The sequence below is a fragment of the Medicago truncatula genome, chromosome 2 (genome assembly GCF_003473485.1).
Source record: "Medicago truncatula cultivar Jemalong A17 chromosome 2, MtrunA17r5.0-ANR, whole genome shotgun sequence".
Taxonomy (NCBI): domain Eukaryota; kingdom Viridiplantae; phylum Streptophyta; class Magnoliopsida; order Fabales; family Fabaceae; genus Medicago; species Medicago truncatula.
In genome coordinates this window covers 21,318,271-21,390,359 of record NC_053043.1, presented here as the reverse complement: position 1 = coordinate 21,390,359, position 72,089 = coordinate 21,318,271, and the positions used below count along the sequence as shown (strand labels likewise).

The window sequence follows — 72,089 nt, the reverse complement described above, 5'->3', positions numbered from 1 at the left end:
TTAAAGGATAATCATTTGAACATACAACTAATGACATCCACATCAGAATTTATTTCGCTATCCCTACAAATGGAATCCACATCCTTCTAAAATGCCAGATTGATACAGATTCTTGATCTTTATGCTCTGCATTTCATTTTCAACTTATGGAGAAATGTTTATCCCAAAGATGGCTAAGGATAAATGACTCATCTTTTAACTCCTCAATCTGTATTTTACTTACCCATCAAATAAAAATTATTTGGAATTGTTAAGATTTAGATTAGATCTTGACAGAAACTTTGTCTACAAGAATATCAATACAATCTTATTGGTGTTTATTTATACATAAACTAATTATATGCATATCATAGGCTAAATTAAACATCACATGCAATAACATGGCATCCGTTTCGCATAATAGTACCCATCGTCAACTGATTTTCACAGCTTAAAAATTGACTCCATATCATTATGCAATGCAACATTTTTTTTGAATCATGTCTTCCACCAAAAAATCCCAATAGAAGAAAGGAAGGAAACACATTATTACGGAGTGGGAACGATCGAAGAAAACGAATTGCTTAATATTAACACAAACAATAGCATATTAAATACTGTAAAAGATAAAACATAAATGATGGAATAAGTTGAAGATGATGTTCATGTGACAACTTTACTCTCAAATCTATTTTTGATGTTGCAGTTTCACTATTTTGCCTATCACCACTCATGTTTCATGAGATACCAAGAGTTCATATATATATATATATATATATATATATATATATCAAGAAAATGGGTAACTGCGAATGTTTCACAATAACATTCTTTTTATTTGTTATCACCACACTTGTCATCTTCTTAAGCTTGATCAATGCCGCTAGGGAGTGAAAGCATAGACTCTGTATACATGGCCACGTTCTTTTTATACGATGATGAATAGAATTGATGCTCTAGCAGCTGTCCTTTGTCGTTGAACTTCTTCAATCCATTTCCATTATAATTTGTAAAGCATGTTATTAGGGAAAAATCATTGTGTTGAGGAGCGGAATGCATATAAAAAGTCCAAGATGAATGGACAGCGTATTCTTGCATCATCCATATCTTAATTGTAACCCTATTTGCAACCCATACACCGATAAGCCCGTTAAGTACCAACACATCAAATTCTAAACGAGAAGCATAAAGAATATTATAATCATCTGGAAGAGCTATCTCTGACATTGTTGTTTCCTTTAAATCAAGGGCAATAATAACATCCCGGTTGGTCTCAGAATTATGAACCAGCCAATGAATAGCCCCATTTAAGAACGACCCGACTCTGGGCCGAAATTCATAGACATCAGTAATGATATAAGGCAAATGAGAAGCAACCTCAATTTGTTTCCATTTATGAGCTCTCAATGAGAAAATCTTCAAGTCAATTGAACTAGGTACAGGCTCCAAGTGATCATCAACTTTGTAGGACCCCAAAACTACCAAGTAATCATTGACGGTTCGTATGCCAAGGCATACAGAAAGTTGATAACATGATTATTGCAGAAACGAGTTTTAGGAGAGTCAGGTATTTGTTGTTTGAGACGGGTGGTTGGATTCCACAGGTAGAGGCAATCGTAACGGTTCAATAATAGAAGAAACCCTCTACAAGAACCTTTAATAATTTCAGGGAAGGTTGGGCGAGGCTTAAAATCAAGGCTTAATGAACGATAAGAAGAATCATCATCGTTAAAATCTATGGATAGGGGTTGAGTATAAGCAGAAGCAGCTTTGAAGACCATTATTTTATGTGTGGGAGAGGCAGCAAGTTGAAAATGTGAAGTTGAAAAATGAGGATGAGAGATGATAGAAAGCCATAACTTACAGACACACCTGCAGCGTAGTAAAGTCTTCACCGGCAACCTCAGAAGGATTTCCTTTATCACTTCTTCAGGCAGATACACGCTCATCTTCTCCATCGCCGGTGAGTTTAACGAAGGGAATGAGAGTTGTAGTTAATGGTGGTGGTTGCAACAGCGGCGGCAGAGGCCTGTCAGATCGATGATTTTGAGGTATCCAAGATAGGTTTGCGGTAACTAACACATTGTTTGTTTCAAGGAACAAGTAAAGCTGTGACTATGAATGTTTTTGCGGCGTGAATGTAATTATATAAGCTAGGGTTTGGTTTGCGCCTCTTTGATCATGTGGTTTGCATTATGTGGAAAGAAAAAAAAAAAAAAGTGGCTTGCACTAAAATATTAAAATTAATAACAAATTAAATTTTTTATTGCTAACTATATTTAAAATAAGGGAACTTTTACGGTACAATTAGAAATTTTAGTGTACCGATACTCTTGTTTCACAAAACTTATAAATTAACGATCATTTTTGTGAAATAAAAAGTTATTTGTCAATATTTATATTTTAGAAAACGTCATATCATAAGAAAAAAACATCATTCATTGTTTACAAGGATCATATTAAAAATTTACATTTTGTCATAAAAAATAATCAATAATCATTGTTATGTAATAAAAATTTGTAAAAATTAAATTTTATTCCGTCGAAGCTTTTGGTAAATAAAATTTAATTATTATAGTTGTCAATGATAGAAAATAATTATTTTTCTTATAAAAAACAACTAATTTATTATTAATTTAACGAATTGGTGTACCGATACACCCAAATTTATTGGGTGTACCATAGAATTTGCCTTAAAATAAATATCTTTGAAGTACATAACTACTTCCTCCCTTTCAAAACAAGTGTCGTTCAAGATTTTTACATACATACTCCCTCCGTTCCAAATTAATGATTCTTTGACATTGTAAAGTGACGTATAATTTGGAACAAACAAATTTTGCTAGAATGAAATACTCTCTCCAATCTTTATTATAAGAAACGATTGACATTTTAGATTAATTGAGTAATTGATGTACCTAGTTTATAAATATAAACTAAATATAACAGTTACACAATGAAACTAAAAAGTAAATTGTTTCTTATAATAAGGACTAGATGAAGTATAATTTGTAACAGAAGGAGTATAAAGATATGTAATAATGTTGTCTAAGGACATTACATTTTTACTAAAATAGTCTTATTATTTATTAGTGCATTTCCCGTCATTATAAATTAAAGTTGAATATGATGCTTTGGAAAAAGTTTTTTTTAGCAAACTATTGGAAAAAGTTAATTAACACTATATTGAAAAGTGAGAATGTCATTCATTTTAAAATAATTTTTTTGGCTAAAATGACATTTGTTTTAAAACAATTTCTTTTTGCTAAAATGATATTCATTTTGAAACGAAAGAAATATATTTATAAATATTTTATTCATTAAAAAAATATTTTATTGTTATAGTTCTCATGTTTTTACTAGTGTGACGTCTCTCTATCGTGTTCGATGTTTATTCCTAACAATTGAGAATTGTGTTTTTTACTTTTATTCAAAGCATTATTATTACAGAAACCCTATGTAATTGAAGATTGAACGCCTCAACTAAAATTAAATAAGTGATTTGGAATTCCCTTGAATGAATCCTTATAATAAATAGTCCATGTTACATCTATGCCACATAACATACATTATTTGTTGTTATTTTGTAGTTTGTTAAGATGTGGATTCTCATTGTGGCCGCCATAATCACTTTAGCTCTTGGATTGAATTATTCCAAATGCCAATATATATATATATATATATATATATAATTTTGGTCACATTGTAGGATTAATAATAGGGTTTCTTATTGGATTTGTCTTGCCAATTCACCCTTGGTATAAACAGGTTAGTCGGATAAACTTTGATTCGGCTCTTCATGTACAGTCGAAGCAAAAACCTTGTCAGGATGCCCTCCGAAGCATCTCTTTTGTACCCCTTAATTTTGTTATGATGACGCTGACATGACAGTTTTAATGCTCACACAGCGGTCCAAATCAGCAAACTGTATAAATTTTTAATTAAAAAAAATCTATATATCTTCATACTATTCATCAGCTTGTTCATATATGCATCATCTTATTCATCATATTCGTACAAAAACTCCAAGAAATAAAGTAAAAAAAAAAATCATCAACTTGTTTTAAGTTCATCATTTTCAGTATCTTCGTATCTTCAAAAAACACTAATATAAAAACCCAAAATATTAACAAAAAAAAAAACACCATTATCACCATTCTTTTCAACTCTTTTCCTCCTCTCCTCATTCCCACTTCTCGTATGAATCATCCTCATAAAATATATGTTGTAAGTAAATCACAAGTTATTCTTAGGAGAATTGCAATGTGAGATGGATTGCAATACAATGGTTCAAGTCTTGCTAAATAAATACATATTTTTGAAGCCTGTTTGAAACAATTTTCAAAAACTTTTTTTTAGTTTTTAAAAATTTGAATATTAAAAACTTTTTTGCTAAACTATTTTTTAAAATTACAGTTTTGAAAACTGTTTTGAATTTTTTAATGTTGGGGACTAAAACTAAAACATGTAATAGGATAACTATTGTGAGATGAAGACTTGTATATTTCAAAAACTGAAAACAAAAACTATTTCAAACAGGCCCCCTTGGGGTGTTTAGTTTTCAACTTTCAACTAATTCCAAACTTACGTTCAACAACCATTTTGACAAAACTCAAGATTTTTGAAATAGCGCTTGCAATTTACAAATGAAAATAGTTGCTGTCTAACAACACTAGTATAAACTCTCTTGAAATCTCAATTTTGTTTTCATCACATAAAATTTTAATAGATGATTGGAAAGAGTTCAATTTTAGTTATTACACTCATTTTTCTTTTGGAACAAATAAATTCTGACTCTAAACTCTAATCGTTGGTTGCGTATAGAGGCTTAAAGATGGTCGAGAGTAAAGTTTAAATTCTAAACTCTAAACTCTAAATTCTAACAAATACATAAAGTAAGGTTTGGGATAATGAAACTGATTTTATAAGTGTAAACAAACAAACAAAAAATGCAAAGGACATCATTATTTCTGAAGACAAACACAAAATTTAGATATACTATACATCAATAAACTGATCATAAAACCATATGTTTTGGTCGGGGTCTTTGTATATATAAAGATTTGAATCGGATTCATAACAAAACATAAAAATGACTCGGGACAAGTCTCAATAAAACATAAAATTGCATCTTTCTTCGGTGCATATGTATTCATTGAGATAGAGTCTACAACTTTAGAAATTAAAATAACCACAAACCTTGTAAACCAACATAAAATCATATCAGGAAATAAAAAAACCATACATCATCATAGCCATAAGTAAGTAAACAATACTACCATATTGTTCATCGGTTAATGAACATTGAATGGTCCAGAAGGATCAAGTTGGTGGCATAATTCAAAATAAGTCAAATAAAGAACTGTATTCTTGGCACCTGTGCGATGATGATTGTTATACTTGCAAAAATACTTCAAATGTTCAAGCTTGCAACAACCAAGCATTTGTCCCGGCCAGCAACAGAAACAACCAATAGATATTCTTTTTCTTCTCAGCAATTATTGGCTTGACACTGTTTTCTTGATTGCAATGCACACATTTAGGCAATTTTGGATTCATCAAATTCTCTGGTGCCCTATCATGCATGTTGTTCATGTTTGTAACCAAATATCGAGAGATTACATCAAATTTTGCTTGCAAATCGAACGACATTTGGAACTTTGTTCGGCAACTCTTGCATTGAACGTCACGTCACCAGTGATACTAAAGATTTTGTTTTGTAAGAGATGATTTAGGCTGTGGATTTTTGCACGGCGATCAGTTTCCCATATGAAAGTAATAGGGATTGGTCCGCTGCGTGGTGCAGCTCGTTCGTGCGACGGGAGGATGATTAGGGTCGATATCTTGAGGTTGAGAAGGACTTGATATCTCTGACGTTAGAGTGATGTTCATCATTTTCTTGGGTGGACTGCAAAAGAATTAAGAAGAATAGAGACCGAGAGGAGAAAGAAAGTTAGGGTTAAAGAAGGAGTAGGGAATGAATTTGAATTTAAGAGTGAGATTTTCATAAAAAAAATATTAAAGACTGATATTTAAATTTGAAGAATTGGAAAGTAGGTTCAATGTAACATAGACTTATTGAATTCTGTTCAAAAATAAATTGCTTCTGTTTCCGTCCAGGATCAACTAACTAGTTGATTCTCTTAATAAAATTGCCTCTCAAATAACCAAGTAAAATCCTTAAAAAAAGCGAAGCAAAATAATTAAAATAAAATAAAGAATCAAATAACTAACTAAAAAACTAACAGAATTCTCCGGATATAAATTGCTTTTGAATTGTAATTTGGTCAAATCAAACTAACTTATCCTCAATTATGTGTGTTCCTATTAATCAAATTCTTATCCATCTATAATTAATAATTTTAATTATTCTTTCTAATAAAAAGAATTTAATTATTATTTGGTTTAAATTAGGTTTTATTTCATATAACTAAATTATAAATTATCTATAATTGTTTTGTCTAATATGCACAAGTAAAATTGTCTTGGACCATGTATAAGTATATATTCTACCATTGAGTCAATAAGTCGCATCATATCACTTTTAATTCAATAGTAAGACTTATTAATAATCCCCGTGATTAAAATCTAATGATAATAGAAACAATCCGGAAAAATGACTCTAAAAATAGAGTGGCAATAAGGGGGGACTTATTTTGATTTATTTACGAAAATTATTTTTAGTGTGGTATATGCTTAAAATTTATAAGGGTGCGCTAACATAGATATACAATTAAGCGCAATAGAAAAGCGAACAGACGAGCATATATCAGTTATGTCTTTTCGTTGGTAAATATAATAAGGATACAAGGATAGAAGGTTGAATTCATAGGGGAATTTTCACAATAAAAAAATATCATAAGGATACAAGGTTGAAGTGTACTAAAATTTTAAAATAAAAATCTTCATTGAAATAGGTGTATGAAAAATGACTACATAGCATAGGGAGACAAGCGGAAAAAAAAAGTAACAGTGAAGAAAAAGAAAAAGATTTTTTTTCAAAAACGTGTACCTCTGCGAAGTTTTCCAGGGATCTTTTTTGCGACAGATAACCTTCAAATTTTCAAAAAAAAAGGTCTTAGTAATTTAGAGTTAAGCCGATTGGTAAATAAAGTTTTGCAAAAGCATTGCTTTTGGTGGAACTCATGAACCACACTTAAATTCAATTGTTTAGTTTTCTTTCTATGTGTGCCTTGAATAATCTCTCAAGTATATAAGTTACAGCGACAAACTGGAATTTTTAATTAAGAAACAAATTTTCTTCGCAATCACCCATTATTAGATTTATTTTTATTTTAAAAACATTATACTTTAATGGGGCATATTTTATTTTATTACATTCAAAATATGTTAAGGAAATACGGGACATATTTTATTTTATGACATTATATGGCTTTAATGTTTCTAACCTAACTGTTTGGTTACTTTTACCTGACTGTATTAGAACTTCTTATGTTAAGGATAGGTTAGGGTTACCTAATTTTAGATTTGTAAGGTTTTTTTTTTTTTTGTTTGGTCCTCCATGTTCTCTTGTTTCTTGGTTCTTCTTTGTTTCACTTTTATTTATATGTATATCTTTTAGTAGTCTAGCTCTTTGCTAGCTATTTCTTTTGGTTAAAAAAAAAAAAGTTCTTGATTTATTTTAATTTTTCAAGTAAACATATGCTCACGGATCAAATTTTATTCCTTAATTTTGTAGGCATGGGTAGAACATCAAAACTCTATAAACGAAAGACTAATTAATTATGGATTTAAATTTCTTTTCATTTCATTTCACTTCAAATATCTACAACAAAAATTAACAATTAACATACTAACATTCTCTAAAAAAAAAAATTAACATGCTAATATTGACTGTAAAAAATATCCATGTTAGAATTCTTATATGAAAATCAGCGAAATAAAGTGTATAGTAACAGATTCATCCAAGCAAAAAAGTAGTAGCATACAAATACAAAGACAAAAGGGCAACGACTCAATGGAAGAAAAAACTGAGGATAAGGCATACCAGTATCAAAGCAATGTTCTAGGGTTTCTTTCTTGCACTGTGCCTTGAAAAAATTGTCGAGTATATTATTTATAGTGGCAAACTATAATTTTAATTTAAGAAACAAATTTCCTACACAATAACATAATATTAAAAACATCATGTCAAAAAAAAAAAACATAATATTAAAAACACACTACTTTAATGGGACAAATACTAGTTTATTATTAAAAATATTTTGATTTGTTTGTGGCGATTAAAAATATTTTGCTTTTGTCAAAAAAATAATAATAATATTTTGCTTAATTGCTCGAATAAAATATTATCTATTTCCTTTGTAGTAAAATCAAATATATTTCTAACAAGCACAGATAAACAAAATAAACTCATTTATAACTTTATTTATTTTAATTCATTTTTTTAAAACAAATCATAAAATCAACATTTACTTCTTTTTTTTTTTGCAATTTAGTTTTTCGCACTCGTGCTTCTGGTTCGTTGGATTGTGGACGTGGTGGTTGTTTGTTAGCTACGGGTTTGGATTTATTTGTTGGATAGCTTCGGGATTTCATTATTATCTGATTTTGTTTTCCTTTCGTCAGGATGTGAAAGGGTGATTTTAATGGATATGGATTGATTCATGAATTAAATTTGGGGAAACCATAAAGTAATAACTTAGTAACGAAAAAATTAATTTGTAAATGCACAACATGTACAAGATATTATTCTCTCAAAAAAAACATGTACAAGATATTTAAGAAATTATGAGATATATTTAAAATTATAAGAAATTTCAAGGATATAAGAAAGATGAGTACATGCTTGCTTCTATAGAATAACAAGATTAAAGCGATTTTTTAATATATAGCAGCGAACGAAAATGTGAAACAATGAAAATGCAAGTGCGGGAGGATAAATTCAGGATGATGTCATGATCAATGCATCATTGGTAGTGCGCAAACAAAATTGCGAATTATAATTTGATATTTCGAAACAAAATTGCAATGAAGAATCATATATTGGAATTTTAGTTAAGGATTAATTAGGGTTATCTATATAATATAAATTTATGACCTATTTCATAGCTTTTTATGGAAATGTTTTTCTTAACCTATTCTTATGACATGTGGCACTCTCAACTTATTCATTTTCATGAGTTTTTTGCAAATACTCTCACCACATTCATCCTCACAAATACTCTCACCACATTCAACCTCACAAATTTGTATTTAATGCTTATGAATAAAAGGAAGTTTTTTAAATTCAAATTCAAATATTTCATATCAAATTAAAAATCAAACATTTTGAATTCAAATAATACAGATTTAAATCAAATAATTTAAATTTAAATATTTAATTTCAGGTATTATAATAAAACAAATAATAAAATTTAAATATTTTAATGTCAAAGAGGTCAAATCGATATATGTCAAATAATAAAAATACGATTTGATTAAAAGTATTGATATTGAAAGAATTTAATAAAATGTAAAATTGTTTCATTTTTATATTCACAATAATAATGCGAGCTATTATAATATTTTTAATTTTAATGATTGCAAAACAAATATGGAAAAGTTATACTTTTGATATAAGATTTAATTCAAAAAAAAAAATTGTGCATTTAATCTCTTAAAAGTTGCAAAGGTTACACTTTTAATATACAATTTAATATTTGTTTTTATTAATAATGTTAGAAAAAAAACACTTATTATTCAAAACAATACTGTATAATATTGTTTATTCAAAAAAAAAAAATGTTATAGGGGTTATTTTTTTGGTCAATCGGTGATTTTTTTTGTGAACCAATGAAATCTATAAATTTAATAATAGTTTTTTCCAAAACAAAATATTATTGCAACATTGACCTATTGATACCCTACCAAATTGATTTTTTTTTTTGCCAATCCGTGACCTATTTCATAGCTTTTTAAAGTTTTTTAAATTCAAATTCAAATATTTCATATCAAATTAAAAATCAAACATTTTGAATTCAAATAATACAGATTTATATTCAAATAATTTAAATTTAAATATTTAATTTCAGGTATTATAATAAAACAAACAATAAAATTTAAATATTTTAATGTCAAAGAGGTCAAATCGATATATGTCAAATAATAAAAATACGATTTGATTAAAAGTATTGATATTGAAAGAATTTAATAAAATGTAAAATTGTTTCATTTTTATATTCACAATAATAATGCGAGCTATTATAATATTTTTAATTTTAATGATTGCAAAACAAATATGGAAAAGTTATACTTTTGATATAAGATTTAATTCAAAAAAAAAAATTGTGCATTTAATCTCTTAAAAGTTGCAAAGGTTACACTTTTAATATACAATTTAATATTTGTTTTTATTAATAATGTTAGAAAAAAAACACTTATTATTCAAAACAATACTGTATAATATTGTTTATTCAAAAAAAAAAAATGTTATAGGGGTTATTTTTTTGGTCAATCGGTGATTTTTTTTGTGAACCAATGAAATCTATAAATTTAATAATAGTTTTTTCCGAAACAAAATATTATTGCAACATTGACCTATTGATACCCTACCAAATTGATTTTTTTTTTGCCAATCCGTGAATTTTTTTTTTATTAAGTAGTAAAATCTATATTTTATAAATTTAATAATAGTTTATCTAATACAAAATTTTATTGTAACATTGACCGATTGATACCCTGTCAAATTGTATATTTTTCTCATATATGTGCAGCTTTTTTATTTGACCCAAATAAATAGGTTGATTTTTTAGTTTATCATAGATGTGTTCCTCTTTTTATTTGTCCGAAAATAAATAGGTTTTGGAATTTATTGATAGTTATAAATCAAATTGAAACTTTCTCGAATAAACATTGCAAGAGATATTATTTGCTCTTGATTTGTACCTTTTTTATTTGACAGAAAAAAGAAGAAGAAAAAAACAAGTTTTGAAATTTATTGGTATTAAAAACAGATGAAAACTTTCTAAACTAACAACCTATTGATTTTGATTTGTGCGGTTTGTTGAGCAATTTTAGGATGCAATCCACACTTATTCAAAAAAAAAAAAAAAATTTGCAATCCAACGCAAAAAAAAAAAATTAAATAAACTTAATGACCTATTGAATTTTTATATCGCACAAATCGACAAAATAACGATTTCCACAGACTTAATGACCTATTGAATTTTCCCTTATATATCGCACCAACGCTTGAATTTTTTTATTTCCCCTTTCTTGGAAAATAAATAGGTTTTCGAATTTATTGATAGTTATAAATCAAATTGAAACTTTCTCGAATAAACATTGAAAGAAATATTATTTGCTCTTGATTTGTAGCTTTTTTATTTGACCCAAATAAATACGGGTTATTGGAATTTATTGGTATTAAAATTAGATTAAAATTTTCTAAACTAAACAACCTATTGAGCAACTTTCTAAACTAAAAAAACAACCTTATGACCTATTGATTTTCTATTTTCGGCTACAAACATTTTTTTTTATTTTAAAAAAAGGCTACAAAAAAATTGATAATAAATTTTTACTTAATTGTCCTCTAAAATCTATTATAAAGTGGATCTATTGGCCAACACTTTCTTCACACCACAACTCTGTTTTGCAGTTGTCTTTCATATTCTTTTCTTTTTCTTTGCGTAATTTTCGTATCTCTCGGTTAAGCTGAAATGGCACCAAAGATTGACTTGATTTCTGATATATCCCCTTCCAAAGAAAATTGGAATATCAGGGTTCGAGTCGTTCGCCTTTGGTTTGTGAGGGATATGAAAAAGGATCAACTTCCTTACTCCTTGGAAATGGTTTTGATGGATAATAAGGTTGTTTGATTCCATTTATTTTTTTGTTTTTTTCTTTTTTTTTATCTTTTTTTTTGTTTATGTTGTGTGTAGCTATATATGATGATGACACCAAAATGGACAACAAATAATTTTTTTTTGGATGCAAATGAAAGGAGCAATTTTTTCAATTTTTTATTTCCTAAATGAGATAACCTTTTTTTTTAGGAAAGTAGATCGAGATCTTTTGCATCAATTTTTTTTTCTCTAATTTAATCATATCATTTATTTATATTATAAAATGTTTTATTATCTAAATTAAGGTTGTTTTTTTATTTGATAGGGCGACCGAATCAATGCTTCTGTAAGACGTACTCTCATATACAAATATGAGAAGGAGCTGAGGGAGGACCGTGTTTTCTCCATTGGAAATTTTAGTGTTGCCTCTAATGTGGGATCGTATAGGACGGCGAGACACCCTTATAAGATTAACTTTCAGTATGGTACCAAAATAAAACAGTGTGATGATAAGTTTGTTCCTGCTGACATCTACGTGATCGGTGATTCTCGCGAAATCTTTCAATCTGAATATGATACGGATTACTTGATCGGTAAGAGGACAGAAAATAGTATTATCAATTAAACCAAATCTAATCTTTCATAAAAAGGAATCATTTTTTTTTTTTTTTAATCTTGGATGATATTCTTTTCAGATGTTATGGGTATGTTGAAGGCTGTTGGTGTTGAGAAGTCATATACTCGCAATGGATCTCAATCGAAGATGATTCCTATTGAGTTGGATTACGATGGGTACACCATCCTTTATATTTTATTATTTACCATGTGTTTAAAAAGTTTTTTTCACGTATATTTGTGTCAATATTTTTTAAAAAAATTTGTTGTATTAGGTTTCGTTTTAAGGTCACCCTGTTTGGTCCTTATGTCGATGAGTTGAATGCTTTTCTTGCATCTGGTGAAACCGAAAACGTTGTTGTTGCTGTCCTCTTAACCAAGATCAAGATCTTTCAAGGTATAATTACTTTAAGAATCGAATATCATTGTATTTAAAGTTTATGTATAAAAGGAAGTTTAATTACTCAATTAGACATTTCTTACTTTTTTTTTTCGTAATAATGATATTAATGGTATTAGACAAATTATTATTTTTTTAACAAAATAGTTTCACAATTTATATATTCAGGTCAGGCGACGATACAAAATACTATTAATGCAACAAAGGTGTTGTTCAATCCAACTTTCACTGCTGCTCTTCTATTGAAGAAGAGGTAATTAAACGATATTATGGTTTTTTTTTTATTCACATGAGATTGTGATGTTAAGGCGTCTGCGTTTAAACTCATGAATGTTTTTATGGTTAATACTTGGTATGTGTCTAATTATGTTTGTTATGAATTTTTGTAGGATGGTTGAGAATGATGATTCTCCGTCACCGGGCATTTCTAAAATTACGGAGGCATCTAAGGTTAGCGTTGAGGAGGACTTTCTGAATTTGTCCCCGATGACCACTGTTGAAGGCCTTAAGGATTGTGCCGAGGTAAATATAACGTGAATCATATATCCTGATTTTTTTTTTGTTACGGTGATAAACAAATGTTTAATAATATTTTAGTCTTAATTAGATAGATCTATTTTTCATTAATTGTGTGTGATAGCAATCTCTATTTAATTAATTAAATATTTTCAAGAAAATTAATTATTTATTATATAAATTTCTTCTCTTTTGTGAATGAATACATTCCATAAAACATGTGCCTTGCCTGCATTTATTTGTTCTAATTGTGTATTTGTTTATTTTTTAAAGGAGAAATGTTTTGCGGTGTTTGGCACTGTCAATGTTATTGTTGATGATTCGGATTGGTGGTATACATCTTGCGTTGTCTGTAACAAAAAGGTGTACCCTGATGAGAAGATGTACTTTTGTTCGAAGTGCAATAAGCACGTGTTGAATGTGACACCCAGGTTTCTTTTGTTTTTTTAGAATCGGAACATTTGATAATTAATTGATGGATGGTTCAACTTACTTTGTTCAATTTCAGTATTCATGGTCGTTTTTTATTGTGGTTAGGTACATGATCAAGATGAGGGTTGTTGACCACACTGATTCTGCTACTTTTGTTTTATTTGACCGCGATGCTGCTGAGTTGTTTAAGAAGACTTGTGCTGATATGATTGAATCCTGTGGAATGGTATAAATTTTTTGTTTATGTTGATTAATTATTTATTTATATATATTGTTTACATTTTTTTGATACAATTTCATGAAGTCAATTGCATATCTAACTTCCTCTCGATGCAACCATGTTTGTTAGGGAACTGATGCGTCAGAAGTTCCTAAAGATATCCTTGCTATGGTTGAGAAATCTTACCTGTTCAAAGTCGAGACAAACTTGGGATCTTCGACTATGTACGAGAAGTCCTATCGGGTTAAGAGAGTTACGGCCGATCCTGTGTTGGTAGAAAAGTTTCAGACCAAATATAAAGATTTGATGGTATTATAGGCTGCATCTATAACTTTTTAATGTTGATTTAAAAAATCCATTTTTTGTTTTACGTATAATTCAAGTAATGGGATTAACGCTGATTTCTACTAACTTTTATTGTAGAAGAATGTCCATGAAGAGGATGTTAATTTGGTTGATGGTGTCGTTGATGGTGGTGCTCTCAAATCATCCGACACTATTGTTCAGGTATATACCGACAGTTTTCTTTAGGTACCTTTTGTATGGTTGTGAACTCAATATACAAATTTAATTGATATAACAAACTTTGATGAAATTATACGTTTAAGGTACACATGGTAATTTTAATTAAGCACCATACAAAAGACATTTGAGGAATTGTGTTGAGATTTATTTTATTTTTTGATGTATTTAATAGGGGTATTAGTTAGTTTCAACTAGATATGTGTTCTTGACATCCGGAAAAAAAAAATTATTATTTGTTTTTTGTAAAATGCGTAGAACCCATATTTTTCAAATTAGATATTTCTATTTGGTAGAATCACGATATCTAAATTAATTATGGCTGAAATACAAAAAGTAAACAATTAAATGCTATTAAATTGGTTCCTCTTTTTTTGTTTGTAACGTTGATTTATTCCACTCTTTTTGCCAATAATATATATATATATATATTACTCTGAAAGATCATTTGATTGTAAACATAATTAAGGTACTTACAAATTATAAGCCAGTTTTTTTCGGTCTACCCAGTATCAGATGCTATAAAATGGGTCCTCTTTATTTTTTTGTCAATAAATTTATACCTCACTTTTTGGAAATAATATATATATATATATATATATATATATATATATATATATATATTAGTTTGAAAGGTCATTAATGTATTGATTGTGAAATTAACGTACTTGGAAATGATAATATATATATATATATATATATATATATATATATATATATATATATATATATAATATATTGAATTGGTTTTTGAATGTTGCCTCTTAATGTATTGATTGTGTTAAGTGACGTTATATTTAAAACATTGACTTATAAGCTAAGGTAGAAATGTTCTCTCTTTCAGGATTTGATGAAAAAACTTGATGAACCGACTGCTGGGAGCGTAGATGGGATAGATGAATCACTTACCGCGAGCGTACATGGGATAGGTTTGGTGCAAGACGTTGCAGTTATGAGTGATGGTGGTGATGTTGATGCTCCAGATAAACGTAATGTTACGGTTTCTAAGCGTCCCATCGATGGTTCTAAGGTCGAGAAAGATGGTTCCTCCAAATCACTCGAGCTGATTAAGCGTATTAAGACCGAGAAGCCTTGATTTTTTTAATCATATTTAGATTCGAACTTTATGTCTTTGTCCATCTGATGTTGGACCGTCTTTAGTTTCCGTCATTTTCCCTTGGTTTTGATGTTTTGAACAATTGTCCATTGATCCTTCTTTAAAAGGATCAAGACTAATTCTGTTTAATGTTTTCGGATTTAATTGATTGGATTATGCCTTTCATATTTTCAAAGTGCAATAATATTTTATGTTTCTCTTATTGCACGATTTATGGATGCCTTGGTTTCTGCTGTGGAATCTACATATCTATGTATTAAGATTGTAGATATTTAGAAGGTGTTTGTGAATACTATATGCGCACAAGATGTATAGGTAAACATGTGACAGTTTGTGATACTACTAATAATTCTATTTACCTCCCAACAAAACCGCAATTCGGAAAACCTCTTCATCGTGTTAAATCTCATCCAGCAACAAAGTTTATGTCGTTTATTTTTCGTAATCCAATTGTGTGCTGCATTGCATCGAACATATGCAAAGTTCGATTACAATTGAGAATAAATGGCCATCTTTTTTCATGTGTGTCATTACTTAATTAAAAAATTTAAAAAGCCACGTATTCTTTTTCTAAACTAAATGAGTGAAATTAAAAATAAAAACATTCATAAAAACTCTGCTTTAACATTCTATTCTTTTTTCTCTGGGTTTCAACACCAGCCACCAACACAACCTTTCAAACTCTTCGTCATATTGATTTCCACCCTAAAATTAATTCATTTCAGGTTTATTTAACTTCTTCCTCTGATAAATTCTTCAAACCCAAAATTAAATTCATTTTAGATTCTGAAACAAAGATGATCCAGATTTACCAGTGTCTAACTATTTTGATCAATTTTAGAATGAATAGAAGAATGAACAGATGGAGGTTAGTTTTCTCCTTTGTTGATTTAACTTATTTAATTTAGAAAAAGAATATGTGGCTTTTTTAATTTTTTTTTTAATCAAGTAATTTTTTCAGCTACATCCCTGTGTATTCTCTTCAATAAAATCTGAGTTAAGGAATTGATTTCGCCGAGCCTTCGCGAGTAAATCTTTTGCTTTATGCGGCAATCCTCTGTTTTGATGATCCAACATAATAGGGAGGTGGAAACCCATCTAATATTGCTTATTACGATATTACTATCATAATCATTAAAATTTTCCCTTATATATCACATCAATTAATCCTGAAGATTCATTAAAAATAGGCTCTTTTTAATGGAATAGTCATTTTTTTTATTTGGAAAAGGATGTTTGTTATCCATAAAACGGAAACAAGGATATTATTTATAGTAATATCCCACTGTCATTGTGCTTTCTCATCAAAAAGAAAGCGATTAAACGCTATTAAATTGGTTCCTATTTTTTTTTTTTTTTGTATCGTAAATTTATTCCTCTCTTTTTGGCAATAATATATATTAGTTTGAAAGGTCATTTCCTTATAATCATAATTAATGTACTTACAAAGTATAAGCCATTTTTTTTCGGTGTACCCACTATCAGATGCTATCAAATGGGTCCTCTTTTTTTTTTTTTTTTTTTTGTCGATAAATTTATTCCTCTCTTTTTGGCAAAAAAATATATACACATTATTTTGAATGGTCATTTCCTTATAAACAACATTGATGTACTTACGTAATTAAAGCATTTTTTTTAATGTGCCCACTATCAGAATTAATTTATTCAGTTGGAACCGTGACATGTCTAATTAAAATTAGTGTACTCACAATCCCATTTTTTTTGGGCACGATGGTTCAAGAAATGTGAAACAATATGTTAGTCTTAATGACAAAATATCCCTTTTTGATTAATCGTGTTTGCTCACGATCCCTATTTTCCTTATATATGTTAGGTCTCTTCTCTATATAAACGTATTGGTGTGTCATTCTCCAATACACCGTTGCTTTATACTTTTGTACTTCTTTTGTCTTTCTTATCGATATGGATAGTTTCTATAACACCGTATCAACTATCTCCGTCCATGACACATCCCTGATCCTTGTGGTTAGGGTTGTGCGTCTATGGTTTGACGCCGAGGTGATCCAAGATGACACTTCTCAGTCGATGGAGATGGTGTTGATGGACTCATATGTAAGATTATTTTGAAAACTATGTTTTGTTTATTTCATATTGGTCCTTGCTCATATTAATTATCATATAATTCTTATGTGTTTTAGTTTTCTTTTTTATTTATAGTTATAAAATTCATTTATTTGTATTGCCACCTCCAAATCAAATGGCAACCAGAGGGTATTTGGTTTGAGATACTTATTTTGTTTCTATTTTTTTATCCACGGTTATATTGGATCATTTATGTTTTTGATAGATAAAAATGATACCAATCGAATTCTTTTCCGATATCTCTCATTCGCATTAAGAAATTTGGAGTATCGATGGTTGAATCATGGTTGATTTACTCATATAATATAGATCCGCTTTTCTATTGTAATTATTTATCCATCTTTTTTTTTTGTTTCTTTAATATTGTTTGTCATTTTTTATTTTTTGAACGGTAGGTTATGTACGTTTGTTGGAATTACGGCCTTAAGTTGTAACTTCTAAACTATCTTGGAGAAAACAATAGTTCTTTTAAAATACAATAGGTTATTTTTCGAAATTTGTCAATAATAATAATAAAATAATAAAAATATGATACATCAATTTTTTTTTTTTTTTGGATAATTTTTTTTTTTTTTTATCGAACAACTATATTATGAATAACACGTCCTATGACGATGCAGGGTGAGAAGATTCACGCATCAGTGCACAGCTCGCTGTATTGGAAATTCCATGACCTAATCAAAGAGAACAACATCTACATTGTATCCAATGTGAAGGTTGATAGGAATGTTGGCATCATGAGGACCACACCACATCCATATGTGCTGCTGTTCCAAATGAACACTAGAGTGAAGAAGGCATACTTTGCGGATGTTGGACCTGAATTTTACAGGTTCAATGATCCACAAATGTATTTCGATACAGCTTATGATCGTGACTGCTTGGGCGGTTAGTATGCTTGCATCCTTACTTTCAAGTAAGAAGCTTTTCGTTTTCTTTGTATGTCACGATGCTAATTTGTTTGTTAACTTATTTCTGCAGATGTAATTGGTATGCTTACTGATGTCCGTGTAAAGAAAATTGACGCTGAGGGGGCAGCATGCGATAAGTTGGCAATAATAGAAATGAACCATGAAGGGTAAGGAAAATTGATATGTTCCATGTATTATTCAAATTGATACAGAAATTGTTTTTTTTTTTTTTACCTTATTTTGGAGGGTATCTATGATGATCTATATTTGGTTTTAAGATAAAGGGTATTTATGTTAGTTGATATTTGTTATTCTGAAGTAAACCCACGATGGTTATGGTTTTCATTATTTGAGTTTTTATAGATCCTCAATGAATACCACCTATAAGTTTTTATGGAGTTCCTTGACGTAATTTTTCAATGCGATATTATTTATAACGTGATTTTTTAATGGCACTATTTTTAAAAGGTGTATTTATGCATAAGCTACTATATATGACTATAATGTCTTATGTAACTAATATAGAATAACACTTTACCTGCACTAATGGATTCTGTAGATTTTTTTTTATTTTTTTTATTAATGCATCGGGTATTTATGCATAGAGATATGTTCCATTCATACATCTCTTTTTTGTACTAATTTTATGATTCCCAATTCACCTAGGTGTTTCATTCAATGCTCCCTGTTCGGCACTTTTGTCGATCAGCTGAATAATTTTGTAGCTAAAGGTGACATCTCTAATGTAATAGTGGCCGTGCTGTTCGCCAAGGTTGAATATGTGATAGGTAATATTGATTAATTTTTTGTTATAAATGGAGCTACCATTGTTAGTTCCTCTTTTTTTTTTTACGAGGAATGATATAATTATTTTGTTTTATGTCTGTGACTTAGCCGGAAAGTTGGTGATATCAACCGTCACTGGATCGAAGTTGGTTTTTAATCCTCTTTTCACTACTGCCATCGACCTTAAAGGGAGGTGTGTGCGATCTTTTCTATTGTTAATTTCTTGAGTACATGGATATGAGATGGTGTTATTCCTTAAAGTATTATTTTGGTTGTGATGTTGTCGTGTAGCATGATGTACAAACGGCCGTTGACTACGCCGTCTATACGCATTATGGACGATGTGGACAGATATGTTCATATGTATGATCACTGGGGTCTTTCTCCAAAGGCTACTATATCCGGACTGTCGTTCTGCGAAGTGGTAAATATTTTTCTTTATTTATATTGTATATTTTTCATATCTTGATTCAATAGGATGATTGTTATTAGTTCTGTTTTAAATAAATTATATCAAACAGGGTCGGACTTATATCGTGTATGGCAATATAAGCGAACTGCTATTAGACGATGGCTGGTGGTACGTGGGCTGTGTCTGTAAGAAGAGGGTGTTCCCGGATGGGGGGATGTTTTTCTGCGCAAAATGCAGCAAACATGTGTTTAATGTTAAACCGAGGTATTTTATTCTAACTGTTTCGTTGTGTATATGTATATAGTTTATATCGAAATTAGCGAGTGTTGATGTCTTGCTTATGTATATTAAAACGTAAATGAATGCAGGTACAAGGTTAAATTTAATGTCTTTGACCATACGGGGGAAGCAAATTTCATCGTGTTCGACAAGGCTCTTGAGATGTTTTTGCAAAGAACTTGTGCTGAGTTGGTTGGTGCCAACGGAATGGTAATACCCTATACTGGGCTGATAATACCTTATATTTTAGAAGGCTTTAAACTGATTTTGATCATTTTAAATTATAATGTTGTTTGATTGCATATTATCTTTTGTATTTGCAGATCGCTGATGTAGATCATGTGCCTGCTGAGCTGGTAGGAATGACCAATAACCCTCTTCTATTCAAGGTTGCAGTTGATGCATCTCTTGATAAAGTAGCAGAGAAGGTGTACGTGGTGAAGCAGATGACTTCGGACATCAAGTCTGTTCAGGAGTTTGCTGACCTTTACAAGATTCGTGCACCACACGTTTGAGATGATATTTTCTGAGTGTTTTTCTGCTGTCAATTCGATGTTGGGTTGTCCACATCTTGGATTTATTTATTTTGGCATTAGCTCTGTTTTGTTTAATGGTTTTTAGCTGATTGTTTGCGACTTTTGGGACATATTGAGATTGTCTCGATATTTGAATTTTGATCGGTTACGTTTGAACTTTTACTTTCTGAGGTTATTTATTTCCCATATGTTTTCTGGCAGAATTTTACTTTTCATGAGTTTGGTCACAAGTTTTTTTATAGAATGCGTTCTGTATGTCTATTGATTTGATTTTTCAATGAAAAATAAGACGGTCATGCATCTCACCGTTTAACGTCTTCCATCTATTTTATTATTGAAAAGCATGATGGCGCAGTATATGCAATATCAGCTCTAATCACAATACATCTAATTTCTAAAATTACGACGTTCTGCCGTTAGCAATATATGATGGCATGTGGGTGACCGTCTCATTTACGCAACTTTTACAAAGTTTATCCATCTGAGAATGTGGTATAACAAAAGAGAATGTGGTCTATTGTTTGATCATGCTGAGTGGAAAGACTGTAGGCTCGACATTCGGCTTTTACCTTCGCCTCCTATTTCTGAAGCTTTGTTCTCTGATGTTAAAAATGTGAATGAATTTAAAAGGGTTATTGGATAGGGTTGTAAGAGGTTTGTGTATGCCTTGCAAGTAAGTAGTTTTCTTTGGTCTTGCTGGTCTATGGGTTGGTCCTGCTGATTGGAAAAATAATATCGGGTCGCCGTTCATTTCTTACCATTGCCTCCTACTTCGGAAATATGTGAAGGGACTTGTGGAGTGGACATTATCTGCCTTACAAGGAATTTATGATAAGAAATTTAAATGGTTTTGATTATGGTGGGTTCATAGCAGAGCTGATGATTTGGTGGCTGAACTCAACGATGTCTAACATTTTCTTTTACATTTCCTTTGTTTATGGTGGGTTCATAGCAGAGCTGATGATTTGTTCTGAACTGAACGTGTTTTGCAAGCCTATTCACAACTTTTCTATGATGGACAATTATTTGAAATGTTTGATTTCATATGTTTTGGTTTTATAGTAATGGCACACAATAAAATTATTAAATTATATGTTTGTTTATTTAACCCTTTGGCTATTATTTGTTTGTGTTGTTCTATTGTCTCTCATCGGTAATTAATTGGCAATTACATTGGATATCTTCTTATAACCAAAATAATAGCATAATATCTTTAAATTGTTGGTAAGAATTAATTCTAAATCGGTGCAATTAATTGATTGCACTTCTTTTACGGGAGTATATTCCTTTTATAATGTTACATTCTATATAAATATATACCCCATGTTGCCAAACATTCACAGGCGATATTGTAATGATGTTTTGTGTCTGAGGGTCAAAGGGATGCCGATATTGAACTGGCCACGAACGTTTGCCAAACGCGTTAAAAGAACGTTTTATATGGTGCATGTTCAAAATCAGGTTACATCACACTGTCGTATCGATCCAGTGTAAAATATGTTTGATTTTGTTAATTCTTTATTTTTACATATAGCCTTTTTTGTATAGGATGTCGGCGAGTTGCACCCGTTTTTTGTTGCTGAGTTTTTTTACCAGCTTCCGGATCAATGGAGTTTATTGGATCGGAATGGGGTTACGCACCGTGTTACTTTTGATGGGTCGTTTGAGAAACCTCTGTTGACTGATGGATGGAGTAGGTTACGGGATTTTTACAAGTTTTCTGGCGACAGGATAATTGTTCTGCAATATATTGGTGGAGATAAATTTCAAATGTTAGTGACGCGCAACTCGGTCACCAACGTTAAATATCCTCCTTATCATACCATGAGCACTGCGATGTCCTGTTATCGTACATTCGAAATTCATCTAACCGGTCGTAATGCAACTTCATCACCCATGGTTAAGCTTTTTTATTCTAATGCATTTTTTTATTCGGTTTCTTTGTAATAGTTTATTTATCGACCCACTTGAGTTGCTAATGTATTATCTTTTATTATCTTAGAAGATCCCATGTGATTTTGGTGAATTCCTCAAGGAAACATGTCTTACATATCTCAAACTTTGTGGACCATCAAGTTGTACTGTTCCTGTGAGACTAATATGTCCTGAAGAGCTGACGTCTCCGTTGATATTTGGGAAAGGTTGGGCAAGCTACTGTGGTGCAAATAGTATTGAACCTGGTGATGTACTGATCTTCAAATGTCCTTTGTATTTGCGAAAAGGGTTTGTCATCGTCTCCAAGCGTTCACCATAAGTTCCTGTGTCGTATTAGGCCTAAGATTCATTGATGATGTATAATTTATTTGCAATGACAAGTTCTATCAGATATGAAATTCTATTAAGTTTACAAAAATTGAATACTTTTGGATTTATCACGTTTAGTGAAATATTGTTTGCATGTCTTGAATATATAAAAGGCCTTTGTAGTCTAGCAAAAAAAAAAAAAGGGGGGTGGAATTTTATGGTAGTACTTGAAATATTGTGTCAATAAATTTCATTAAAAACTTGGCTAAACGGTACTTTTAACCCCTTAAGTTTTAGAATGTTGCAATTTTAGTCTCCTGTTAAAAAGGATGAAAAATTTAGTCCCTATGTTTTAACCCATTTGTAATAGTAATCATTTTGATCAATTTTGACCCAGTATTAAAAGGCAAATTCTATGGTACACCCACTATATTTGAGTGTACCGATACACTCACTATTTAAATTCATAGTTAAATGAGTTGTTTTTTGAAGAAAAATATTTTTTTTTATCATTTATAATTATAGTAACTAAATCTTATTCATCAAATGTGTCAACGAAATAATTTTTTATTTTTTTAAATTTTTATCACTCATAATTGAGAACATTCATTATTTTTTACGATAATATGTAAAAAAAGTTACTATGATTCTTATAAACAATTAAATGATGTTTTTTCTTATGAAATGTTGTTCTATAAAATATAAATATTGACAAATAGATATTTAATACATAAAAAATGATCGTTCATTTATATAATTAAGAAGTAGGAGTATCGGTACACCTCATTTTGTGAGTGTACCGTAGAAGTTCCCGTATTAAAAAGCCACCTATTCTTTTTCTAAACTAAATGAGTGAAATTAAAAATAAAAACATTCTATTCGTCATATTGATTTCCACCCTAAAATTAATTCATTTCAGGTTTATTTAACTTCTTCCTCTGATAAATTCTCCAAACCCAAAATTAAATTCATTTTAGATTCTGAAACAAAGATGATCCAGATTTACCAGTGTCTAACTATTTTGATCAATTTTAGAATGAACAGAAGAATGAACAGATCGAGGTTAGTTTTCTCCTTTTTTGATTTAACTTATTTAATTTAGAAAAAGAATATGTGGCTTTTTTAATTTTTTTTAATCAAGTAATTTTTTCAGCTACATCCCTGTGTATTCTCTTCAATAAAATCTGAGTTAAGGAATTGATTTCGCCGAGCCTTCGCGAGTAAATCTTTTGCTTTATACGGCAATCCTCTGTTTTGATGATCCAACATAATAGAGTGGTGGAAACCCATCTAATATTGACAATTACGATATTACTATCATAATCATTAAAATTTTCCCTTATATATCACATCAATTAATCCTGAAGATTCATTAAAAATAGGCTCTTTTTAATGGAATAGTCATTTTTTTTATTTGGAAAAGGATGTTTGTTATCCATAAAATGGAAACAAGGAAATTATTTATAGTAATATCCCACTATCATTGTGCTTTCTCATCAAAGGTACATTGCATATAATGATGTAAAAGTGTTACGGGTACTCTAAAATTGTAGTGGAAATCTTCCTTTTCATATTTGGTGTTGTTTTGTTCGAAGTTTAGATGAAAAGACACCGTTACCATATCCCTAACATGGATGAGGCATTATGCAAGGCTGCACGTGCCAGGAGAAAGATGATAATCGATTATAAGAGGTTGTGTAGAAAATCGGTTGTCGAACAGCCTCGGTCATCGTCAGATTATCTTTGTGATAGCACATCAGTACCACACGTTGCTACCGGTCAGCTTTATATTTTTGTTTATATTTTCGTGTACTACTTAATTTAGATGAATAATTGTTATTATTAGATTTTCACCGAGGTTTTAAACAAGTTTAGATGAATATTTGTCAAAAAGGTTATATGACCTGTCTTTTTGGATCAAACGGAATTAATATTCTAACAACCGGTGGCGGATCTTGCTCAAAATATTAGGTTGAGGAGGGAAAACTTAAAAATGGATTAACCAAATATCTGTATTATACATACATAACATATTTAAATTTTTTTATGGAGTTCATGTCATGTATAATACATTGAAATAAAAAAGTGTCATTACGACGCGATCGTTTCACTTGATTGAGATTATGCTACAATTACATAGTGATTTGAGAAGGAGTCTTAATGAGAGATAAGATGTTGACAGTCGCGGAGGGCAAGCGGCTGAGTGCTGCATTTGTAGTATAAGAAAGTAAAAAAAATTAAAAAAATTGGGGGAGCAGCGTCTACTTTACGCTCCTAAGAAGAACCACCACTGCTAACAAGATGTAATTTTTGAATGCGAATCTTCTATTTTAGTTGTAGGTTTGTCTTCCAATTGTGATCGGTTTCAGAGTTGTTGTTTTAAAACAGCGGTGGACATTTCACAAAATCAAAGTAACGACATTAAAAAGTCTGTTTGCAAAGACGCCCGTGAAAGGAGAAAGATGATAATTGCACTTAAAAGGCAAAAGACGAGACCGTTTTCCGAAATTACAAATGGTTAGAATTTTAATGTTGGTTTATACTTTGACGTATAGTTTTAATTTTTAACTGGGTGTGGTGAACTCATCACCGTTTTTATTTTTTACTAACATCGGTCGCAATGTGATCTTACTAATCAGTTGTAGGTTCCTCTCTCGATCAAGATGGAGTTCTTGAGTTGCGAATGTCGAAAGGAAAACATGTAACCGCAAAATCTAATCTCAACAGACAAGAGTTTCCGACAGGTATGTAACATGTAAATTGCATTGTAATTTATGGTGTTATAGATTGTATTTGGCATATAGTATAACTAGAACTGATTGTTTCGTATTTTAACAGGAACATCTAAGGAGAACTTTATCCAGGGGGCAGCTTCAGCCACCACTGATATGCGCAGTATAGGTTTGTCTGTCGATCATGATCACTATCAGAGTTGTACTTTTAGACCAGTGGTGGACAATTCACACAACCAGAGTTACGGCATTAAAAAAACTGTTTGCAAAGCCGTACGTGATAGGAGAAAGATGAAAGTTGCACTTAACGTGCAAAATACGACGCCGTTATCAGATGTCACAAATGGTAAGTGTTTTCGGCATGTTCTTCTTTGATGTATAATATTATTTTTTTTAATGGGAGTGATGAACTCATCAATGTTTTTATTTTAAGTACCAGCTCATGACAACATTATGATTTTACTACTCAGTTATAGGTTCCTCTCTCGATCAAGATGGAGTTCTTGATCTACCAAATTCGGGAAAGAGAAAACATGCAACCACAAAATCTACTCTCAACAAACGAAAAGTTCCGACAGGTAATAAACATATACTCTCTTTTTTTATACAATGGTACAATCGGGACCTTATAAACATATGTTTGGGTCTACAAGTCAACTAGCCACAATGTTTTGTATTTTTTTTTTGTTTTTTTGTTGAAAGAACTAGCCACATTGGTTATTTTGTTATTAACTAGAGATTCGTATTAAAAAAATTGCGGTGTTAATGATAACATTGTAAACTGCACTTGGCATATGTAATAAGTAGAATTAACTTTTTTAATTATATTAGGAACATCTAAGGAGAACTCTATACAGGGGGGAACTTCAGACATTGCTGATGTATGCACTATAGGTTCGTCTGTCAATCGTGATCGGTTTCAGAATTGCGCTTTTAACACAGTGTTGGACAATTCACATAACCAGGGTGACAGTATTAAAAGGTCTATTTGCAAAGCAGCGCGTGATAGGAGAAAGATGATAATTGCACTTAATAGGAAAAATAATACGCCGTTATCAGATGTTACAAATGGTTAGTGTTTTCAGTATGTTTCTGCTTTGATGCATAATATATTTTTTTGAGCGATGCTATATCTCGCGACGAGTTTCGTTCGCAAACATCACGAATATCGCCTATAGTTATATTTCTTTCCTGCATTCCAAGTGATGATGTAGAGGTAATGTGTTGTGAATTTTATCGCAGTGAAATTTGTTGTGTTAATACATGTCTGAAAATGAAATCATAGTAAACACATGATTAAAAGTGAGCCCAGTTCATATTTTTTTTTTTGTTTTTTTATAACCTGTTGTTAGCATGAGTGTGATCTGCAGCAATGGTTCTGATTACCAAAATTAAATGGGACTCAACATCCTCACTTCCATATATACATTGTGTGTTGAATTTTTTAAACTACAGTTACAGGGTCCTCTAACACAAACATGAATGTGTGATTGTACCAAAAAATACGAATCATCTCTAACAAATAATACTTGAATGTGTAACTGACTATGTGCCCCCGACATCGTATTATTTTACTATTCAGTTGCAGGTTCCTCTCTTGATCAGAATGGAATTCTTGATCTAACAACTTTGGGAAAGAGAAAACACATAGCCGCACAGTCTACTTTCAACAAACGAAAGGTTCCGACAGGTATGCAACGAATACTATTTTTTTTATACAATGGTATCATCAAAACCTTATAAATGTACATTTGGGTCTACATGTCGACTAGCCACATTGGTTATTTTATCATTATATACATGTCCGTATTATGTAAATTGCGGTGTGACTGCTGATATTATAAATTTTAATTGACATATATATTACCTAGAGCTAATTTTATTTTATTTTACTAGGAACATCTAAGAAGAATTTTTTTCATGGTGAAACTTCCGGCACAACTAATACACGCATTACAGGTAATATACAAGACATATATGGTTATTGTTATATTGTTGCAATTAAGAATTGCTAACATGGTCAATTTTTTTGATCAAATGTATTTCTTATTATTTTTTATTGAATATTTATGTAGCCCGTTACATGAAGGGAGGTGCTGGTCCTGACATGGGTGATAGTTTAAACAATGCTTCTATCAATGCTTACCGGTTTGAGTATGATGATGACTTTGTGGTCGAAACAGATCCGACTGGATGCCCTCTTCCAGGTAATACGAATAAAGGTGCCAATTAGTGATATGAAATTGAGAGCATTATTTAAGAAAAGGTTCGATTGAATTTTCTATTATGTAATGAACAAAACTGACATTTATAAGTGGTTCAGGGTCGCCCGGCGAGGAATTTAGTTCAGTGCATCACTCTGCTATATACGAGAAAGCCGAATGCGAATGTAATCCCGAGCATATTTTTCTGTCTTCAACATTCTAAGATATACGTCTTTGTTGCTTTCAAATTTTTATGTCGTATGATTTTCTTTGCAGTGTCTCTGGATGTCGGTGATCCAGTGGTAATATGCAGGGATTGTAAGTCACGTGTTTGGTTTGAAGAACGCGCGGAACAGGATATGACGGCTAGAAATGCAAAATTCTCTTTGTGTTGCATGAAGGGCAAGGTCCTTTTGCCGATACTTGAAAAACCACCTGAATTGCTATACAATTTAATGAATGGGAACCATGCAAAAAGTACAAATTATCTTCAAAATATTAGATCTTACAACAGCATGTTTTCTTTTACTTCTCTTGGTGGAAAGATACAGCGTGACAGAAACGACGGAGGTGGTCCACCGCAGTTCATACTGCGTGGCCAAAATTATCATCGGATGGGCGGTTTGTTGCCTGATCAGGGTTCAACTCCTAAGTTTGCCCAGCTGTATATATATGATACAAGTAACGAGACCGCCAACAGAGTCAAACATTTCAGGTTTTATTTTTATTTTTATTCTTCTTAATTTTTTACCAGTAACTATCTATAATAGACTAATAAAATTAAGTTATACTTAACTGTTGCAGTTCTGGTGATTCTGTTAATAAAGTCGACACAGGTTTGGTGGAGGAACTTAAGGAAATGGTTGACGCGTTTAATAAATATGCAAAAAAATTTCGTCAGGTGCGGGATCATGTGGAACAGGGTGGAACGCCAAACTTTTCGGTTAGATTGCTTGGAAGACGTACACGGGACGCGAGGATGCACAATCTGCCGACATGTGACGAAGTTGCTGCTCTAATTATTGGTGACTCTAATGATATGGAAAATGGCAGAGATATTGTTGCTAGAAATGCGGTCGGGGAGTATAAGAGGTTGTATGAAACTGAGCCTTATTTCATACCTTTACAATATCCTCTGTTGTTTCCTCGCGGGGAGGATGGATTTAGCACAAATATTCCAATTAGAGCTGTTGACCATGGAAATCAAAAGCGGACACGGATAACGGTAACCATGCGCGAATGGATTGCATATAGAATGCAAGACAGGGTCGTTGAGTATGGCAACATTGTTAACTCGAGGAGATTGCTGCAACAATTTTCTGTTGATTGCTATACTATGATTGAATCGCAACGGTTGAGGTACATTAGAAACAATCAAAAGACCATAAGGTGCGGCATTCTGAATGGTTTGCATGAGGCAATGGATAGGGGTGAAACTGATGCGTCTAACGTTGGAGTAAAGATAGTGTTACCGCCGTCCTTTACGGGTGGCAGGCGTTACATGTTTAATAATTGTCAGGATGCAATGGCAATTTGTAAGAAATATGGATATCCCGATATGTTCGTAACAATCACGTGCAATTCAAACTGGCGAGAAATTCAAGATTTTCTTAAAGAACGAAACTTAAAGGCGTCTGATAGACCTGATATTGTTTGTCGAGTGTTCAAAATGAAGTTGGATAAATTGATGGACGATTTTAAGAAGAAAGAATTGTTTGGCAAAGTTGACGCAGGTATACACTGTAACATTGGTAGTATTTTATTTAAGTATTTTCTTTATTTTTCAAGTAGTATTTTATTTATTTTTCAAGTATTATTATGACACCGTCTTTGTCTGCATAATAAATTGAAGAAGGTATACATTGTAATACTATGCGGTATACATTCTTGATGGTTATTTATTTTTTAAATAAATTATTGCACCATTTTCGTCTTGAAATGAATTATGACATCATTTTTGTCTTCGTAATAAACAGGTCATAGTCACGTTATTTTCGAGTGCGAACTATTGTGTTGTTATTGTCAACTGTATTAATGGTTAATGTTTTGTTGGCAGGCATGTACACAGTCGAGTTTCAAAAAAGAGGTCTTCCGCATGCTCATATCTTGGTATGGTTGAGTTCAGAGAACAAACTAAAGACGGGTGCTGACATTGATAAGATCATATCAGCCGAGCTGCCTGACAGTACACTTTATCCAAGACTTTATGATGCTGTTTCTTCTTATATGATGCACGGGCCATGTGGTGGTGCCCGTCCTTTCTCGCCTTGCATGGATAGGGGAAGATGTACGAAATATTATCCGAAGGATTTTAAGGGAACTACGACGATAGACGACGAGGGTTATCCGAGGTACAAACGTCGCGATTTTGGGATACATGTTGACAAGCAGGGGGTCCAATTGGATAATCGCTATGTCGTCCCATACAATCCACATCTTCTCATTAGATACGGAGGTCATGTAAATGTGGAATATTGTAACAAATCCAACTCCATCAAGTACCTTTTCAAATACGTGAACAAAGGCCCTGATAAGGCATTGATGCAGTTGTCTGTTGACGGTGAGAAGCGTGATAAGTCCAAGCCGGTTGATGAAATAAAAGAGTATTATGATTGTCGTTATGTTTCACCTTGCGAGGCTGTTTGGAGGATATTTGCTTTTGATATACACCATAAATGGCCTCCTGTTCTGAAACTAACGTTTCATTTGCATAATGAACAATCAGTACTATATGATGATTATCGTGACATTGAGGACGTGGTGATGTATAACGAGGAAGCGTCGACAATGTTTCTCGCATGGTTTGAAGCAAATCGTCAGTATGTAGGCGGTCGCGATCTAACATATGCTGAATTTCCAACAAGGTTTACTTATGAGAAGCAAGACAAAAGGTGGCAGCCACGTAAAGCAGGATATCAAATTGGAAGACTTCATTACACGCCGCCTGGTATAGGGGAGTTGTACTACATGAGGATAATGTTGACTGTTCAGAAGGGTTGCATGGGATATAGTTGCATAAAAACGATTAATGGACATACCTATGACACGTTCCAGGAAGCATGCTCAGCTTTGGGATTACTTGATGACGACAAAGAGTTTATAGATGGTATCACGGAAAATGCTGAGTTAGGTTCGGGCCATCAATTGCGTTGGTTGTTTGTGCATCTCTTAACCACTAGCACAATGACGAGCCCTGATGTAGTATGGGATGCGACATGGCAGTTACTGTCCGATGGTATCTTATTTGAACGTAGGAAGCGTTTGAATATTCCAGGTATTGTTTATTGTACTTATTACGAAATCTAAGCACCATTATTTGTTTTTTAGTGAGAATTCATGACATCAATTTGTAGTAGTTCCTCCATCTATTTATTTTTGCGTTAAAAAAATAGTGGCTTGGGAAAACCTTAACAAACAAGCTTATTTTTTTAGTTCGAGTTAAGCTGAAAGAAGCTTTTTCGATTAAGAATTAAGCCGTAACTTTAATATCATTTCTTCCGTTGCATTGCATATATTCTCTTACTATCATTTTTCTACAGGTGTTAATAATAATTTCGTGACTTTACATTTAATATGCAGATCTGCGTATCGGTGATGATCACTTGAAGAACCTGTGTTTGATTGAAATTGAAATGTTGCTTCAGGAAAACGGACGGTCGCTTACTGGCTTCAAATCTATGCCCAGGCCAAACGCAGCAGACATGCCAACTTTCACAAACAAGCTTATCGTTGATGAGCTGAGTTACAACAAAGATGAACTGAAAAAGACACACGCTGATATGTTACTGATGCTGACTGATGAACAAAGATGTGTGCATGACAAGATAATGGAGTCAGTTGGTTCTGACGACGGTGGTTTTTTTTTCTTATATGGTTACGGTGGTACGGGAAAAACCTTTATATGGAAAACATTGTCGGCTGCTGTTAGATCGAAGGGGTTAATTGTATTGAATGCTGCATCCAGCGGTATAGCGGCTCTTCTATTACCAGGTGGAAGAACCGCGCACTCGGCGCTGACAGTCCCTGTTGAGATTAATGAGGCATCATCGCTTAAGATGCTAAAGGATAGTCCTAGGGCAGACTTGGTGCGTGCTGCAAAGTTGATAATTTGGGATGAGGCTCCAATGATGCACCGATGGTGTTTTGAGGCTGTTGACCGATCATTGCGTGATATCATGTCCAAGAATGATCCCCTAAACGCGCTTAAACCTTTTGGTGGAATGACCGTAGTTTTAGGTGGTGATTTTAGGCAGATATTGCCTGTTGTCCGAGGAGGAACGAGGCCGGATATTGTTGATGCCTCCGTCAATTCGTCAAAGTTATGGGCTTATTGTAATGTGTTGAGGCTTACTGTTAATATGAGATTGGGTGCATCTTCGGTACCTGCAGATCAGGAAGAAATTGCTAATTTCGGCAAGTGGATACTCTCAATTGGAGACGGCAACGATGCTTCGGATGAGAATGGTGAAATGAAGGTAGAAATTCCTGAAGATTTGCTGATATCGGACACAACAAATCCGTTGATGTCGCTTATAGACTTTGTATATCCCGATCTGAATGATAACCTTGGTGACCAACTATTTTTCCAAGAAAGGGGAATACTCGCACCAACGCTTGATTCAGTTGAGCATGTTAACGAATTTATGATGTCGCTGATTCCAGGTGAAGAGAAAGAGTATTTAAGCTCTGATTCTGTTTGTAGATCGGGTGAAAATTCTGATGTCCAAAGCGAGTGGTTCACGCCGGAATTTCTTAATGGTATTAAGAGCTCTGGAATTCCAAATCACAGGTTGAAGCTAAAGGTGGGATGTCCAGTTATGCTGATGAGAAACATAGATCAGGCCAATGGACTGTGTAATGGTACTAGGCTGACAGTTACACATCTAGGGAAGAGCACGATAGCTGCTACCGTAATTACAGGAAAAAGGGCAGGTACCAGCGTATTCATTCCCAGGATGAATCTTATTCCGAGTGATCCAGGACTACCCTTCAAATTCAAGCGCAGGCAATTTCCATTGACGCTTTGTTTTGCAATGACAATAAATAAAAGTCAGGGTCAATCTTTATCTCGAGTGGGGGTTTATCTTCCTAAGCCTGTGTTCACGCATGGACAACTCTATGTCGCTGTCTCTCGAGTAACTTCAAGAAAAGGTCTGAAGCTGCTCATCCTGGATGAAGATAATAATGTTTGCAAGGAGACCACAAATGTTGTGTATCGTGAAGTTTTTCAAAAAGTATGATCATTGGTTAATTATGTTTTAGAATTGTTGTTGCTATAATTTATAAAACCAAAGTTGGCTATTGTTTGGAAGTCGTTTTATTTTTAATTTCTTTGCAAGGCGTGCTGGTCATTATAGACATGCAATTTCTATATAAGCAGATCCTCCTGCCATTTACTATTAATTAATGCACTTTTCAGGTTTAACTATCTGCGGAACCTTTTTTTTTTTACATCGTTGTTACCCTAAAATACAATATTTACATTAGACCATTTGTTCTGTAAAAATTAACAACAAATAACAATTGGCGTTTCTGTAGCCCAAACTATATTTATACACACCCGTAGAAAATTAAAGGTTTGCATTTGCCGACTACGTGTATGCATGTGACAATGACTATTATATAAAAAAAAAATACATATTTTTTAGTTTTTATGATTAATAAAATACGCTTTGTCAACAAATATTATTACACAGTACATCGGCGTATTTTTGCAAGAAAATTACATATGCTAAGATTAACAATGAGTGCATCTTATACTACAAATAATTAGTACAAGTATAATAATCTAAATATTTTTATCGTTATATGCAGTGTTTAGATATTTTAAAATATATACAAAAATAAGATTATATATTTTTCATATCGAATTTAAATTATAACCACAATTATAACTTTAAGATAACAAAAATATAAAATCTATACATATGATAAAAAAAAGTTTTTTATTTCCCCGTGCTGGCACGGGTTATTATACTAGTTTCGTAAATTTCGGACAAAACCTCAATTTCTTTTAGGTGTTAAGGATTCTAGTTAAGTATTAGTAAACTTAAACATAGGTGTTTAATAGTGTGTTTGTTTTAGCGGTTAAATTGATGTTGTCGTGCGTATGAGGAGAAGCTTTGTATTAAAGGATGGAATCAAGTGGACAGTGCTTAACTATGTTAAACAAATATTAACCTGAATTGAGGTAGTACCTAATTTAATTGCTAACTATTCTCAACTAACCTAACAAAAACTGATTTTATTAGCGTAAGCAAAACAAACAAAAAAAAAATGCAAAGAACATCATTATACAACACAAAACCATATACTTTGATCGGGCAATGCTATATATCAAGAAAAATTTTCTCAAGAAAAATTTAAGAATGACATGGTAGAATAATCACCCTTAGATTTTATCAAGAAATTGTACTGAAATTAATGTTAACCAATAAAATCTATGTCGGGCCGGAAATCATGGGGTGGTGGGTGTTATGTATTTTTTATTTTTTTTATGAAAGGAATAAATGAGACTGAAATTTAAGGGTGATTATTGTGTCATGTCATTCTTGAATTTTCTTGATAAATCATTCTTGATATCTAGCATTTTTCATGTAAATATTTGAATCAGATTCATAAAAAAACATAAAATGACTACGAAAAAGATCCGTAAAAACATTTAAGAGTTGCAAATTAAGAAAATCAAATAACCACACACCTTAAAAACTAACTAAAATCATGACAGGGAAAAAAATCATAGACCATCAAGCAAAAAGTACTACCATATTGCTCACCGATCAACGAACATTGAAGGGTCCAGAAGGATCAAGTTGTTGGCATAATTCAAAATAAGTCAAATAAAGAACTCTATTCTTGGCACCGGTTCGATGATGATTGTTGTACTTGCAAAAATACTTCAATTGTTCAAGCTTGCAACAACCGAGCATTTGTCCCAGCAATAGAAACAACCAATTGATATTCTTTTTCTTCTCGGCAATTACCGGTTTCACACTGTTTTCTTGATTGCAATGTGCACATCTTGGCAGTCTTGGATTCATCAAGATCTTTGGTGCCCTATCATGCATGGTGTTCATGTTCGTAACCAAATATTGAGAGATTACATCGAATTTCGTACGCAGATCGAACGGCATTTGAAACTTTGTTTGGCAACTCTTGCATTGAACATCGCCGGTGATGCTAAAGATTTTGTTTTGTAAGAGATGATTGAGGTTGTGGATTTTTGCTCGGTGATTGGTTGCCCATATGAAAGGGATAGGAATTGGTCCGCTACGTGGTGCACTTCGTCGGCGAGGAGGAACATGAGTATGGTTAGCAGTCATGTCCTGAGGTTGAGAAGGATTTGATGTCCCAGGGATACCCTGGACTGTTGTTAGAGTGTTGTTCATCATTTTCTTAGGTGGACTGTGAAAGAATTAAGAAGAATAGTGACTAAGAGGAGAAAGAGTTATTGTAAAATAAAAGTGGGATTCTCAAAACAAAATATCAAAGAGTGAGATTTGAATTTGAGGATTAGAACTTAGGTTCAGTTCAATGTAACAAAGACTCATTGACTTTGTTTAAAACTAAATTGCTTCTCAAATTTATTAATTCAAACACAAAAATTCAATAAATAAAGAATCAAGTAACAAACTAAATTCTCCCAAAAAAATTGCCAATGAGTTGTGTAATCTGTTCAAATCAAATTAACTATCGTGTACTGTGTGTGTGAGCTGTTATCCATCTATAATAAAAATTATAATTACTAATTGGTTAAATTAGTTTTTAGCTTCTTTTTTTTTTTTTTTGCAAATTAGTTTTTAGTCTTTATCTATAACAAAATATAAAGGGAATATATGATTTCTTATGGGCTGGATATTTCATTAAATCAATTTACCTTTAAACAAATTTTTCTTTACATATATTGTTGCTGTTATTAAAAAAGAAAAGAATTTTTATTAAATTTGTTTTTTTTTTACAAGTTATTATTTAAATTTGTTATATTGTTAGTAAAATATAAGCATAGTTTGTTATTTAAAATTCACAAACATCTATACAAATAATTTTAATCAAAATTTTATAAGAACACAATGTTTTCCTTAAAAAAAAAATTAAGAACACATTGTTTATATTATACATGTGTTAACATAGTAAAAAAAAAAACAGATAGACACACGAAGTGTTAGTATGAATGTTACTGGATTATAAGTCATCTATAATATAACATAACAATATATATGTAAAGAGATTTAGGGTTGCCTTTTTTATTATTCTTTTTTCTTCTCTTTGGTGGTGGTTAGGGTTTGAATCTGGACCTTGCATATAGTATGCATTGTCCTTATTTCCTTACCAATTGAGTTAAATTCACGAGGACACTTATACTCTTCAATTAAACAATTTGTATCTTTTTATTAATATTTTATATGGTTTTGATTAAAAAGTTAATAAAATTTCATGAAAATAGGAACATTTTGGAATAATATCTTGCTAAAAAAGAGTAACACTAAGGGGGGATTTATTTTAACTTATTTATAAAATTATGTTTTTGGTCCATATAAATATGTCAATTTTTCGTTTTAGTCCCTCTAAAAAATTTCTTCAACTTTTAGTCCCTAAAAAATTTTCAATCTTCATTTTTGGTCCCTCCTTTAAAGTAAACTCATATGTAGAATTCATATTTTTGAATAAAACTTTGCAGAAAAATCCATAATATTATAAGAATCTCTCCCAAAAAAAAATAGAATTTTTTAACAAAACATGAATTTAATATGTATTTTTATATTTTGTACGGTTAAAAATTCATATTTAAATTATATTTTGTTAAAAAATTCTAAAAATAAAAGATATTTACAATTTTCTAGACATTTCTGCAAAATTTCATTAAAAAATACAAAAATTAACCTAAAAATAAGGACCAAAACTAGTTATTGAAAATTTTATATGGACTAAAAATTGAAGAAATTTTTTAGAGGGACTAAAACGAAATGTTGACATATTTATAAGGATTAAAAACATATTTAACCCAAAATTATTTAAGTGTGGTATTTCATAATAATAAGAATAATCTAGAATAATATCTTACTAGAAAAAGAGTAACGCGAGCTTATTTTAACTTATTTATGAAAATTATTTGTGGTATATGCTAAAAATTTACAATGATATAGATATACAATTCTCCTTCAAAAAAAAAAAAAGATACAATTCGTGAGCTTAGCTCAATGCATAGTATATGTAAGGTTCAGGGTTAAATCATCGACCACAAAAAAAAAAAAAAAAAACATAATAAAAAACAAACAAATGGTAAATTTAATATATGTAACGTGTTCGTCTTTACGTTATTAAATGTAATAATACTTGGTGGAATTCATATGGAATTTTTTACAATAAAAAAAAAAAATACAATGTTGACTTTGTGATTAGAGTAAGAGAATATAGTGTGAGAAGGTGGTCTCAAGTTCAATTTCACCTTAATCATATAAACTAACAAAATTATCGATTAACATACTAATGAAAAAAAAAAAAAAAAAAAAAAAAAACCGATATATAAGCTTATGCAGACAAGCACAAAAAGTATGGTAACATACAAATAGAAAGACAAAAGGGCAACAAATCAATAGAAGAAAAAATTGAGAAGAGGGTGTACCTGTGCAATGTTTTCTAGTTTTCTTTGTTTCACTTTGTGTCATGAACAATCTCTCGAGTAATATTATTTATAGCCAGAAACTATAATGTTTTCTAGGTTTCACTTTATGCCATGACCAATCTCTCAAGTATATTATATTATTTATAGTCAGAAACTATAATTTTTATTTAAGAAACAAATTTTCTACACAATCACAATAATATTAGATTCATTTTTATTTTACATATATATGTTTTTATTAATTGTTCAAATAAAAATATTATCTCTTTCTTTAGTAATAAAATTAAATATCTTTAATGAGCACAAATAAAAAAAAATATTAACCAATTTGAAAATAGCTCGATGGAATTTGGAAGATTCAAAGCGTACTCGTCGTGGCCAGTGGGAAGAAACAACGTTTCTGGTGCTTCAAGATTGTTTGATAGCGGTGAATATTTTTGAACATTTTGTACAGCAACATCTTGGACAACATTAGAATTTGTGTTGGGATGTTGTGGAACATACTCTTCAATTAGAGATGCTGCAAGCAAGGAGCGTAGGATGATAGCCAAATAGAGTGTCTTTTTGAATGTATTTCAAAATCTATGTATGGCGTATAAGTTAAAGAGTCGTATCTGGTGTCGTATAAGTTAAAAACGACCATATTGGAACATTAGTTCTCATCTGATAGTAAATAGTTACAACAAAGTCCAGAAAATGAATTTATAATTTCATATCTTTCTATAAAATCTGACGGATACAAAAGATCCTCTTCATCAAGAAAATTGGTACAAAGAATGAGCCTTGCATGTAAACTACAAAAATATAAACAGTGTGAGAGAAGTTCGATTACTGTCCTAGAATCCATTTCAAGCTATGTGAATAGAGTTACAACATCTCTACGATATCCTCTTACAATCAAAATCCTTGGTACATTCTCCAGTAACAGATCCATATACTCCATATAGAAATATGCCGGGTGGCTCAATGGAGGGGGAGGAAGACTTACTAACACAACAGCAGCCATTCTTGAGTATCTCAAAATTATGGAATTGAGCTTAAGCGTTGTGTATAAAAACTTCTCAACTTGCTTCTCGTTCACAATCACCGGCTTACCATCTGCCATTAGAGGGGTACCTTCTCTCTCTGCTGTTGCCTTCATTTGGGTTAAATAATCAACAATTCTTTGATTAGCACTGGTAAATGCGTCTAATGACTCGTCTTGTGGAGACCCGCTATCCACTTGAACATCCCATTTCATTGTTATGACAAAGACTTCTGCTTGCATACGAAGATCGTAAAGGAACTTTTTAACATCAGCTTTTAGCCCCTCTGCATCTGCATCCTCTTCTGCAATACAGAAAACCTGAATCTTACAACTCTCAAAGCTCTCCTTGGTGAGAAGCAGTTGAGAGAGAAGCAGCATGAGACCACCATCTCTTACAATCCAATACAAGTCAATTGTCCCGTATTGCTTCTGGTACACATTTGGCCATTCATCGAGACCCTTCACTATAACTACTGCCTTGTTTGCAACAATGCAGTCATTAATTATACCAACAAAGGTGGCGGGGATATCTGTTAAGTTCTCCCGTCGCCAGATTTCTGGATAACGCATGACCACAATGTTCGGCTTGAGGTTGCCAAGGCCCATTGTCTGAACGATGCCACGGAAACCTTCAGACATGTTAGGAGCTACAACAATCTCGGCCACACCTTCACAATTCTTGTACTCAATGTACGTACTAAGTTGTTTACAGGCAGTCTTGGCATCTTCAGCACATTCATGGTAATCCCCATCGAGTATAGAGACAAATATGGTCAGTCCTCGACCTTTCTTCTTCATACAGTTGGCGAAGTCCGCAAGTTTCGGATGACAAGGAACATTTTCTGGCAGTTTGCCCCAGGGTCGACAAAATACTAGCGGAATTGGATACCAATTCTTTGGGTGCACTTGATTTGCTACAAACATAAACAAAACAAGTTACTAGAACGAAATACATTCAGAAGTATGCACAGGTTAAAAAAAAGGATAGTCTGATGCGGTAAAATTCCAGCTGTGCGTGATTGAGAACATCCCATTCATATGTTGATACTTTTAAAAGTTGACCACAGGACAATTTTATCCTCTAACTCCTCATATTCTTATTCTAGATGGTATGATATTCTACGAACTATAGATGACAAAATAGAAGAGATAATCATGCAATATAAGAAAAGCAACAGCCATTTAAATTCAAAAATCTCAAGTACTACTACGATTCAAGGTTGGAATTGTGCAGGAGTTACACATTGTTTCTGCCGAGCTACGCACAATAAAAGTTGAAGTAAGAAAAGTGGTGCAGAAAAGCCACGCGTCTATTGCTTGGATGCATCAATAAACAGAGGAGAACGAACTGAAAACTTCTGCATCCCACAATATGGGATAAACCAACCAGTTGGATTCTTCTCAAGTGCCAACTATGCAATTTCTCAACTTTTGCCAAATATTTTAGAGACAAATTGTCTTTATACTAAAGTATCATTTTCTTTCCATTCACTTTTTTACTAAGCAAAACAAGCTCAGAGAAAACAAAGTTTCTCTCTCTTTTTTTTTTCTTTAAATCCACGGTGAATCATCATTTTAGTTCTTGAAATTTGGAGCTCAGGAAATTTGGTCTAAAAAAATTACTAAATGACAAATTAGACCCTGAAATTGAGGACCCTCAACCAATTAAGTCCATCTGTCAATTAATTCGGATAAATCTGAATCACTAAACAGAGATCAAGAGAAGCCCTAAACAAATTTCTCAAAACATGCTTTCAACTGAGCATGCTTTTAGCGTGTCAACTCAACATTTCTGATTCTGTTAAATGATGGAGGGACCGAATAGAATGGCGATGATCTTCAATTTCAAAGACTAATTTGCCATTTTGTAAATTTGAGGAACCAAATTGAATGATCCCTACAGTTTTGAGGACCATAACGGTAATTCACCCATTTCTTCAACCCTGAGTGCAAGGTTAATAGGTAACACAACAGAAAAAGAAACTTGTATTGAATTAAAAGGTACAACTCCTTCAACAAGATGATAAATCCTCTCTTAATGAATTGATACCAGACTGCTAAAAAAGAAAATTATGAATGGAATGAAGCCAAGCTCCTAACAAGCAAGCAGTAATGGTAATTAAGAAAAAAAAAATGATCAACCCTTGCTGAGAAGGAACTTGTTTCCTTGCTCAGACTAACCAAGCCTAAACCACTCAACAAAATTCATGCATGCCTTTCGCGCTACTTTCAGTTCCTTTATAACTACATCACCTCCTTTCCTCTTAATGGGTCTATCAATGTCAATGGACCGATCAATGGTGGTGAAATCACCTTAACCAACTCCAATGAAACCTCTTCTAAGCTAGCTGAGAAACGAACACAAGCAGAACAGAGTTAAGTGTCACGTGTACTAATTTTGGTTTGTCACTCCAGGGAAGAGATCATCAAAAGTGGTTCAACCTAATCTATACTAGCCATCAAATCATATATCATTTCAAAATCAACAAAATTACCATATTTAGTGCCATATATTCTACTTGAGGCGCATAGATGACTGAATATATAAGAGATATACCTCCTAGTGACCGAAGGCTGCGAAGTGCAAGTTGGAAGTAAGCACTTTTGAAACCGTCTCCCCAGTCTCCAGCCTTTCCTTTGATGCTCACATACTTATATATTAAGCTTGCTAGGGCCAAAGAAACCACAGTGAATGACCAAGAGATTAAGAACATGATCACTGCATTGCAAACAAGACAATGATCACCACAAAATCAAGCTTCAAAATGAGACAGAAGCGGAAATAAGCATCCACCGAGTTATATGCGTTGATAGTTGTAGCTATTACACAGCTGTATTTGATTTGTACAGTTGCAATATCAGCTGCACACAACTCTTTCCCCTTTTATAAACAAAAGGAAGACATAAAGTTGAATACTATAAACTGAACAAAGGGATTCTCACTACACCCGTTTTGCCTATAAATAAAATTAACAGTGGCATATATGGTGTTTGACCAATGGTCTCTTGAGAGCACTATTATCTCTCATATTTAGTTTTATTTTAATCATTAACATATACAGAAAAGGATTTTCTTCTGTCCTTGTTGTCTTCCACATTTCACCAGATCAGATATAAAACAGGGAAATAAAGAAACAAGTGGATTGAATCTACGGAAAAAATGCCCAGGAAGGAAGCATACCTATGCAAAGTAATGCTCCAAGAAGCGACAAACTCCAATGATGAAATTTCCACCGAGGACGCCAACTAGGAGCATCTAATAGATCAAGAAGGAAGCAGGATAAGTTGACACCAGAATAACACAGAAGGAAAAACATGGTCACGGTTGGAGTGATAAGATCCAGATTCCCAATGACGACACACCCAATACATAGCAAAGCAGTGAAAAGGGTAGCAATATGTGGCTCGCTGCCATCTGCAACTTTAAAGTAGTTCAGAATAGGTAAAATATCATCATTGGCTATAGCTGCAAGCAGACGTGGGGCGCCGGTCAGGCTCTGAAGAGCAGCACCCATGGTTGAAAGAATAATCCCAATTTTAATTAATGAAGGTAAAGGCCACGCAATTGTAGCTGTAAGCAACCTGCATAAAACTCCAAATCAAAATAAAACCAGTTAATAGAAATCACATCAATATCCAAGATTATAAGTATATCCCCCACAAAAAAGAAACGCTAAATCTGTGGCTTAATACCAAGATCAACTATCCGTTTGTTTGAATAGAAAACAAGGAACTTCCTGATACAGTAAATGCCAAACTAACCGCTGAAGGGAAAACTAAAGTGATAAAAGGGGTTTGTGCAGTTGGTGAAACATAAGCAGTTTCTTTGGTGCACATTCAGAGGGAGTAGATATTCTAAGCTGATGCTTATATTATAAGAAAAAGCTACATAAACAACTTTTGGACTAAAAAAGTACCTGTCAGTTAAAAGCTTATCTCTGGTGGCAACGGCGCCAAACAGTATGACAGAAATAAGATACATAAAAGAAGTTGAAAGAGTTGCAGATAAAGTTCCAACAGGAATAGATCGTTGAGTATCTCTCAGAGAAGATGATCGGTTAGAACCTGCCATTATTCCTGTCACTGCTGGGAAAAAAAGGCCCACCAAAGAACTGGTGGGGAAAAATATTACCATTAAAAAATTGAAAAAGCATTTCAATATCACAAACTAGCCTTTACTGAAAAATAATCCCCAAGGACAAGCATTAAATATGAGATGGTTTTAAATTATATAAATGCTAATATATTGTAAAGTTATGAAACTCATTCCCCAATTTTTTATCCCAAGGTTATCAAACTCGAGAGTATCGGTAAATTTGTGGAGCCCTAGTAAAACCAAAATCATAGATTTGATCCATAAACTCTTAAGTGATTACATAATTCAAATACATTGTTTTAAAACATTCAGTAGCAAAATATGATCTATTATAATTCATATTCTACTTCTAAACTCAAATATAAGCATAATTCAATACTTGATCCATTTCTTATATTTATAATTAGCCTGCAATTACATAGTCTAATAGTATTATTTAGCAAAACAGAACATAAATAAATAAATAAATAAATAAATAAATATATAAATATATATATATATATATAGACACATACTATATACTACTCCATATATAAAGAAAATTGCCCCTTTTGGAAAAGATTTTGGGTTGGCTTTTTTGTTATTTCAATTATACCCTTAAACAATTTTTCATATAATAATGCTATATTGTTGGTGTTTTTAAAAAATATAAGAATTTTTATTATGTGTTATATTATTGGTGTCATTGAAAACGATAAATATGGTTTATTGAGTTTGTTACATTTGAAAGTCACATATATCTAAATGTATACTTATTGTTTGTAATTTACACGCAAATTTCTATAAAATATCGTTGATAATCTACATGCGTTAGCGCAATAAAAAGAGCGGAAAGACGGGCACGTGAGTGCTCATCTTTTTGCTAGTATATACAATAAAGCCAAACCGGTCAAAGCACCCAACAGCATCAACCAAAACTGTAAAACCTTTAGGCTAAAAATTAAAAATACAGATTCAAACTCACTAGTAGAATTGATAATTTACTGATTTCAGTTTACTTGAAGTAATGTGCATCCCCTAAAAATAGAGTTCATTTATTTATCTAACTCATCTTTGTGTTCTGAGATTGTAAAATAGAGGAGTTAACTCAAGAGTTTGACAGTCATGCTCTCTCTGTGCACGATAATTAGAGTGACAAAAATGATTTACGTACATAAATGTTTGCCACTACCAGCTGGTGCCAAACCCTATGGAAAAGTTTCATAGCAACATGTACTGAATACAACACTCCATTGGAACTAACAAATACCCATTATAAGTCCATTTCAAAATTCTACTTTTTCCTTTGAAAGCATTATCCCTTGTGAAAATCAAATTAAGTTGAATAGAATGGTACTAAAAGTCAACAATGGTGATTGGAGACTAATGAATGGCTATGTTAGTAACAACAGTGTATGTTTAAAAACTGCAAATGGTCTTTTTGTTACATCAGCCATAATACACACACAGACACTATCTCTGCCCATATATGCCCCTTTTGAGAAAAACATTTGTCCCTAAATATAAGCCACAACTCAAATTACTAGATACATCTAAATATAAGCCTCAACTCAAATTACTAGATACATTTTGTTAAGGAGTCTCACATCGGATAAAAGATGGCACACCTCACAAACCGGTTTTGTGGGATTGAGTTAGGCCCAACCACGATTTCTAAGATGGTATCAGAGCCTCCTCCAAGATCTGTTGGGCCACCTGCTATCAAGTTTCTGCTATTGGGTCACCCACAATTTATATCCAGGCACCAAGCTTAATAGTGGTGGGCGTGAGTGGGTGTGTCAAAGAATCCCACATTGGATAAAAGATGGCAAAAGCCTCCTCCAAGATCTGTCAGGCCACCTGCTATCAGGTTTCCGCTATTGGGCCACCCATTATTTATATCCACGCACCAAGCACAATAGTGGTGGGTGTGAGGGGGTGTGTTAAAGAGTCCCGCATCGGATAAAAGATAGTCTGAACACGTGTTTATATAAGTGGGGGGCAATCCTCACCTCACAAGCCGGTTTTTTGTGGGGTTGTGTTAGGCCCAACCACAATTTCTAAGGCATTTAATATATTTTACCAAATATGTCCCTAATTAATACTACTGCGTGTCTTCAAATATAAAAAGTCATAATTAAATATATCCGTATATAAAAGAGTATTTTAGAAATATCTATACACAAAATAAACATATTAAATACACTGCCTATTTTTCTTAATATATGTGGAAATGACAAAGAGAACATATAAAAGGAGCGGAAGTAGGTCAAATTTAGTCAAATAACTCATTGTTATAACGTTTGCTAAGATTCACCATATAGCACTTAGATAAATTGAAAAAAGTTGAAGGACTTTTGCCACAAATGACTCACTGACAGAAAGTGAAATCCAAAGCACATCAATAATTAGGCTTCTTGCAAATATATTGTAAGACATAATCATATAAAGCATAAAAGAAGGATATGGGTACTACATTAGTTAAAGAGAAAAATCTACAAAGTCTTACTTGAAATTCCAGGTTACAGAACCATCAGGTTCTGGAATTCCAGCATCATTAGTCTTTTGATAATCTGAACTCCAATTTTCTTTAAGAGTCTCAAAACTCAATCCAGTAATTCCTTCTGAAATAAATATGGCAGAGTGGATAAAAGGTAACGAATTAAAGAAATTCAATAGCACAAATCAGTATAACTTTAAAAACAAAATTTATTTAATAAAAAACAAAGGGAAAAAAACTCAACAGTCAACAACATGAACGGAGCAAGATCAATGTGAGCACAAAGCCCTAAAGAATTAGAACAAATCAAATTTACAAGTCCAGCTAAGTAATTTTTCCCTATTTCTTGCCCAGATTTGATTCTGTTATCTGTCTGTTGTATACAGTATATTTTAACCTTCATACCAGAGTACTATTGCCTTTTTTCTTCACTGATTGTTCTCCAATCACCCAAATAAAAACATAATCTTGCCATTGCTCTTATTTTCTAAGGGTCCCTCTAATATGGACCATCTCAAACGTTGTCCAACAGTAGAACCTGAATTTTTACTAGATATAACAAGGCCAGTTTTTCACAAACACTTCAAATTTGCTATATGTATTCTGCGTACTCCTTAAACCTGCGAGGTCAAGGAAACTCCCCTGGTCTTTTCCCAAGTCATCTAAATTTTGTGATCCACCAGCTTTTGCTCGCTATTGCCGAAAAAGAGGAAGCTCCCCTTTTTTCTAAGGGTCCCTCTAATATGGACCATCTCAAAAGTTGTCCAACAGTAGAACCTGAATTTTTACTAGATATAACAAGGCCAGTTTTTCACAAACACTTCAAATTTGCTATATGTATTCTGTGTACTCCTTAAACCTGTGAGGTCAAGGAAACTCCCCTGATCTTTTCCCAAGTCATCTAAATTTTGTGATCCACCAGCTTTTGCTCGCTATTGCCGAAAAAGAGGAAGCTCCAGTCAAATTGTAGTAAACAATGACATTTTCTTCACTATAAGATGGATATGATTAGGTGATTTAATAATTGGGTTTGCATTCGCATCATATGTATGGGTAATTTTTATACACATTTTCTTCCACATTTCCTAGATCTTGCAAAACAAAAACTTCAAGACCTGCTGTAGTTGGTTTCTTCTAACCAATGGGTCTGTTCTGTAGGTGGACCAAATCCATATTAGGGACACCCACTTTTTATAGACTTTTTGCAGCCAAACATTCAATTTCATACAGCATTGCATATCTTAAGCGACGTACAAAAAATTTCCTTTAAACTAGAGTGACACTTTTTATCATAAAATTACAGCTGAACTATTCCTCCATTTCATTTCATATTTATATTCAAGAATCCTCTGGTTGACACTAACCCGTCTCCCCTTTATTTTGTATAGGCTATAGAGTACAGTATATTTTGAAAATAAACTTAATTTGTTACACCTAAACATTAACCAAGTTTTACCAAACTAGGTAAGCTTGGAGAGAGAAAAAATGTCTATGTGTGAACTTGAGCCTATGATGAAGCCAAAGCATGCATAAACTAGCAAAAGGACAAGTTAACAATGAGAATAAAACAAACCTGTGGGATGATCCTTCTTTGCCAACAGAACTCCCAAATATATGCAGATGAGTGAGAATAAAACAGGTATGAGAAATGCAGGTGCAACCCGATTTATCATCTTCACTCCTCCGAATACAATAAAGCATAACATGATAGTCACAACAATCCCATAAATTTGCAGGTCATGTGAACTTGGACTCTCTATCGGCTGTGCAATTTTGGTACCATTAACTTGTGTGATAGTCTCTGCACTTGCAATACATAAAAAATGAAGGAAAAAGAAATTTACACGATCAGTTTCCTACTTCAGCATACTGCTCATTTTTTTGTCAAAACATGCATAACAGTACAATCGTTTAGTATACTTCAACTCAATGCATAACAGTATACTTATTTGTCAAAAAGAAAATCAAACATGCAACGTCGACATAAACCAAAGAAAAAGGCTAAATACATTCTGCGGTCCTTTAAGTTAGATGATTGCAATATACACTTTTACAAGCTAAAAGGACTAACTTGTTACAAAAAACTTAAATGGCTAGTGAATCTTTATATCCCAGGTAACGTACACTTTCCCATTGATATTTAATATATATTAAATTGAAGAGTGAATCTTTATATCCCCCTTTTTCATGTTCATAAATGCAAAGGAATACAAGATAAGGCCATCCCAAGTTACAATCACCAGGAACAGGGATGGAACCAAGTATAAAGGTTTAGGGGCTGTTGTCATCCTCATCTAACAAAATCTTCTGAGACCCCTTGTTATAAAAATGATATTCGCCACCTTAAAAATAAGGTGTTTCCTACAGGTTGTGAAGTTAAAAGTTAAAAAATTGCAATTTCCTGTAATGTTATATCCTCTCCAACACTTGTCTCAATGTATATATATCATTGTTACCAACGTAAATGATCCCTGTTTTTGTATTTTTTTTGTTTATATTTTATAGGTGAAAATTTGAAAGTGGTATATAATTACATGTAGCCTTTTAAAAAAAAAATCTGCCCCCTCAGTATCTTTTTCTGGTTCCGTCCCTGACCAGGGACAAATGTAATGACAAAAACATGTCAGTTTGATGGCTTTTATGCACATTTATCTGAAATCAAATAGAAATAAAAATGTATTGTCTATGCATGGTTCTAGTATAGGAAGGTCTTCCATTTTGTATATAGCTGTTTATTTCCCTTTTTTTTTTTTTGTATAGCTGATTTTGTATTTTTCAGTAATTATTCTTTGCTTTAATTTAGGATAGACATTCATAGTTTTTCCTTCTTCCAAATTGCTATCAGAGATTATCTTATATAAAGTATTGGGCCACCCACATCTGTACACGCTCGAAATGATTTTTGGAGGTGAAGGTGTTGTGTATGTTGAGATCCCACATTACTAGTGATATGACCAAATAAATAGTTTATATAAGGCTTGAGGTCGAATTATGGCTATGAGTCCAAGACTCATGCTCAATATATTTTATCTTATTCTGAAAAACAGATTCTCCAATAACCACTGAAGCCTGAAATCACGTTAACATATCAAAAAACAAAACTACAAAATTAAAAATATAAGATTTATTGGAAAAATAAAGTATACCATTTTATTTCACACACACACGTACTAGTACAATAATTAGTAGTTGCCAATCACGAATCAAGAAAAAATAGTAGCTTTTTTAAATTCTGCTAAGCTACAGTGTTATTGCGCGGCAACAGTCAACACTCGACAACGCTTCGTACCAAACAGTGTATCGCAGAACAATAGCGATTTATTCAAATTCCGCTGCACTACAGCACCGCTATAGCCACTATCTGACAACAATGACAATAATACAATTCCAAAAGAGTACACCATGGTTCTTAAGGTGACTTTTATTGCAGAATTAATTATTAGGAAAATTGAAGGAGATACATGTTTAAACATCAATATTCAGCAAAGGAAAAATTACATGTAAGTATTAAAAATTTAAATAAAATATAAAAGACCACTTAATTCCACATTAAAAAACTGTCTAGATTCATTAGTCATTACCTCTAAAAATCCCAGCAGCTGGAACTGCTTTCAAAAATGTTTCTACAGCTCCCAATACATACCTAGAACCATAAACAACAAACAAGAAACTTCAGAATCCATTGCACAGTACCTATTAAGCTATGATGATGACACATAATTTGAAAACACTTTATTCATCATCCACCTAGCCTGATCTCCATTAAATGTTTAAAAAGAAAAAAGGTTCATTTTATGCACTTACAGAGCTCCAGCAACTGCATTTCCAAGGAAAAAGCATAAACCAATACTAACTCCAACTTCTGGACCAAGCGCCCGGCCTATGAGATAGTATGGTCCACCACCCTAGAGAAGAACATACAAAAGAAAAAGATTTAACTATATTGATAGATGACATTAAGTGCATTTTACGATTTACTAAATTTTAGGAAAAATCAGAAGACCATTTCTTTTTATAATGCTTTATCAGAAGAAAAAAAAAACTTCTTATTACAAGATATTTTAAACGCGAAATAAAAAATTGTAAAACAGAAAGATAGAAAAAAAAAAACTGGAGGTATAAAATAAATAAAAATTCTCAAAGAACAAGCACAGAATTTTTGTATTACTTTTAATTAAAATTTGAAGTTAAAAATTGTGCTTTTTCTGCGGCATATAGCATAATCAATAGACTGGTTGTACACGGCTAACACTTCCAACAAAATAAATAGCCATCTCCAAACAGTTGCACTAAATGGCAGAAATTTCATTCAGACAAAACAATTGTTGAAAAAAGCAGCAGAAATCAATGCTCTTTCTTGATAGGAATCTTAGTTTTCCTTTCAAGGCCAGATTGAGTTATTCAGGGAATATAAGATAGAAGTAACTACTTGATTAACTTGAACAGACAACGTGTACAACAAAAATTGTAGAAGCTCAGAGAGAGTATTCATTTTCTCAATTTCTGAAAATAGCTCTTGTTGGGGAAAAGATGGTGGAATCGCACCCAAGATGTGGGCATGTGAGAATATGACCAATAGAAGTCATCACAAGTTATAAGAAGAGTTGATCACATGGAAGATAGCCCAATGGCTAGAGGCCCATGATGTACCGACCCATAAAACTCCATCTCATATCGTTCCGTCAATAGGATTAGGGTTATTTTGGGGCCTAACTTACACAGTCCACTCTCCTTTTTTTAACTATTGTTGATCATGATTCATGCTCGGGACATAACATATTCATGCTATTTGTCTTTGTAAACTTGTTTATTTATAAGCTTTTAAAACTTTCATACTATCAAAGAAATTTGACAATAAGAAATTCTTTGCAAGCTATGTTTTGAACCTACTATCAAAGGTTGACAATTACAAAACTGTGTGAAATCCAGCTATTCCTCCCAATTGCTGAATGAGGAAGATCTAAATCTAGAGAAAGTGAACAAGGCCTATTCAGTTTTAGGAGCAATAAGATCAGTTGCTCTCTTCATGGTTGCAGTCTTTTTTGTTAACTTCAATTCTTCACTCGAGTATTCAGTTGAATCTACTCGTGGCATATGGGAGCAGAAACACAATTACTTCGAAACTTAGACTTACAAGAAGACTAGTCAGCTTCACACAGAGCTCATAAGTACAAATAAGACAAGAAAACGACCTCTTAATTCTTGCTTTGTAGAAAGGCATTAATAGATTTTTGCCTCTCCATTGATGATCTCATATCAGTCCATGAGTAACTCGATGTTGTTTCAGACTCGGAAGGCTACCCAGTTAGTCAAACGGTTAGGGAGTTGTAACTTAGTTAACCCTTTGTTATATCTTTAAAAACTTATTGTGTATAATGTATTACTCACTTTGTTCAGATCAGAAGCTTGATTCTCTCTTCAATTTTGTCCTTCATTTTCCATCACATATATTTTCAATAATGAAAGACCACACGGAGCTCAAATCCAGGTGGGACTAAGCCGCAGTCAATGGGTTTAGAGAGGATATTACTAGTCTAATTTTGGCTCGCTATTTTGAGATTAGAAAGAGTGATTTTAAGATAAAATAATCTGTGGGGGGGGTGGGCTTGGAGCAACGGTAAAGTTGTTGTCATGTGACTGAAAGGTTACGAGTTCAAGTCATAGAAACATCCTCTTGTGTAAAAAACAGGGTAAGGCTGGGTACAATGCACCAAATGGTGGGACCCCTTCCCGAACCCTGCGTATGTGGGAGCTTTGTGCACCGAGCTGCCCTTTTTATAACATAAAATAATCCGAGAATATTTGTGTAAAACAATAACTAGTTTGTATTTGTACTCTCATCTATTACACTCAATAAAAACAAAATTGTGTCTCTGAAGCTACTAAAAATAGTTTCTGATTATAATCATATTTTGATTTATTTTTTTTTTAGATTTTAATTATTTCCAAAAACTGAAACAAACGTTGAAAAATCTTAACAAGTTATTATATCTTTGAAAAATGTGATTTGTTAAATAAATAAGCAGAAACAAACAGTCTATCCGGTGTGCCTAAGATTTAAACAAACATTAAATACTTAATCATTCCCTTCTCACAAATCAACTAGCTTCATAATGTAAGCTACTCATGACAGCAAACTCCTTTTTCATTCAAATTAACTATCAAATATAGTTTAAACAATTTACCTTCATGGCACCATTGGTTGCAATAGCACTCAGTGATATTGAAGTAAGGAACGTACAAGTGCCACACAAAGCAACAAGAATCAATGTCTCTCCTATGCCAGCCATACCAACAATCCTACAACAATGACAATTATTGAAGGAAAAAAAACATCTAATTTTTGGCTACTTGACTTATGATAAAGTAACAAAGTAATCCAAATCAATTCAATCAAAAAAAAAAAGGAAACCTAAAATATTTAAAAAAATAATAATAATAATAATTTAACTGCAGTATCAAGTAAAAAAATATAAATAATCAACTGATGTTGGTCTTACTTGGTTTAATTAAGGTTACCTGCAAAATCTGGTAATGAATATAACTTGCTTGGTCAAATACATGATGTGTGACTTTACATATGCTATTTGGGGTCATATGTGTCAATGGTATTATATTATGTTTTGGATGCTATTAAAGATTTTTTAATCAAGTAGACTCTTATAACTCTAAGGATCTTGCCTAGACTTTCAAGTTTGACAACCTTGCCCGTGATTGACTGTTTTTTCAAAGCAGGTGACAGTTGTTGAATGAAGTAGTTACTTCTGATCTTTTAAATTTAAATCAGAATTCTTATAAAGTTGCATTCATATACTAATACTAATACTAATTTAAAAATTCGAAGGCTTGAGACTTTCATTTAAATTTTCAATACTACTCCTAAATATTCAAATATTTGGTTCCAAATAGCAATAAATGATCTAATATAATATTTGAGGGAAGATTTAAAGCAACATGCAAGTTACCAAGAGAAACGGATGTAGTAGATGATGCCCAAAATGCTTTGAACACACGGAATGAATACACCCATCATTGTACCTAGTTTGAGAGTATCAGGCTGAAAAAATAAAATAAACATGACAAAAAAAAAAATCAAAGTTACAATCAAAATGATCAAATGCAATACAACAGACAGATTACAACCACCATACATTTTTTGCATTCATAGAAAAAGATACAAAATTATGCCGAACTGTCAACATGAAACATGAATTGCACAGGTTCAAATTGTAGGAAATAAAAGCTCCAACAATGTAGAAGTATTTATTTCTAGGTAGTCAATCCTGGCGGGATCCCGGAGGAGCGGCGCAACTCGGTGAAAACACGCGACGGGAATGTGAATCTGAGCCCACTTCTGGTTCGCGGCCGCTCCAGGTGGGAGATTGGGTTACCGGTTCGCGTTCCCGGGTTCCAGCTCCAAGAAAATCAGGTTTGCCCTTAAAATTTGAACCGTTTGAATTAGGGTTTTTGCACAACCCTAACCCTTTTCTATCTTCTCCTTTCCATTCTCTCTCTGTATCCGCCGTTTTCAACCCTAAACAACCCTTTTTCTCTCTTCTCCTTTCCATCATATCACACCTCCGCCGCCCTCCTTTACCGTAGCCTTCGCTCAGTTCTCCCTAAACCCTTTTTTTTGTTCTTCTCGATTCTATTTCTTTCATTACATGTTTTTACTTTAAGGTATTAACTATATATTGTATAACCTACACCCGTTTGGTTTGTTCTTCTCTATTCTTTCATTCGATACATGTTCTCTGTTTTTTTATCATATGTTTTTTTTGTTACAATTGGTATCAGCTACTACTTGAATAGACATTAAAAGACACATTAAATCTCTCCTATGTTACATTGAATCTCTAACTAGTAATTGTTTTATCGTATCTATTTTTGTTCTGTTTTTTTATACAATCTCTCCTCTGTTCTTATACAATCTATCCTTTGTGATCCCGGCAATCCCGTTACCCGCGATCCCACTTTTGAGGTCGGCCGCTCCGCAGCGCTATCCGGGATTGACTACCTAGATTTATGTGTGTGGGGAACTATGAAGCACGGATACGGACACGGACACCGGACACGGACACTAACACGCCGACACAGCTAATAATTTGAAAAAATTACATAATTCAGTGTAATTACAAGTGTCACGCCTAATCCGAAGAGTGTATGTGCTTCATAGGTGGGGAAGAAGGAAGGCATATCAAGTGACAAAAGATTGTTGTGAATCAAGCATGTGTAGTTAGGATTATTATATTAAATCAGATAACGCAATGTGACTTCTATGAATGGTAATGCAAGTATGTCTAATAAAAGGGCAATCAAATGCTATATAACTTCTGCCATCGTATGGTCTAGGGAAAGGTTGAACCATCGGATAGGCAACCTTACATTGCATTTGCAACTTGCAAGAGGTTGATTGTACTACTCAAACCTACCTTCGTCGCACGGCAACAATTCAAATTATTTGAAACGGCTCGCCTTCACTAATATGAGTATCTCTTAGGTTTGTATATTGGGCATAATTCATCCTTACAAAACCAGCTTGTAAGGTGAAGGTTGCCCATGCTTTACAAACACTACACAGGCCATATCTCTATGCAATGTATGACTAAATCCACCCACCCCTTTCACACCCAACACTGAATTTCCAACACACCCGCTCACACTCGGGCCCAATGAACCTCAAGTGTGGACGATGCAGGAAGCCCAATGACAGATCTGGGATAGGCTATGATACCATCTTAGAATTTTGGATTGAGCCTAACTCAGCATTACAAAACCAGTTAGTAAAGTGAGGGTTGTCTGTGCTTTATAAACACTACACAGGCCATATCTCTAGGCAATGTGGGACTAAATTCACCCCTTTGGCCCTTTCACACCCAACACAATAATGGTGTTGGAGGCTGCAATGAAGGCAACACAAATGCCGCAAGTAGGCAGCTAGGAGCAGACCGCAATGAAGGCAGAATTTTCAACATGAACTTTAATTATCCAGACCATATATGCGTATCCCAATAGTCAAGATTTGCTACTCTAAATGAATACCCCCTGTTCATATTAACATGTGTCACGTGCATGTGTGTATGTAAATATAGCATATGGAAGGCACAATTATCCATGAATCGTTATCATAAAAGATTCATAATAGCTTTGCAACCCCCACCAAATAAAAATTATCTTTTTAAATATTTTTCCTTATAAAGAACTCTACCCCTGTCTTGAATATAAAAAATAAAAACATATATTTCCTGGTCCAAAATATAAGCAAGTTTTAACTAGTTTTATCCTATCCAATGATATTTATTGTTACTAAAATACCTTTCAACTAATTTAGAATTTAAGATTCCAATAACTCTTATTTCGGTGAAACAAGTTCCCATGAAGGGCAATGTGGAGAATGCAATTATTTTCTTTTTAACATTTCGAAAATGAAGAGATTAACTAGTATTCGTAGTAAGGGTGATTAGTTTTTTTTGCTTGTATTTGAGACAGGAGATACATAGAAACAGTAGACAATTTAGTGTGAGGCAGTGTTTGCTTCCAAATTTCTATTTCTTGTTTTAGTAAATTCAAACTATAAACGTATATATCACATTCATCAATGACCGCACATAAATATGATACAATTAAATGGAGGTATAACTTGTACTTGAGAAATTACCATACCTTTGGCAGCCCAGCAGTAATTGTAATATCCTCACCATCTCTAGGACTAGATGGTTGTGCAGGTTGCTCACCAGTCATGCTGAGGAAGGGCAGGATACAGTCCATAAAAATTGTTTAGCATAGGAGAACCAAGAAAAAGATTCTAAACTAAACCAAAATCAAATTCAACAAACAACATTGACTTGAGGCATCCCTTCCAGTTAAAAAAACAATTCAAATAAGACCTGTCTGTGTTATTTCAGAAATCTCTTTTTCTTAAAACTACATTTTTTTTACATAATCAGATCTTCTAAACAAACAAAAACCTCGAAAAAAAGTTGTTTAAATGTGTTTATTGAATATTAAAATTGTAACAGTCGGAAAAAAAAGATGTATCACTAGTGCAGGGTTTCAACACAACAAGAATAACAGCAATAGTTTGCAAACTTCAAACGACATCAAACAGCATTACAAGAATAGCAATTCAGAGTGTAGCTAGCAAGTGAAGTACCTTTTGAGACCAAGAATGTTGACAAGGGAATCAAAACCAAACAGTTCCAGTTTAGATTCTTGCTGGGGTCCATTAGGTTGAGATTGATGAGGAGAATCCCCATCTTTAGCATCTGAACTCCCATTCCCACTCTTACCTACATTTATTTTTCTAAAAACAATAAAACACCAATCAGTAAAACCATTCTCCAAAACTAACCCAAAATAATCAAATCAATTTATCACAGGCAACTACATTCAATTTGTCTTAATCAACAACAAAAACACTACTCAAAAAATACACTTTAGAATTTAAACCAAAAACAAAAACATCAAATTACAAGCTTCAATTCCTTCACAAAAACACAAGGTATAAACAAGTTTTAGTCCCTGCAATTCTAGCGTTTTTGGTTTTGATCCCTGTAAGTTTTTTGTGTTCAAATTCAGTCCCTGCAAATTTAAAAATTATTGTTTTTAGTCCCTGACATCATATGTGACCTAATCAAATCACACCATGTGGCTCATTAAGCTTACATCAGCACTAAATGCAACAGTTTTTGAATTTGCATAGAGATTGAATCCAAACAACAACAAAAAAAAACTTACATGGACTAAGACTAAAAAATGCTATAATTGCAGTGACTAAGATCATATTTAAACCAACACACAACAATATCAACATAAACACGTAAAAATATAAATTCTTCATAATAAACCAACAACAAAAATACCAAATTACTAGCTTATTATTCTCAGTAGCACCAACACTTCTGATCGTAGGTGTGTCCAATGTCTGACACATATAGTTACGTTTAATTATGCCATTTTCTCAAAAATGCATTATCAATGTGCCAGTGTAAGTATCAATGTTCGGACATGCCTGACACGACACAAACACATGTGATTACATTTAATTATGTCATGATCTTCAAATGTATTATCAATATGCGGGTGTAAGTATCGCGTTCGGACATGACTGACACAACACAAACACATGTGATTACATTTATTTATGTCATTTTTTTAAAAATCATTACAAGTGTCTACGTGTTCCATCGAATCACTAGCTTCAATTCCTTCACAAAAACACAACATCACTAAAATTCTTCAATCACATTCATCAAATTTGGAATTACAAAACCGAAAATCATCATCTCGGAGATCGAAGAGCGTGAATATACCTGAGATTAGTAGGTTGATCTGGAAACGCAGAAGAAGAAGCGGAAGAAGAAGATCCAGGATCCATAGAAGACATCTCAAGAACAGCACGATCGTTAGCCAAAACGGGACGATATTTACGGCCGATCGGAGAACGAAAACCGTCGTCTCCGCCACCGCCGGCGCCTTCAATGTCACTGTCTCCCATTTCGGAGATCTGAATCTGAAACGGGGAATGAAACAAATCTGAATCACGAATCGGAATCAGAATCGGAAACGGAATGGGAGAGAATATTCAACTGGAAATTGAAATCGAACACGTTATAGATGAGGGAAGAAATATAGATAAACTTGTTTTGTTTGAATGGGAATGTGAAAGTGGAATTGAATTGAATTGAAAAATGAAATGTGAGAAAGAAAGGGGGAGGAAAAGTAAGAAATGTATGAATGTTTCAAGGTTAAACAACTATTTTTAATAATAAAAAAAAATGCAGTTTAATTCACGTATAGTAATTTCAATGAAAATTCCGTCAAAAAAAATTCAATGAAAATCAATTTTGCAAACATTTATTTTTTACATAAAATAAATGTCACATATGATGTCTAGTTTCAGTTTTTTTTATGTCTTGCGTCAAAAAAAATATATATATTTCAACACTTTGTGGCCATTTATTTATTTATGAAAAATAATAACAAGTATACATGTATTAGATTAAGATTTAAAAAAATATATTATCATAAAAAAGTTACGTGGTATTCAATTAAGACTATTTACAATTTAAAAAAAAAAATTATGGTATTCATTCCAGACTCTTTCTTATTTAAAAAAAGTTTAGTGATATTCAATCAAAAAATTTCATCACTCAAAAAAAGTCTTGTGGTATTCAAAATCATTCAAATTTTGAAGTATTGTTTGATAAATTGGATTTGGCTTAAATATGTATTTCATCCTTGTAATTATAGGTCGTTTAAAAATTGATCCATGTATTCGTTAATCCTTGCAAACTAGCATTGCAATCATTAATAATTTAAAATTTCGTCCCTGAGCCCAATTAATTACTACCACGTCACTGATTAGCTGACGTGGTAGTGTGACTCAACAATTTTGGACATGAACAGACGAAAATACCCTCAGGGTCTTAGTCAAACGTGAAATGGCACATTTACCCTCAAAACAACAACAACAATGAAAACCCAGCAATTTGTTTTCTTCACCTTCATCTTCCATCACCTTCATCTTCCATCACCATCATCTTCCACAAACTTCTCAACTCTCATTCCATCAATTTTCAATTTCGTAACTGTTTCACCGTCTGAATTTCATTTTCAGATGAAGAATCTGTCAAACCATCCAACTATGGTAGAAGATGCAAACGAGAAGGATCCTGAATTCAAATGGGGCAAACGTAAATGCTTCAAACACAAACAGATCGGTGCTCAATTCTTCTTCCCCGTTCAATTTTTCCTTCCATCTCAAATCGAACTGGTTCAAACCAAGCATAGATTTAATACATTCAAACATAAGAACATCCCAAAAAATACTGCAAAATTGATAACCCCAATCATCCCATCTTCTGAATCCAGAATTATTGATGGATCACATGTAACGCCCTATTTTATTATTTATTTATTTTATTGAGTTAGATGTCTTTTTATAATTTAGTCGATTTATTTTGATGAGTGATATTTTGTTATGATATATGTTGGTATTTATTAGTATAATATATATGTTATTTGGTGTAGAAATATATATGTTATGTGGTGTGGAAATATATTTGTTATCTAGTGTAGAAATATATTTGTTATTTGGTGTAGAAGTATATATGTTATCTGGTGTAGAAATATATTTGTTATTTGATGTAGAAATATATATTTTATCTAGTGTAGAAATATATTTGTTATATAGATATATTTGTTATTTGGGGTAGAGATATATTTGTTATAGAAATATTATATATATATATATATATATATATATATATATATATATATATATATATATATATATATATATATTAAAATAGAATATTGAGATGTGAGGGGCAGATTTGGAATAAGGGATAATGTGTTAGGTGTATAAATAGAGAGGTTAGGAATAGAGAATGAGAATACATAGAAACTGTTTTTGGGAGAAAAAAGGAGAAAGTGAGAAGTCAGAGAAGAGAAGAATCTTGTGAGAAGATGAGCAATCTTGTAGAGTCCGATCATCTAATCTAAGGTAAGGGTGGGACAAGCTTTCTCTAACAATGGGTTGTATAATTCTGAAAAAGGGTTTAACCTTGTAGTTTATATTAGTTTTGATGTTATAGAAATTAGGGTTAGATTTCATTCATAATCTTTTGTATAATCTCTTTTTCTACTACTACCCATAAATGTCTATTTGTATAAAGTGATTATTGTGGATTTAATTGGTGAAATTTGTGCTTATGTTTTGATGCAATGTTTGAGGTATGTGAATTTGATGTTAATTAAGTTGTTGTTGATGAATTTATATGCTCAAGTTATGTATATATGTATACTTGTGTTTTTGCTCAAAATTGGTGAAGTATGATGTTGTTTTTTGATGATTTTCTAAAATAATATTTTGGGTCAAGTTTTATATGGTTTTGAGTCTCTTTTGATGTATATAAATGTTTAGACAAACTTTGGGATCAAATTTGGGCATAGGGAAGTTAAAATTGGAATTTTGGGGTGAAAAATGGGTTTTTTCCCGAGTTGCTTTCTGACAGCATGCCCTGTTTCATGTTCTTGCATCTTTATCACACGTTTCTGTTTTGAATTGGCCTTTGGTGTAAACATGAAAGTTTTAGATAATTGTGTTAGCTTTCCGGTGGATTTGGTTTGGCTTGAAAATGAGTTTTGGTTTTTGAGATATGATGAAAATACTTCAAGGAGGTCTTAGTGAAATTTTATGAAAATTCAACATAACCGTTTCTAAGTTAATCCAAAAATTATGGAATAATTCTAAACCTCAAAACTAGAAGTACTAGGAGTTTAAATAAGAGGTTTAAGAGTATTTAACCTATGTGGTAATGGATCTAATTTGGTTTGATGTGAATATCCTTGTTGGATGATTTAATTATTATATAAATATATATGTTGTTGAATATGATGTTGTTCATGATTGATGAATTATTATATGAATGTATATGTTGATGAATATGATGTTGTTCATGATTGATGAATTATTATATGAATGTATATGTTGATGAATATGATGTTATATGATGTTGTTCATAATTGATGAATTATTATATGAATGTATATGTTGATGAATATGATGTTATATGATGTGTTTAATGCTTGATGAATTATTATATGGATGTAGATGTTGATGAATATAATGTTATATGATGTTCTTCATAATTAATGAATTACTATATGGATTTATATGTTGATAAATAAGATGATTAATGTTGTTACTTAATGTGAAATATTTATAATATGTGGAAGATGTTTGATATATAAATTATTATTGTTTATATCATTCAAGATGTCATTATTAGTGTTGACTTGTTGCATGTTATTTAATGTTGCTGCCTCTGCGGTTGTGATTTATTAATATCATTAAGATGCAAACGTTGGTCTAAGAAGTAAAGTTGTAAGATGTTGTTCCAAATTATTGGAGTCATATGAGTTGTCTAAGTTGTAAGATGTTGAGTCCATACATACTCATTAAAGACGAGGGCTTGATGCCCTGGAATGTATATTTATATATATATTAAGTTAAGGGCTTGATGCTCTGTAAGTTGAGGGCTTGATGCCCTATGAGCCTATTTATGCTCTATACGTTGTGGGGTTGATGCCCTGGTTGGTACCACATGCATAATTAAGAAGTTGTAGTTGCATTGTCAAGATGATTAAGATGTCTAAGTTGAATTGTCGAGTTGTTGTCGATGTTGTCGCATTGTCGTTGTTGTCAAGTTGTCATTTACTAATGAGTTGTTAATGAGAAACTATGTGAAATATCAATATTATTTATTGATTGTTGTTTATGTTATTTATGTGAAGCATTGTTGATGATGATTTGAAGTTGATTGATGATTTATAGAAACAAAGTCTGTGAAAGACTACCTGCTAATCATCATTATCAACCACCAATGATAGAACCTCTTAGGTTTGTTCCTGCTGATGCAGAGGTGATAGGTGAACAAGTAGGTTCTGAGTCTGCAAATTTAAATGAGACATCATCATCTCATCCTACTTCAACTACCTATACTTCAGGACCCTCTGTCTTAGAGAATCTGGTTAGTCACTACTCAGGTGAACTACCAGGCGTTGAGCCCAATTTAGAAAGCCTCTGAAGTAGCTTCTAGTGAAGTTGCTTTAGAAAGCCCCGAACAACAAGCACCAAACGTATGTATGGCCTTAACAACCTGCCCAGAAGTCTCTGTCCCTATTGAGTCTCATCAACCTGAATCTGATGCTATCACTCAAGTGTTAGAGGATCAAACTCAACATGTTGTTGAACCAGAAATTACAATGATAACTGAACCTAGTTCAACCCATATTGGAGAAACTCTTAGTCTAGCCTTACCATTTGTATTAGAACGTGTTAATGATCCACCTTTTGTTCCCAACTCTACTCATGTTGTTGAGATAAACACATCAACCTCCACAAATGACCAACCTTCATCTTCTAGCTTAGCCATTCAACCTTGTGCTCCTTCCAAAACAAATGTTCCTTCTCCACCCACCCTGTTTCTAGATTCTACTATCTTAGCAGATGTGTGTGAGAATATATTTCAGGAGCTCACCAAGCTGATTCAAGCAAGAAATGATATGGTTCATAAAGACAGCTATGAGAAGTAGTAGACTATGTCTTGACTGAGCTTCAGAGAACATGTCTTGATGCTCAAGACTCTGCTCAACACAAGCTTCAGGATTGGCTTAAAGGAGTTGATAACAATCTGCTAGAAGTGAAAGTTCTAAAAACTTGGGTGCAAACTCCTTTGTTAAAAATTAAAGTTTTGAGTTTCATGTATATGGGTCTTTGTTCAAATTAAAGTTTCGATCTTCAACCTTATGGGTCTCACGATAAACCTAAAGATGCAAAAACAGTTTGAATCCTTGTGATTTGTTTTTAACATCTGAAAACAGATGAATGCTTCAACCTAATACGTCTCACGTTTCCAAAAGGTTGAAGATCGAAACAATTTGAATCCTCCTAGGAAGTGATATGCAATACAATAATCTTCCTATCTTCCTATGTATAAAAGTGTTGATTTTTATGGTTTTGTGATTTTTTTTTTTTTTTTTTTTTTGCAGATCTGGAGTTCTAATCAAAGGCAAGTGGAGATCTAAACTGGAAATTCTAAATAAAAGAAAAGAACCATATTTTTAAGGAATTACTTCCCTTCTGCTATGGTGATTCTCTTTTTCTTCAAGGGTGAGTGTTCTTTTATTAATTGTTCTATTTAAGCGTTGTCTCTGTTAAATTACTTTAAAGAGTTGATTTTTATGCCCAACCTAGCGGGTAAAGCCATTTAACAATCGCTTAATTTCAATTCAAATTATTAGAGAGAATTATTCTGTATTGAAATTGTGAAACTGCTTATAAAATTAATCAGGTTTTAGGAGCGGAACTGAATTATAAATTAGTGAGAAAGTTGATTTTTGAACCATAAACACCAGTAGTGAGAAAGTCCCAGCTTTTCTTATTTTTGAGGATTCCTTCTTCACAAAGTACTAATTTTTTTTAATCTTTCATTCCAAAAGGATTTCTTATTTTGCTTTGATTGGATTCGAAAGCTAAATTTTCTTCGATTGAGATGTATGATAGTCTGAAACTACAATGTTTCTTAATCGCTTGTTTTCTATGTTTCATTTTATCCTATTGTTATTTTTTGTAGAATTGTTAACCAATTAGCTTAAAGCTATTGGAGAGAAGGGGTTGTATGGTTCCTATTTATTGTCTAAGAGACAACCATGCTTTCTTTGATATTTTTTTCTTTTTCTTTTTTCATGTTTCTGGTCAAAAAATTTCATTTCGAGCTACTTGGTCTTCCATCCATATGCTTCTGCCTTTAAAATTTTAATCTTTATGCTTGTGTGTTTTATGTTTATACATTTAAATTGTATTCATCATTTGAATTTTCTTTTTTAAAAATGAAATTAGTTTTTCTCAAATATATTTTTAAATTTTTTAATGTTGTTTTTTCTCCTTTTCATCTCTCATTCTTTGGTTTTGTCCTAGTTCTGATGGCTTTAATTATTGTTTTGATTGTTCTTATGTGGATTTTGAACACCAAATGTTAGTTCCAACTCGCCCCATTCCTTGCTCTTTAATATGAAAGCTTGCCTTTTTTATTTATCTCTTCTTTTAAGGTTGATGTTAATTGATGATTTCAAAAGGCTGATTACACTTTAGTTATATTTATTCTCATGGTTTAATCATGTGCCTTTTTGGGTTAAAGTAAGTTTGTTATTGGTCTTGACCTTTGGGTGATTAAAATAAATTGGATGAAGTTCAAATTTGTTAATCTCAAGCCCTTTTTCTACCTTCAGTTTTTTACGTCACTTGTGTTTGATGGTTATGAAGGATTTTGAGGCGAATGACTTGTTGGAAAAATATTTTATTTAAGTGTTTGAAAATATTGAAGTTGATCATATTTCGGAGCGTGTTGAAATTTCACCTAAAATGTGTAGGTGTAGAAAGCTTTAGAACCTAAAACCTTCTTTTTTTATAACTAGAAATATGCACTTCCAAGATCTAAAACACAAGAAGCACAAATTGAGCATTGGATTAGAATGATTATTATGATTCTTACACAAGATATTCATGTTACAAACTCATTTAGTTTTTGTGTTAATACAATTTAAATTATGTAATATGAATATGTTTTTTCCAGGATTTGTTTTCTTAACAAAAAGGTGTATAAGGTTTTGGATTTTATAATACAATAAAACAAACAATTCAGATTTTATAATGCAAACAACCCTTATTTGAAAATTAAAATTTTCATTTTATACCTTGCTTATTTTGCCATAAGGAGAGGTCCGAAACACGAATAGGGTGATTCAATTTTTAAATTCAAGTACTAATTTACTCGGTGTATATAGGAAAAAAAACATATTTTAGAATATATATTCTAAAATTTCAATGATATTTTTTAAAATTTTAAAGAGCGAGTGAGGATTAATTCAATAGTTATGCTAACTAGTGTATCCGATTCTAGTTAGAAAAGTTAAAAGTAATTTTTTTAATTAAAGTACAAAAAAATTAATTGAAAACAATAAATTCTTAGACTTTAAATAAATAAAAAATAGATTGACAAAAGAAAAGGAAGCAGGTTTCCTATACACAAACATATGTAGGAAGTTCGACGAGAACATACTAATTCTTCCGATCTGCGAGTCGCCATTGTTTGGTAATAATTATTCTCAAACTCTCGTTTTTATTTACAATTTTCTTCTTTCAATTTCTCTTTTTGCTCTGATTGTTACTTTGCGTGTTGATTCATTTTGCATCCAAGTTTATGTAATTCCTCCCTTGCTCTTACATGTTTAAATGCATAGTTTGAGTGGTACTATGAGCATATTTTTATTGACTTATTTGAGCTTTTCTTACATAAACAACTTATCCATAAACACTTATATGATATGTGTTATGCTATAAGCCCTTAATTAAGCCTTTTATCCAAACATAGCATATATATCTATAGGGATTGCTCACTTACTACTAATAACTATGGAATGTGTTCCTATTGCTTTGAGTTTTCCTGGTTGTTATTTTTTTGCTATGATCTTTGGCAAACCTTGTGCTTAGTCTCATTTGGCCCTTCAATATTCTCACTTCACTTATAAAAGTAAAGACTAATTATAATATAATATGGTAATAATTATTTATAGCTGCTGTGTTGGGTTAAGCTTCAATGATGGTTTCTTTTGGAATCTCCAAAAGAAATTGCATTGGATGAGATACTCTTATCAAGCTGTGGTAGGATGTTATTATAGTGTAAAACTTTCCTAGTTTGAGTCTCTCTAGTTTCTATTGTACCCCTGATTTAAAAGTTGCATCGCATTAATGCATTCGGAATCCTTGTATGGTCATGTAGGCAACTTAACTTTGCATTATAGTTATATTGTGGACATTTTTCTGTCAAACAATACCGGGTTTTGGCTATGGTTAGCATATTGGTTCTGCCCTACTCTTGGAGAAGATTTTGATGATTCATTACATTATGTCCAACATGCTTGGATTTTGTTGCATTGTATTTCTATGTATGGACATGTTTTGTTTACTGCCGTTGGATGAAAGAAATGTATTGAGTTCCTGGGTTGTTGTTTTTGCTTTGTTATAGCCTTCTATATCTCAGTTTATATGCAAATTTGATTCATTTATATACTCGGATGAGTTAATAATAAAACCTTGCGGTTGATATTCAAATATGGGTGTTAGTTAAGGTAATGATTAATTCATATACTACTAGGACAGAACTCAACTTTTACCTTATGACATTATTTTTATTATCTTCAGCACTTGCTAATGTATCTTTATTGTGTAGGTAAATTTTAAGTAATATTAGTTTCTATTCCACCTTCATCGTTGTTGCACTATACTGGAACAATATCAGCTTGGTGTTGGTTTACAGAAAATTCCTCTATACTTTCTTGAAATTACTGCAACGCTTTCAAGTTCAAAGGCTCTCGTCAATTGTATATTGACTAACTATTCTACTCCTGATTTTTATTTTTTTTTACTTCTGATTTGTAGTTATTGCTTTATCTTTAGTAAAAAATAACAAGCAGATAGATTCCCCTATTGTCATGAGAAGCAACGTTTTGAATTCTAGTTCTTAATCTCTTTTCTGTTTGTTTCTGACTATATGCATTGCCATGTAAGGTTCTTACCTTTAATTCACACTTGTGTGCTTCTTTCGATTCATTTTCACTTCAATGTAATGTCTTCATTCTATGGATTTAAGAAATATGAATGATGCACTATTGCTCTTGTTCATTGAATACAACAAGAAAAACAAAAATGACACCTAACCATTTCAAAGTAGGATAAGTATAAGGAAAATGTTAAAGAGTACCCTTGGGGCATTGTTTAAGGAAGCAGATATAAACATAATGTGTTATGAAACGGTGAATTCAACTTTATAAAAGTTTGAAAGTTGTTATTTCCAATGTAAATCTACTATTTTTAGCTTTCTTAACTAGTACCCCAGAGTCACTTGTTAGCATGACCCAAAGAAGAAACCAGACATATATGTATGATAGAATTCATTATAGATTTCTTTCCAGTAATCAATTACCAATGGGAGTTGGTTGGTGATTTTAGCTATGATATTATGTGCAAGTTGATTGACCATATGATGTTTTTAGCTTCATTGTGAAACATATATAAGATCAAAGAGTTTCTGTACAACTAGTCATGTGGTTTGAAAATTGGATCCTTGAGTATGGTTTTTAGTTCATTATGTAGGGATTAGTGAAAGTATGTAGCATTTTCAGTTCTACTGCTATAGAAAATATCTTACTAATCTAACCTGTATTTTGATTTTCGACATGCAATTCTTGATTATTTATTTATATAATGGCTTAATAGCAGATTGGCCTTGGGAGCCAAAACTGCCACATGTGCAAAACTTAGGGGGTGTTTTTGTAGTTTTTTTTCTTAAGGGGCCAAAATCGCAACTTTGATAAAGTTAGGGGCAAAAATTGCTATTAAGCCTTATATTTACTCATGGTGACGATGCCTGTATATTTTCTTCCTTCAATCTTTAATCCTGTTGTTTATGTTCTTAATTTAGGAAGAGTTGTGACCGTTAATTAATAGGTCTAAACTTTTATTACCTTCTGTGTCTCATCTCAACTATTCTGATTCTTGCCAACTTACGTGATTTTAGCAATAAAACTATGCATTGTCCATCTTTGCTGTTTGATGATAGAAAGTTGTCATACCTATACTCGCTAGTGAACACATTAAATTAAGATCAACTAGGCCCTAAATTTCATATCTTTGTAAAAAAAAACATAACAATCTTCACTGTGTCGGTGTTCATAGTTCAAAAACAAGTTCAGCACCAAAAAACAGTTCGATTCATACAGGTAGGGAAGTTCAGTTCATAATGTTGGAATTTAGCTTGGTTCGCAATTTAGCAGTTTGGTTGAAATTGGTTCGCCCTGAAAATACGAAACACCAAACCCAACAACCTGAATCTGTTTGGTTTTGCTGAACTCAAAAACACTCCGGTGTTCAATTACCATGTGATGTTTTCAGCCATCAGGTCAATGTGGCTTTTGCATTCTTTGACTCACTCATTGTACTTACTTAGCTGGCAGTAATTATATCAAATGCTCGTGAATGATTAAATTTAAAAGTAAATTAGTGATAGGTTGTGATTGTAGTTTTCCATCATAAGTTCAATTATCACTTATAATTTAAGCTATCTACCGCTCTGATTCAATTAGTCTTGTGGATTTTACAGTTATGTATTCAAATTTTGTTTTAATTGTCTAGATCGAACTTTATTGACTTTTTTCAAATCTTACTCAATAATCACTTTTGCAATTTCGTCCAGTTGAAATCAATGTTTCTAAATTGGTACTTGAAGATTGGGGTTGCGTCAGCTTTGGGTGGAGCTTCTACGGAATTTTTCATGGTCAAAACATGCTTCTGTGTGAGAAACTTCCTTTCTCATTCTTTAAACACTCTTGCCACCTTTGCATTTTCTTGAATTATTCATATCATTTTCTCATTGATACTGGCTTTAAAAATCTATTATAATTTCAAATTGTTGTTGGTCATTATATGATCTGTTGGGTTGTACAGTGGCAAGATAGTGGTTCTGGTTACTAGATGCTATCGTAAGTAAAATATATTATTACTACCAATACAACTAGATATACCACTCCTTAATTTAGTGAATTTTTTAGGTTTGTCTAGTATGTCTTTCAATGGTAATGGTTTTTTGGGAAATATCATAGACCCCATCATATAGTGTGTTAGTTTTTAGTCTTGAAAATACGAAACACCAATCCGTTTGGTTTTGCTGAACTGAAAAACACTCTGGTGTTCAATTATCATGTGATGGTGTCAGCCATCAAGTCAATGTGGCTTTTGCATTCTTTGACTCACTCATTGTACTTACTTAGCTGGCAGTAATTATATCAAATGCTCGTGAATAATTAAATTTGAAAGTAAATTAGTGATAGGTTCTGATTGTAGTTAGGGGTCAGTTAGAGTAGTTGGGTTGTTATCTCTTTTGTTATTTCTGTTAGTCTTTCCTTTTATCGTCAATCAAGGAGGAGGTATTGTGTTGCATGCTGCTGCATTTGGGGCATACAACAACACACCAATTTCAAATGGAGGAGGTCGTTTTGGGATGAATGACAACAGAGCAAATGTGCAAAATTAAGGAGCTAAACCAGGAGATGCAACAAATTTTGGTTCAAGAAATATGAGTACTCGTTGTCCCTTTTACCTGGATCATCTGAAACGAAGAGAGGAGGAAGGTGTGTCTGTTGTGGCTTGGCTTATGGTATAGGCCATCATTGTCCAGGGAAGAATATATGGGTAGTCATATTGGCCGAGGATGAGAAATTAAATGATGAGAGAAAATCACAAAAACTGAAGCAGAGGAGAATGCATAGGAGGAAATGGAGGAGCTGATGGAACCATAATATAAGTGGATGGACTTTGTTTAAGCTGGAGGATTCACTCAACCATACACTATGGGCAATCTATAAATAGATTCTCATGCTTCTAGTGTGAGTGGGAATAGCTCATATTTGTAATCTTTTCTTTATCAATAAATTCAGGGACGAATAATTCTTTTTCTACTTGTAACTGTTCAAAGTAACCTAACATAGTCCCCACTATATATCGTGGGAGACTGTTTAGATGACTAAAAACTAACACATTATATGATGGGGTCCATGATATTTCCCAAAAAACCTTTACCATTGAAAGACATACTAGACAAAACAAAAAAATTCACTAAATTAAGGACTGGTGTATGTAGTTGTATTGGTAGTAATATATTTTACTTACGATAACATCTAGTAAGCAGAACCACTATCCTGCCACTGTACAACCCAACAGATCATATAATAACCAACAACAATTTGAAATTATAATAGATTTTTAAAGTCAGTATCAATGAGAAAATGAGATGGAAAATTCAAGAAAATGCAAAGGTGGCAAGAGTGTTTAAAGAATGAGAAAGGAAGTTTCTCACACAGAAGCCTGTTTTGACCATGAAAAATTCGATAGAAGCTCCACCAAAAGCTGACGCAACCCCAATCTTCAAGTACCAATCGAGAAACATCGATTTCAACTCGACGAAATTGCAAAAGTGATTATTGAGTAAGATTTGAAAAAAGTCATTAAAGTTCGATCTAGACAATTAAAACAAAATTTGAATACATAATTGTAAAATCCACAAGACTAATTGAATCAGAGCAGTAGATAGCTTAAATTATAAGTGATGATTGAACTTATGATGGAAAACTACAATCACAACCTATCACTAATTTACTTTTAAATTTAATCATTCACGAGCATTTGATATAATTACTGCCAGCTAAGTAAGTACAATGAGTGAGTCAAAAAATGCAAAAGCCACATTGACCTGATGGCTGAAACCATCACATAGTAATTGAACACCGGAGTGTTTTTGAGTTCAGCAAAACCAAACGGATTCAGGTTGTTGGGTTTGATGTTTCGTATTTTCAAGCCGAACAAATTTCAACCAAACTGCTAAATTGCGAACCAAGCTAAATTTCAACATTATGAACTGAACTTCCATACCTGTATGAATTGAACTGTTTTTTTTGGTGCTGAACTTGTTTTTGAACTATGAATACCGACACAGTGAAGATTGTTATGTTTTTTTTTTACAAAGATATGAAATTTAGGGCCTAGTTGATCTTAATTTAATGTGTTCACTAGCGAGTATAGGTATGACAACTTTCTCTCATCAAACAGCAAAGATGGACAATGCATAGTTTCATTGCTAAAATCACGTAAGCTGGGAAGAATCAGAATAGTTGAGATGGGACACAAAAGGTAAGAAAAGTTTAGACCTATTAATTAACGGTCACAACTCTTCCTAAATTAAGAACATAAACAACATGATTAAAGATTGAAGGAAGAAAAGATCCAGGCATCATCACCATGAGTAAATATAAGGCTTAATAGCAGTTTTTGCCCCCTAACTTTCTCAAAGTTGTGATTTTGGCCCCCTAAGAAAAAAAAACTATAAAACCGCCTCCTAAGTTTTCCACCTGTAGCAATCTTGGCTCCCAAGGCCAATCTGCTATTAAGCCATTATATAAATAAATAATCAAGAATTGAATGTCGAAAATCAAAATACAGGTTAGATTAGTAAGGTATTTTGTATAGCAGTAGAACTGAAAATGCTACATACTTTCACTAATCCCTGCAGAATGAACTAAAACCATACTCAAGGATCCAATTTTCAAACCACATGACTAGTTGCACAGAAACTCTTTGATCTTATATATGTTTCACAATGAAGCTAAAAACATCATATGGTCAATCAACTTGCACATAATATCATAGCTAAAATCACCAACCAACTCCCATTGGTAATTGACTACTGTAAAGAAATCTATAATGAATTATATCATACATATATGTCTGGTTTCTTCTTTGGGTCATGCTAACAAGTGACTCTGGGTACTAGTTAAGGAAGCTAAAAATAGTAGATTTACATTGGAAATAACAACTTTAAAACTTTTATAAAGTTGAATTCACCGTTTCCCAACACATTATGTCTATATCTGCTTCCTTAAACAATGCCCCAAGTGTACTCCTTAACATTTTCCTTATACTTTTCCTACTTTGAAATGGTTAGGTGCCATTTTTGTTTTTGTTGTTGTATTCAATGAACAAGAGCAATAGTGCATCATTCATATTTCTTAAATCCATAGAATGAAGATATTACATTAAAGTGAAAATGAATCGAAAGAAGCACACAAGTGTGAATTAAAGTTCGAAACCTTACATGGCAATACATATAGTAAGAAACAAACAGAAAAGAGATTAAGAACTAGAATTCAAAACGTTGCTTCTCATGACAATAGGGGAATCTATTTGCTTGTTATTTTTTACAAAAGATAAAGCAATAATTACAAATCCGAAGTAAAAAAAAATTAGGAGTAGAATAGTTAGTCAATATACCATTGATGAGAGCCTTTGAACCTTAAAGCGTTGCAGTAATTTAAGAAAGTATAGAGGAAGTTTCTGTAAACCAACACTAAGTTGATATTGTTCAAGTATAGTGCAGCAACAATGAAGGTGGAATAGAAACTAATATTACTTAAAATTTACCTACACAATAAAGATACATTAGCAAGTGCTGAAGGATAATAAAAAATAATGTCAGATAGGTAAAAGTTGAGTTTTGTCCTATTAGTATATGAATTAATCATTCCCTCAACTAACACCCGTATTTGAATATCAACCAAGATTTTATTATTAACTCATCAGAGTATATAAATGAATCAAATTTGCATATAAACTGAAATATAGAAGGCTGTAATACAGCAAAAACAACAACCCACGAACTTAATACATTCGTTTCATCCAATGACAGCAAACAAAACACGTCCATACATAGAAATACAATGCAACAAAAACAAAGCATGTTGGACATAATGTAATGAATCATCAAAATCTTCTCCAAGAGTATGGCAGAACCAATATACTAACCAAAACTCGATATTGTTTGACAGAAAAATGTCCACAATATAACTATAATGCAAAGTTAAGTTGCCTACATGACCATACAAGAACTCCAAATGCATTAATGCGATGCAACTTTTAATGCAGGGGTTACAATGGAAACTAAAGAGACTCAAACTAGGAAAGTTTTACACTATAATAACATCCTACCACAGCTTGATAAGAGTATCTCATCCAATGCAATTTCTTTTGGAGATTGCAAACGAAATCATCAGTGAAGCTTAACCTAACGCAGCAGCTATAAATAATTATTACCATATTATATTATAACTAGTCTTTACTTTAATAAATAAAGTGAGAATATTGAAGGGCCAACTGAGACTTTGCACAAGGTTTGCCAAAGATCATAGCCAAAAAATCACAACCAGGAAAACTCAAAGCAATAGGAACACATGCCATAGTTATTAGTAGCAAGTGGGCAATCCCTATAGATATATATGCTATGTTTGGATAAAAGGCTTAATTAAGGACTTATAGTATAACACATATCATATAAGTGCTTATGGATAAGTTATTTCTGTAAGAAAAGCTCAAATAAGTCAATTAAAATATGCTCATAGTACCACTCAAATTATGCATTTAAACATGTAAGAGCAAGGAAGGAATTACACAAACTTGGATGCAAAATGAACCAACACGCAGAGTAACAATTGGAGCAAAAAGAGAAATTGAAAGAAGAAAATTGTAAATAGAAACGAGAGTTTGAGAATAATTATTACCAAACAATGGCGACTCACAGATTGGAACAATTGGTAGGTTCTCGTCGAACTTCCTACATGTTTTGTATAGGAAACCTCCTTCCTTTTCTTTTTTCAATCGATTTTTTATTTATTTAAAGTCTAAGAATTTATTGTTTTCAGTTTATTTATTTTTAATTTAATTATAAAATATTAAAAAAAATTACTTTTAACTTTTATAACTAGAATCAGATATACTAGTTAGCATAACTATTTAATAAATCCTCACTCGCTCTTTAAAATTTTAAAAAATGTCATTGAAATTGTAGAATATATATTATAAAATATGTTTTTTTTTTCCTATATACACCGAATAAATTAGT

At 32.4% G+C, this 72,089-nt stretch overlaps 5 protein-coding genes across 5 annotated transcripts; 2 read left to right on the top strand and 3 right to left on the bottom strand.

The window, feature by feature from the left end:
- Positions 1-843: 843 nt before the first annotated feature.
- LOC11420224 (F-box/kelch-repeat protein At3g06240) lies at positions 844-1,937 on the bottom strand. The gene is made up of 2 exons (XM_024777014.1): positions 1,634-1,937; positions 844-1,457 (listed from the first exon to the last, which is right to left on the bottom strand). The coding sequence occupies exons 1-2, from the start codon at positions 1,935-1,937 to the stop codon at positions 844-846; spliced, it is 918 nt and encodes a 305-aa protein (XP_024632782.1).
- Positions 1,938-11,642: 9,705 nt separating this feature from the next.
- LOC11422267 (replication protein A 70 kDa DNA-binding subunit B) lies at positions 11,643-15,569 on the top strand. Its single transcript, XM_024777013.2, has 11 exons — positions 11,643-11,792; positions 12,094-12,361; positions 12,464-12,560; positions 12,659-12,780; positions 12,952-13,036; positions 13,173-13,305; positions 13,573-13,730; positions 13,837-13,957; positions 14,081-14,260; positions 14,375-14,458; positions 15,318-15,569. The coding sequence occupies exons 1-11, from the start codon at positions 11,643-11,645 to the stop codon at positions 15,567-15,569; spliced, it is 1,650 nt and encodes a 549-aa protein (XP_024632781.2).
- An 8,922-nt stretch (positions 15,570-24,491) lies between these two features.
- On the top strand, positions 24,492-32,205 carry LOC112419378 (uncharacterized). Its single transcript, XM_039830995.1, has 14 exons — positions 24,492-24,639; positions 25,507-25,605; positions 25,700-25,939; positions 26,064-26,171; positions 26,425-26,664; positions 27,182-27,283; positions 27,490-27,552; positions 27,669-27,800; positions 27,917-27,982; positions 28,074-28,512; positions 28,602-29,530; positions 29,854-31,071; positions 31,377-32,115; positions 32,187-32,205. The coding sequence occupies exons 1-14, from the start codon at positions 24,492-24,494 to the stop codon at positions 32,203-32,205; spliced, it is 4,542 nt and encodes a 1,513-aa protein (XP_039686929.1).
- A 2,371-nt stretch (positions 32,206-34,576) lies between these two features.
- On the bottom strand, positions 34,577-35,188 carry LOC11418274 (uncharacterized). Its single transcript, XM_003595458.1, has one exon. The coding sequence runs from the start codon at positions 35,186-35,188 to the stop codon at positions 34,577-34,579; it is 612 nt and encodes a 203-aa protein (XP_003595506.1).
- Positions 35,189-38,107: 2,919 nt separating this feature from the next.
- On the bottom strand, positions 38,108-56,755 carry LOC11417685 (cation-chloride cotransporter 1). The gene is made up of 13 exons (XM_003595457.4): positions 56,334-56,755; positions 55,175-55,324; positions 54,685-54,763; positions 51,987-52,078; positions 51,207-51,321; positions 48,826-48,926; positions 48,603-48,664; positions 46,595-46,822; positions 45,031-45,145; positions 42,364-42,558; positions 41,628-42,028; positions 41,004-41,165; positions 38,108-39,360 (listed from the first exon to the last, which is right to left on the bottom strand). Exons 1-13 carry the CDS (start codon positions 56,516-56,518, stop codon positions 38,273-38,275), a joined length of 2,973 nt encoding a protein of 990 aa, XP_003595505.1. The 5' UTR covers positions 56,519-56,755; the 3' UTR covers positions 38,108-38,272.
- Between the last annotated feature and the right edge of the window lie 15,334 nt (positions 56,756-72,089).

What these genes read in the sequence shown, in the direction of transcription:
- LOC11420224 (XM_024777014.1), bottom strand. Translation starts at nt 1,937, where the DNA reads ATGGAGAAGATGAGCGTGTATCTGCCTGAAGAAGTGATAAAGGAAATC. An exon ending in CTTCCCTGAAATTATTAAAG is followed by an intron (nt 1,458 to 1,633) that starts GTTCTTGTAGAG and finishes ATTACTTGGTAG; the next exon opens with TTTTGGGGTCCTACAAAGTT.
- LOC11422267 (XM_024777013.2), top strand. Translation starts at nt 11,643, where the DNA reads ATGGCACCAAAGATTGACTTGATTTCTGATATATCCCCTTCCAAAGAA. An exon ending in TGGTTTTGATGGATAATAAG is followed by an intron (nt 11,793 to 12,093) that starts GTTGTTTGATTC and finishes TTTATTTGATAG; the next exon opens with GGCGACCGAATCAATGCTTC. An exon ending in CCAAATATAAAGATTTGATG is followed by an intron (nt 14,261 to 14,374) that starts GTATTATAGGCT and finishes CTTTTATTGTAG; the next exon opens with AAGAATGTCCATGAAGAGGA.
- LOC112419378 (XM_039830995.1), top strand. Translation starts at nt 24,492, where the DNA reads ATGGATGAGGCATTATGCAAGGCTGCACGTGCCAGGAGAAAGATGATA. An exon ending in AGTACCACACGTTGCTACCG is followed by an intron (nt 24,640 to 25,506) that starts GTCAGCTTTATA and finishes AATCAGTTGTAG; the next exon opens with GTTCCTCTCTCGATCAAGAT. An exon ending in GAAGCGTTTGAATATTCCAG is followed by an intron (nt 31,072 to 31,376) that starts GTATTGTTTATT and finishes TTTAATATGCAG; the next exon opens with ATCTGCGTATCGGTGATGAT.
- LOC11418274 (XM_003595458.1), bottom strand. Translation starts at nt 35,188, where the DNA reads ATGATGAACAACACTCTAACAACAGTCCAGGGTATCCCTGGGACATCA.
- LOC11417685 (XM_003595457.4), bottom strand. Translation starts at nt 56,518, where the DNA reads ATGGGAGACAGTGACATTGAAGGCGCCGGCGGTGGCGGAGACGACGGT. An exon ending in TTACTGCTGGGCTGCCAAAG is followed by an intron (nt 52,079 to 54,684) that starts GTATGGTAATTT and finishes TTATTTTTTCAG; the next exon opens with CCTGATACTCTCAAACTAGG. An exon ending in TGGAGCATTACTTTGCATAG is followed by an intron (nt 41,166 to 41,627) that starts GTATGCTTCCTT and finishes TTTGCAATGCAG; the next exon opens with TGATCATGTTCTTAATCTCT.